Below are 60,948 nucleotides of genomic sequence, written 5' to 3'. Positions count from 1 at the left end.
CTCATGTCTAGTCTATGAGACCAGGCTGGCCAGTTGTCTCTCCCTTCAGACATTTGGTAAGTTACTCAGCCTGAATAAATTTATTTGAGCAAATGCCTCACAGCTTTATCCTTCTGCATTCACTCTTTCTCTTATAATGTATATGGCTATTTTTAGTTTTCAGTCCATGTCTACACACCCCAACAAAACAGCTCATAAATGTATGGTAAGAACAAAGAAGGCAACATACAGAATAAGAAAATTAATTATCGTTTATGACAAAAACATAGCCTTTTTAACTTTACCAGCCTGTGGAGATCATATACACACCCTGTCTTTCAAGTAACTGTGAGATACCCACAAAATGTCTGTACTGGTGATACCACAGCATTTCCCTTCTCATAGAAATCTGAAAATGTTTAAAAAAATAAATATTTTTAAACCAAACATCAGTGACTGACATCCATTGTATTTTGTTGAGAGTAAACAAATGGGGACTTGGAGACATAGACCAAAGTTTTACCTCACTGGTAGAATACACTGACAAACATATCCAAAAATAGTTGAATATTACTATTATACAGGGGTGGGAATTGCCTGGGTCCTCACGATATGATGCTGATACAATATGTCTTGCAATTCTATGCGTATTGCAATTCAATACTGTGATTTTATTGCGATTCCATGGTTCAAACATTGCTCACTATATGGCTGCTGCAGAGAGATGAGAGAGCATGAGAAAACAAGTTTTGATCAGTAATATAAAAGTGCTGAAAACAAATTGTCTCCCTATTTAAAAAGATGGAAAATAAGCTATTAAGGAAAAACACTTGAGTTTTGGTGCAGTTATAGCCAACTAGTGCAAAAATAATATTGCGATATTGTCAAATATCGATATCGATACGATATACCGTGAAATATAATATCCCAATCTGTAACTGTATCGATTTCCCCCCCATCACTACTGTTATACAAAACCGAAGTTATATACAACTGAAGCAAATTAATTTATTCATAATAGACACTCTTCTGTTTGTGGTAATGAGGAAGTGATTCAGTAGCAACTAGCCCCTGACAGCTTAGTGTACAGTGACCTCTGGTGGCCATAGCTGGTGACTGGGGTTTTATCCTATTGACCGACCACGAACTCCAGGTTTGCTATGTGTTACCATTACAAGGTAGTGACTTGCAAAAGAGAATGGCCAGGGTGTGCCAGATCATTGAGTAACATGGGTAAATTGTCTCTTCTGGCATCCGAGTCAGTCTGGGACTCTCCCGAAGATACAATGGTTATGTCCTCAGTGAGTGTAGTGGACATTCAGTACTGGAAGATGAGAGGCAGCCAGACTGACGTGTAGTAGGTAAGAAATGTAATTTACTCATATTTTAGATAAAATATTAATATAAGATATCATTAACCTCAGCACAGGAGTGTGCTAGGACAGGGCACTGGGTCCTCCAGACCCTGCCAACCTGGTACTAAAGCACTGTTTTGTGATTCACTGGAGCAATTAGGCAGATTGAAGTTATATAAAAAAATTTAAAAAACATCTTTATGGGCTGCTGTATTTTTCGTAGATGTTCACATAAAACAATATCTACACGTCACAATTTTCATATTTGCTCAATCAAATATAAACTGTAATTATATTACATCATGAACAAAATAACTTTTTCATCAGCAGTTATAACAGCAATTTCAACACAATTTTGGTTTCACACTTTAAAGACCTAAGTACTCAGAACAAATATGTGCACATCATATGCCAGCTGGACAGTTTCTCCCCACATTCCATGGTTTCACTAGAAAGCAAACTATTTAGAAAGGTCATAGAAGTGCATTTGTGCTAGTGGATATGTTCCATGGACACTGTTGAACTTAAACAAAATGTGGAGAAAATGGAGACTGATGCCTTCCAAACAAATAGCCATCCCCAATAGCAGTGCAGTTGATCATCGTCTTTAATAAAAAACATCTCAGTTTTCCATACATAGGCCTACTCTTGGCGCCATCATTCGACAGACAGACTTTTAAGTGTATCTGTGTGTGAGTGGCTGAGTACTGTATGTGAGCTTGGTTTCATCCCAGCAGAAGGCCTGACAGTGCGTTCAGGTCCCTCATGTAGGGGTTGTCACACAGGATACGGTCAATGCGCTGATTCTGGCCGGGGAAGATATCGTACAGCTTACTTTTGAGCTCTATGGTTTCCGAGGGTGACCGCTGTGGAGGGGGGACGGTGTTGGGGGAGGGGGTGCGACCGCTGGAGAAGGGGTGAGGGTGTAGGGCAAGGGCGATGCCACCCAGGGGGCCCAGAGTGCGGCCATTGGGAGGGTGGCCTCATCAAGGGGGTACCTGAGGGATGGGGGGTAGCTGAGGGGCAGGGAGCAGACTGCATAGCGTGGACATGCTGCGGGGTGGCTTGGGGGTCCGGCCTCAGAAGAGGTGCAACTGGGCTCCGTCTATGAGAGACACATGTTTGGTCAATATTCACACATACATGCCGTGTGTGCATGCATGTACGCACATATTACAGTCAGGACATAGTGTATGAACAATACTATCATCTCCTTTCTTTCACACACACCTGTTGTCCTTCCGTAAGAAAACATCCAGGTGGGGGCCATGTTTCCCCAGGGGGTCATCTGGGATCATAAAGTGGTCCTCCACAAAGGTAAACTGCAAAAGCCTTGAAAAAGGGGACAATCAGTGTTAGGGGAGAAGGCTTCTTAACATAATGTGTCCATGGATGATATATATATAAATGTCTGTGGAGAAATTAGTGCATGTCTGATGATTGGTTAAAAGGCCTTCACCTCTCTTGGATGATCTTCAACCATGCCTGTGATGTATTTACAAAGTCCCGCAGGTTGTCATTGGTGACGATAACCCCTCCTGTCTTCTCTGCCAGATGGAGCAGAAACCTGCAGGGGAGAGAGTGAAAGGACCGAGTCACCTGACAGTGAGTCAGTATGGATGAGGTGGCAGTAGAGAATGTGGGCAAGGCTCCCGAGTGGCAAAGCGGTCTAAGGCATTGCATCTCAGTGCAAGAGGCATCACTACAGTCCCTGGTTCGAATCCAGGCTGTATCACATCCGGCCGTGATAGGGAGTCCCATAGGGCGGCGCACAATTGGTCCAGCATCGTCCGGGTTTGGCCAGGGTAGGTCGTCATTGTAAATAAGAATTTGTTCTGACTTGCCTAGTTAAATAAAGGTTCAATAAAAACATCTAAATAAAAGGTGAGTAAGGACCACCATCATGTTAGCAAAAAAAACATTTACACTTCAATCAGTGTAGATGAAGGAGAGGAGGCAGGTTAAAGAAGGATTTTTAAGCCTCGAGACAATTGACACATGGATTGTGTATGTGAGCACTTCAGAGGGTGAATGTGCAAGACAAAAGATTTAAGTACCTTTGAATAGGGTATGGCGCACCGGTTTGTGTAAAGAACTACAACACTGCTGGGGTTTTCACACTCAACAGTTTCCTGTGTGTATCAAGAATGATCCAACACCCAAAGGACATCCAGCCAACTTAACACAACTGTGGGAAGCATTGGAGTCAATATGGGCCAGCATCCCTGTGGAACGCTTTTGACACCTTGTCGTCCACATGACATGTGACTGGGGACTAAAATAAACTTCATAATAATGTGACAATAATGTGACGCAATGTTCTTTATCGCCAAACATATTGCACAAGTTGACTGCAAGCATTTACTTAAAAACTAGCTACAGATATTAAACTTAACAAAAAATAGTTTTTTTTCTTCTCCAAATACCCCATTATATGGTATACTGCCCGAGCCTAGAAGGTATTCTCAATGTTTTGTACATTGAGGGGGGGGGGACACCGGGTTGAATATACAGAGGGTGGGCAGGCTGTATGACGAGGTGAGATGTGTGACTTAGCAGTACCTGTCATCATGTGAGGAAATCCACTTTCCACAGACCTCTCTGGAAGGAGTGAAGGAGAGCAGACGCAGGTCTTCCAGTTGATTCAGGTAATGTTGTTCTGTTGAGACACGTGGAGGAAATACACACATTTACACCGTGATGACCCGTCATTCAGGGCAGGTGGGGCACAAAAAAAATATATACACTACCGTTCAAAAGTTTGGGGTCACTTAGAAATGCCATGTTTTTTAAAGAAAAACATGTTTTGTCCATTAACCTCTCTAGGGTAGGGGGCAGAATTTGGAATTTGGGATGAAAAGCATGTCCAAATTAAACTGCCTTCTACTCAGGCCCAGAAGATGGATTTTTTGTTTGTTTGTAGTTTTCTATTCAATGCCATTACAGTATCCATTGACTTAGGACTCCATTGACTTAGGCAGTTCCTATGCCTTCCACTAGATGTCAACAGTCTTTAGAAATGGTTTCAGGCTTGTATTCTGAAAAATGAGGGAGTAAGAGCAGTCTGAATGAGTAAGACCCTGCCGTGTCACAGAGCTTTTTCATGCGCACGACCGAAAGAGTGCATTTCTTGTTTACCTTTTATATTGACAACGTTTTTATTTATCCGTTATTTTACCAGGTAAGTTGACTGAGAACACATTCTCATTGCAGCAATGACCTGGGGAATAGTTACAGGGGAGAGGAGGGGGATGAATGAGCCAATTGTAAACTGGGGACTGTTAGGTGACCGTGATGGTTTGATGGCCAGATTGGGAATTTAGCCAGGACACCGGGGTTAACACCCCTACTCTTACGATAAGTGCCATGGGAACTTTAATGACCGCAGAGAGTCAGGACACCCGTTTAACGTCCCATCCGAAAGACGGCACCCTACACAGAGCAGTGTCCCCAATCACTGGCCTGGGGCATTGGGATATTTTTTAGACCAGAGGAAAGAGTGCCTCCTACTGGCCCTCCAACACCACTTCCAGCAGCATCTGGTCTCCCAACCAGGGACTGACCAGGACCAACCCTGCTTAGCTTCAGAAGCAAGCCAACAGTGGTATGCAGGGTGGTATGCTGCTGACGTTAATCTCCGGTTTAAATATGATTGATTATTTAGGCTAAAAACAACCTGAGGATTGAATATAAACATTGTTTGACATGTTTCTATTAACTTTATGGATACAATTTTGATTTTTTTGTCTGCCTGTTGAGCCTGTGGATTACTGAAGAAAAAGCGCAAACAAAACGGAGGTTTTCGGATATAAAGAGACTTTATCGAACAAAAGGAACATTTATTGAATAAATGAATGTCTTCTGAGTGCAAACATATGAAGATCATCAAAGGTAAGTGATTCATTTTCTCTCTATTTCTGACTTGTGCAACTCTTCTACTTGGCTGGTTACAGTTTGTAATGATTTGTCTGCTGGGCTATGTTCTCAAATAATTTTAAGGTATGCTTTTGCCGTAAAGCATTTTTTAAATCTGACACCGTGGTTGGATTCACAAGAAGTTAATCTTTAAACCTATGTAAAATAGTTGTATCTATTCTGAATTTTTATAATGAGTATTTCTGTATTTGAATTTGGCGCTCTGCAATCTCACTGGATGTTGGCCAGGTGGGCTAGCGTCCCACATACCCTAGAGATGTTAAAATAACACAAATTGATCAGAAATACAGTGTAGACATTGTTAATGTTGTAAATGACTACTGTAGCTGGCAACGGCAATTTTTTAATGGAATATCTACAGCGATGGACATTAGACCAGTGGAAATCTGTCCTTTGGTCTGATGAGTTCAAATGTAAGATTTTTGGTTCCAACCGTCGTGTCTTTGTGAGACACAGAATAGGTGAACGGATGATCTCCGCATGTGTGGTTCCCACTGTGAAGCATGGAGTAGGAGGTGTGATGGTGCTTTGCTGGTGACACCGTCTGTGATTTATTTGGAATACAAGGCACACTTAGCCTTGCTGGTTATCACAGTATTCTGCAGAGATACACCATCCCATCTGGTTTGCACTTAGTGGGACTATCATTTATTTTTTTAACAGGACAATGACCCAATACACCTCCAGGCTGTGTAAGGGCTATTTGACCAAGAAGGAGAGTGATGGAGTGCTGCATCAGATGACCTGGCCTCCACACAACCGACCTCAACCCAATTGAGATGGTTTGGGCTGAGTTGGACCACAGAGTGAAGGAAAAGCAGCCAACAAGTGCTCAGCATATGTGGGAATTTCTTCAAGACTGTTGGAAAAACATTCCAGGTGAAGATGGTTGAGAGAATGCCAAGAGTGTGCAAAGCTGTCATCAAGGCTACTTTGAAGAATCTAAAATATATTTTGATTTGTTTAACACTTTTTTGGTTACTACATGATTCATGTGTTATTTCATAGTTTATGTAGAAAATATTAAAAATTTAAACATATCCTTAACAGAGCACACATGGAGCACATTATAACTATTCAAACATGAATCCTCCCAACTATTTTCCAATCGTCTTTCAACTGACCAAAGCCTTGGATGGCTTTCCTACCGGTACATTTCATGTACATTTTTTACCACCCAAAACCAGAAGGATGAGATTTAGCACAGGTTGAGGTGGCCTGTGCTGTGGCGTGTCTGTTCTGACCTGTGGTATAGCGGTCTCTCTTCTGCCTCCACTGAGGCACAAAGACGGTGATCTCCCGGTGGCCCCGACTCCAAAAGGCCTCAACAGCAATGGCTATCCCCCGGCAGGAGAAGAAACGGTGGAGACCGTGCCTAAAGAGGAGCAGGAGGAAGACAGGGAGGAAGGGTTATATAGCAGTGATTAGGTTTAGGACGGCCTTATAACTAATACATCAAGTGATTGTTGTATTTCAGATTGCCAAATTGATGACTGCCTTCAAACGATATTGTCACAAATGCCAAGCGTCGGCTGGAGTGGTGTAAAGCTCGCTGCCATTGTACTCTGGAGCAGTGGAAACGAGTTCTCTGGAGTGATGAATCACGCTTCACCATCTGGCAGTCCAACGGACAAATCTGGGTTTTGTGGATGCCAGGAGAACTCTACCTGCTGGAGGAGGAATAATGGTCCGGGGCTGTTCATGGGTCAGGCTAGGCCCCTTAGTTCCAATGAAGATAAATCTTAACACTACAGCGTACAATGACATTCTAAACGATTCTGTGCTTCCAACTTTGTGGCAACAGTTTGGGGAAGCCAAGACAATTTCCATGTGTACAAAGCAAGGTCTATACAGATATGGTTTGTCGAGATCGGTGTGGAAGAACTTGACTGGCCTGCACAGAGCCCTGACGTCATCCCATCAAACACCTTTGGGATTGGAATTGGAACGCCGACTGCGAGCCAGGCCTATTCACTCCAACATCAGTGCCGACCTCACTAATGCTCTAGTGGCTGAATGGAAGCAAGTCCCTGCAGCAATGTTCTAGCATCTGGTGGAAAGCCTTCCCAGAAGAGTGGAGGCTGTTATAGTAGGAAAGGGGGGATCAACACCGTACTAATGCCCATGATTGTGGAATGAGATTTGAGACAAGCATGTAGTGTATGAGGTAAATCCATTTTAATCACTTTTTGACAGCATCCCTTTTAATTTAAACAAACTTTCAATACACGTTTGCCCATGGAACAATTGGTCAGAAAGTGACATTTTGGACCTGAATGCCAAAACATTCAGGAGATAAAGCTGCTCAAAGTTGACCAATTTGTCATACCCCACTATACCATGAGACATGCATGTCTTCATCACTAGGAAAGATAAACGGTTGAGTGTATCATTTAAAAGCGTACAAACAAGTGTTGTCAAATTACTTGTTTATTTCTTGAGAAGAAAACACATCAATTGTCATTTTTAAACCATTAACATCAATGATCTAAAAATGCGTAAACCCAGATTTTCTTCTTTTTTGCGTACACTACAGTTTAAAGATTTGGGGTCACTTAGAAATGTCCTTGTTTTTGAAATTAAAGCACATGTTATGTCCATTAAAATAACGTCAAATTGATCAGAAATACAGTGTAGACACGGTTAACGTTGTAAATGACTGTTGTAGCTGGAAACGGCTGATTTTTAAAGGAATATCTACATAGGCGTACAGGGGCCCATTATCAGAAACCATCACTCCTGTGTTCCAATGGCACGTTGTGTTGTTTTTTTCCCTCCTTTTATTTTTTTTTTTTAAAGGTGTGGATCAGCTTAATATTGCGGAAAGATTGTTGCTTCCATCAATGTCATTGTTTGTATCATTTCCAATTCCCCATATATATATATTTTTTGTAAATATATATACATACGCATACATATACACATACAGTGGGGAGAACAAGTATTTGATACACTGCCGATTTTGCAGGTTTTCCTACTTACAAAGTATGTAGAGGTCTGTAATTTTTATCATAGGTACACTTCAACTGTGAGACGGAATCTAAAAAAATCCAGAAAATCACATTGTATGATTTTTTAAAGTAAGTAATTTGCATTTTATTGCATGACATAAGTATTTGATCACCTACCAACCAGTAAGAATTCCAGCTCTCACAGACCTGTTAGTGTTTCTTTAAGAAGCCCTCCTGTTCTCCACTCATTACCTGTATTAACTGCACCTGTTTGAACTTGTTACCTGTATAAAAGACACCTGTCCACACACTCAATCAAACAGACTCCAACCTCTCCACAATGGCCAAGACCAGAGAGCTGTGTAAGGACATCAGGGATAAAATTGTAGACCTGCACAAGGCTGGGATGGGCTACAGGACAATAGGCAAGCAGCCTGGTGAGAAGGCAACAACTGTTGGCGCAATTATTAGAAAATGGAAGAAGTTCAAGATGATGGTCAATCACCCTCGGTCTGGGGCTCCATGCAAGATCTCACCTCGTGGGGCATCAATGATCATGAGGAAGGTGAGGGATCAGCCCAGAACTACACGGCAGGACCTGGCCAATGACCTGAAGAGAGCTGGGACCACAGTCTCAAAGAAAACCATTAGTAACACACTACGCCGTCATGGATTAAAATCCTGCAACGCATGCAAGGTCCCCCTGCTCAAGCCAGCGCATGTCCAGGCCCGTCTGAAGTTTGCCAATGACCATCTGGATGATTCAGAGGAGGAATGGGAGAAGGTCATGTGATCTGATGAGACCTTTTTGGTCTAAACTCCACTCGCTGTGTTTGGAGGAAGAAGAAGGATGAGTGCAACCCCAAGAACACCATCCCAACCGTGAAGCATGGAGGTGGAAACATCATTCTTTGGGGATACGTTTCTGCAAAGGGGACAGGATGACCCCACCGTATTGAGGGGATGATGGATGGGGCCATGTATCGTGAGATCTTGGCCAACAACCTCCTTCCCTCAGTAAGAGCATTGAAGATGGGTCGTGGCTGGGTCTTCCAGCATGACAACGACCCGAAACACACAGCCAGGGCAACTAAGGAGTGGCTCCATAAGAAGCATCTCAAGATCCTGGGGTGTCCTAGCCAGTCTCCAGACCTGAACCCAATAGAAAATCTTTGGAGGGAGCTGAAAGTCCGTATTGCCCAGCGTCAGCCCCGAAACCTGAAGGATCTGGAGAAGGTCTGCATGGAGGAGTGGGCCAAAATCCCTGCTGCAGTGTGTGCAAACCTGGTCAAGAACTACAGGAAACGTATGAACTCTGTAATTGCAAACAAAGGTTTCTGTACCAAATATTACGTTCTGCTTTTCTGATGTATCAAATACTTATCTCATGCAATAAAATGCAAATTAATTACTTAAAAATCATACAATGTGATTTTCTGGACTTTTGTTTTAGATTCCGTCTCTCACAGTTGAAGTGTACCTATGATTAAAAAATTACAGACCTCTACATGCTTTGTAAGTAGGAAACACTGCCGATTTTGCAGGTTATCAAATACTTGTTCTCCCCACTGTATATACATGCATATACCTATATAGACATAGATCTTTTTTTTTAAAGAATATACCTTTATTATTCCCCACAAACCCTAACACTCTTCCCCCAATTGGAGTAAACTAATAAACAATAAGACTGAGGCTTCTACCTTCAGTATATACATCTTATACACATTTTACAGTCACAATCTATTTTACAATAATTATATTTTGTTTTTAGTCCTTCCTCTATTTCTGATTTTTTTTTTCTATTTGTAACTGTGCTATTTCAGAAAATTTCTGAACCTATACACATTTTACAGACCCCGTATGTTTTACGTTGGTTATCTTGTTATTAGTCCCACCCTTCACCTCCATTCAACCCCTCCCATCTAACTCTCAACACCATCCATTTTGGATTTCTATTTGCCATATATTTTTCAACTGTGCTGTGATGCTTGACAAAAGTACTGAACCTTTCTATTCTCATAGCTTACACAGATTGTAAATTAAAAATATTTTTCTCTAAAAGAATTATTATATTATAGATTGATTGACTATGGCTTTTCAAATCACCCAGTACTGCTGTCTGCAGCGTTAGTTCTAGGCAAATGTTGCAATTCTTCAGCCATTCCTGGACCTGTGACCAAAACGAGCTACATATGGACAATACCAAAATAAATGATCTAATGACTCTGCCTCCTCACAGCAAAATCTGCAGAGCTGGGAAGATTGTATCCCCCCATATATATAACATTCTATTGGTTGCAAGAATTTTGTATAGTAATTTAAATTGAAAAATGTGAAGTTTTGAATCCAGCGTTGTTTTGCGTATCAATTCATAGACCATGTGCCATGGAATGGGTACATGGAAAATCTCTTCCCAATTATTTTGCAATTTATATGGCACAGCTGTCACTTTTTTGGTCCTTAAATGAAATTGGTATATTTTATTTATTTATTACACTTTTCTTTAATCATTTATGTTCTTTAATACAGGGCTGACATACAAGTTCTTACTTTTTCCCCCTTCTACTTGCCTCTCATTTTTGTGGTAATGCAGCAATTAGTTGGTTGTAATTTTGGGTAGAGCAGACATTTCCATATTTCTGTGTTAGCTGCATGTGTGACATAACTCCACCAGTCTTATTTATGATATCATTCACAAAAAAATACATTTTTTAAACATTTCTTCGAAAAATACATTTAAAAAAAAATCAATTAGTATATTTGAGTTTAACCACAATATTTGTTGTATTATTTGTTCTGGCGTTTCAGGTGGATTAAACTGAAATTGCAACCAACTTCCTAGGGCTTGTTTTAAAAAAAACGATATTGTGGAGATTATTTCCTTTTCAAACAACCAAAAGTGAGCAGGTGTAATCTGAATAAAAGGGAAAAGGTCATTCTTGAACATAGGATGAGACATTCCTACCAATTTACTAGAGAACCAGTTTGGATTTAAGTATAACTTTAGTACAACTTAATAATTTCTGCCCTCCAAATTCATATTCGTTATATCCAATATATATCGGCTTGTCATTCCAAATAAAATTGAATATTTTTTGTTCATATAATTTAAAAAGCAGGTCACTAGGTGTAGGCAAAACCATAAGCAAATAGGTCAACTGAAGAGTTAATCAGGGTGATTTTCCCACAAATAGACAGATATTTTCCTTTCCATGGTAGCAAGATCTTATCTATTTTTGCTAACTTTCCATAAATATTTATTGGAGTGAGATCATTTCTTTCTTTTGGGATTTGTATAACGAGTATGTCCACATCTCCGTCAGACTATTTAATTGGTAAACTACACGGTAATGTAAAATTAGCATTTTTTCATGCAGAGAGGAAAAAGTATCTAGATCCTCTGAGTCCATGGAGAGATTCTAATTGTGGTTTTAAAAGAAAACATTAATATTCAGCATACAATAGCACCTTCGTTTTTAAGCCACGGATTTCTAACCCCTTAATATTATTGTTTGATCTAATTTAACAGCTAACATTTCATATGCCGATAGTGGACAACCTTGTTTTACTCTAGATAGTTTAAAACTTTTTGAGATGTAGCCATTATTTATTATTTTACACCTAGGGTTACTAGACATAACTTTAATCCATTTTATAAGAGATTTCCCAAAATTGAAATATTCTAGGCATTTATATATAAACTCCAGTCATACTTTATCAAAAGCCTTTTCAAAATCAGCTATGAAAACCATGCCTGGTGTCTCCAATATTTCATAGTAGTCTATTGTTTCCAGTACTTGTCTTATATTATCTACAATGTATCGTCCATGTAAAAAACCTGTCTGATTAGGATGAATAATATCTGACAATACTTTTAAAATTCAATGCACAAAGCATTTTGCTAGGATTTTTGCATCACAACACTGAAGTGTAAGAGGTCTCAAATTTTTTAAACGAACTGGATCTTTATATATACAACTTGGGTCCTGTTCCAGTAATAATGATATCAGATCTTCTTGTTGCATGTCTGATAATCTACCATTTATATAGGACTGGTTAAAACATGCTAATAATGGTCCTCTGAGTATATCAAAAAAATGTTTTGCATACTTCCACTGGTATGCCATCCAGCCCTGGAGTTTTCCCAGCCTTAAAGGCTTTAATTGCATCAAGAAGTTCCTTCTCTGTAATTTGGCCTTCACATGAGTCTTTCTGTACAGATGTTAATTTTACATTATTATTAGGAAAAAATCCATACAATTAGTTTCAGTTAGTGGAGATGGAAGAGACTGAAACGAAAACATTCTTAAAGTACTTTACTTCCTCTTTCAAAATATAATTCGGTGAATCATGCGTGATTCCATCATTTGTAACAAGTTTCAACACATTGCTTTTGTAGCATTTCTATATTCAAACAGAATTTGGCACGTTATGTTAGCTAATCCAAGTGTATCATTGTAAAAGGCTAATTGATCATTAGAAAACCCTTTTGCAATTATTTTAGCACAGATGAAAACGTTTATGCTGATTAAAGAAGCAATAAAACTGGCCTTCTTCAGACTAGTTGAGTATCTGGAGCATCAGCATTTGTGGGTGCCGATTACAGGCTCAAAATGGCCATAAAAAAAAAAACTTTCTTCTGAAACTCGTCAGTCTATTCTTGTTCTGAGAAATGAAGGCTATTCCATGTGAGAAATTTCCAAGAAATTGAAGATCCCGTACAACGCTGTGTACCACTCCCTTCACAGAACAGTGCAAATTGGCTCTAACCAGAATAGAAAGAGGAGTGTGAGGCCCCGGTGCACAACTGAGCAAGAGGACAAGTACATTAGAGTGTCTAGTTTGAGAAACAGACGACTCACAAGTCCTCAACTGGCAGCCGCCAGTTGAGGACTGTCCAGGTGGCTGGTCTCAGATGACCCCACAGGTGAAGAAACCGGATGTGGAGGTCCTGGGTTGGCGCGGTTTCATGTGGTCTGCGGTTGAGAGGCCGGTTGGACGTACTGCCAAATTCTCTAAAACAACATTGGAGGCAGCTTATGGTAGAGAAGTTAACATTCAATTCTCTGACAACAGCTCTGTTGTTCATTCCTGTAGTCAGCATGCCAATTGCATGCTCCCTCAAAACTTGAGACATCTGTGGCATTGTGTTGTGTGACAAAAGTGCACATTTTAGAGTGGCCATTTATTGTCCCCAGCACAAGGTGCACCTGTGTAATTATCATGCTGTTTAATCGGCTTCTTTATATGCCACACCTGTCAGGTGGATGGATTATCTTGGCAATGGAGAAATTCTCACCAACAGGCATGTAAACAAATTTTTGCACCATATTTCAGAGAAATACGCTTTTTGTGTGCATGGAACCTTTCTGGGATCTTTTATTTCAGCTCATGAAACATGGGAACAACACTTTATATGTTGCATTTATATTTAATGTTCAGTATAATTACTAACACAAACCCACCCACGATCGAATGTCCACTTAAATGGTAATGTCTATTCTATTATGTATATTTCTAGCTACAACCTATCAATATGTTTCCTATGGAGGACTGACAGTATGATATAAAACAGATATTCATATTCAAGTCAACTGAATCATTCCATGACATTTCAGAAAGCCATGACACCCACCATTTCAGTTTGTTCTGAATTTTTTTCTGTAGTTAAATCTGCTGTCTATTTTTTTAACAGGGGAAGAAACCCATCAACAGATTCACAGGGAATACATGACATAGTGGGGTTTGTGAATGGCTGTTGTTTTTCCCCCGGGATTCCTCATGTCTTACTCATTGGTCGGAACAAGTTTGGTCCAAATCGGATGTTGGGTACTATATTTATTGAATATTTTGTGAATCCTATAAATAAAGAAATTGCCAATTTAGGTGCAATCAATTAGCTTAATTTCTCAGAGATCAAATTATATTTTGACAAAATATTTTCAGGAAAGCTAGTTGTATATGTTACTAACTACAGAAACTATTTCAGAATAAGTGGACCTCCAACCATCTTTGTGGTACCATTTGAATGTTGAAAATTGTATTCCCATTTTAGTACATTTATCAACCAAAGCATGACATCCACCCTGTATTCAAGAGCATGCTCTGGCTGAACCGATGGCGGGCATAACACAAAACCTTATATCAGGGATGGGCAACTTTAAAACTAATTTCATGCAATTCTACACATTTGCCAGAGGGTGGAGGCAAATGTTTGCAGTTAACGGATGATCAATGGGCCCCTCCCCGGTGGGTAATTCGACCATGCTTACTACAAGTTTAGATAGCTGGCCGCGGGGCCTACAAAAGGGGGTCGCCAGTTGCCAATTCCTGCCTTAGATTATGTAAAATAGAGTCTAAGCTACAACATATGTGAATATGAAAAAAGCTAGATCATTGACATTAAATGGTAAAAAAAAAAAATCTATTTTTATGCAAAACCTTTTTTTCCAGATTATATTTTAAAAAAATGCCAACCCTGTTTGTCAGCTTTTAAATAAAATCAATCTCAACTGGTTTTCTTTTCCAGTGATGAAGATGTGGCTGTCTCATGGTATGGTGGGGTATGCAAAATGGTCAACTTTGAGCACCCGTATCTCTTGAATGTTTTGGCATTCAGGTCCGAAATGTCACTTTCTGAAAGTTGTACAATTATACATCAAATTCTACCCCAAGTTGTTGATCCTTCACAATACATTAATCTAATTACTAGGGATGCGCAATATAATTAGTGAACATATCGGAATCAGACGATATTAGCTAAAAATGCCAACATCGGTATTGGCCAATGTCTAGTTTAACGCCCGTTGTGCAAAACCGATGTCACAGCTGACATGCATACCTATATAACGAAGGTACATGATGTAATCATGGAGGTGTGTTGGGTCATTGTCCTGTTGAAAAACAAATGATAGTCCCCACTAAGCGCAAACCAGATGGGATGGCGCATCGCTGCAGAATGCTGGTTAAGTGTGCCTTGAATACTAAATAAATCACAGACAGTGTCACCAACAAAGCACACCATCACATCTCCTCTATGCTTTACGGTGGGAACCACACATGCGGAGATCATCTGTTCACCTACTCTGCGTCTCACAAAGACACAGCGGTTGGAACAAAAAATCTCAAATTTGGACTCATCAGACCAAAGGATAGATTTCCACCGGTCTAATGTCCATTCGACCATGAAGGCCTGATTCACTCAGTCTCCTCTGAACAGTTGATGTTGAGATGTGTCTGTTACTTGAACTCTGAAGCATTTATTTGGGCTGCGATTTCTGAGGCTGGTAACTTTAATGAACTTATCCTCTACAGCAGAGGTAACTCTGGGTCTTCCTTTCCTTTGGCAGTTTCATCATAGCACTTGATGGTTTTTGAGAGATGTCGTAAATTCCTGAGAATCTCCTCATGGACACACAGTATAGAGAGAGTACATTTTCATAGAGAACAAAGGAATTCCTTCCACCTCACAGAACTTGAGGTACGAACAAATTTCATGTTCCAGAGAAAGTATAAAAGATCGGTGAAGAATCCAGCTACAAACTGGTCCGTTTGTTACAACTTGGGGAAGATCATGGGAGACGGTGTGGCCACATTACCATGACGCTGTTTATATAATAGCCTCAGATATGAGGTTTACATCTAATTGTGGTATAAGATGAATGAGTGAGTATGATACTGTTTACACAATTTTACAATGTGATTTTGGACTGTTTAATGAAGGAAAACTCAAAAAGGAAATTGTAGTTAACTAAATCAGAGGACCGCCCCTGAGCCCAGTTAGGGTCAGGCGTCCTGGGACAGCCCCTTTCTGCAATTCCGAATAAGACCCAACTTTGAGAAATTATCACCAGACCATGTTTTTCTCCATTAGGAGGGGAGAAAGGTTGTAGACAATTGCTGAATCTTTTAACCATACCACGTGGTTAAACTCTTAGACCATCGATACCGACAGAATAAGAACAAGTCTTTAATATAAATTACTAGTCTGCAGCTAGGAATTTGGTATCATTGAACGCGAAGAACAACAACCGCCAAAACATCCATTCTATAACAAATGAATGAATGTCACTCTGAACTTTCCCTTCTAACCAAGACAGAGAGAGAGAGAGAGAGAGAGAGAGAGAGAGAGAGCGAGCGAGGACGAAACTCTCCAACAGAAACAAACTTTTCACCAGCGATCAAGACGACCCACTGAGCGTAAATATATATATTGATTGCAATTGTTCCCGAATGAGTGAGCGTTCATGTGCAAAGGATTAGCATTTCAATTGTTATAATTATCACTCTGTAGTGACTTCTTAGTTGACCCCCACTTCCCCTTTTGTCTAACAAGCCACCATGCCGGTTTTAATGTGATATTTCAGTTTTGTGCAAAAATCTGCTTTTGCTTTTTGGGGTATTGTGTGTAGATTGATAGGGGGGGAAAACAAGTTAATCAATTTTAGAAAAGACTGTAAAGTAACAAAATATGGAAAAAGTCAAGGGGTTTGAATACTTTCCGAATGCAATGTTTATCTAAAAATAAGATTGACATAGGGTTAGTTTACATTACTTGGAGTCCAAGTAAAAATAGTGAGAGTGCTGAACAATATGGGCAGAGACCGTTTTAAGTAGAAACCATAACAGGCCTTGCAAACAAACTTCCAGAAAGCATGACAAACACATACACACAAAAGCTCAAAACACACAAATCTCAATTTTTGTGAGGCAATACAAAGTCACTGGGAAGTTCCCTCTTAAAGAGAAAGTGAGTTCAAACAGGATGCGCAACTAACCCCAGTACCATTGACGTGGATAGTAAAATCACCTTGAAATATGCAAAAAAAATTTAAAAAACACAAAATAAATTCCCCCTTGTAGTTTTCTAAAATAAAACCCCCATACTTGTTCATACTTCCAGTAATGACTTCAGTAGACAGAATAAAATTGCTTAGGGCAAGAAGGAACAAACAGGAAAACTGACAAAAGTGAAGAAAGAGAGTTTATATTAGGCCATTTCGAAGTAAAAGGACCCATGATCACCAATGTGACGTTCATAGGAGCATATCCAATTGGGTGTCAAATAAAAGCTAAGAGTCTATATTTCTGAGAAATTTCAGCATAGATACATTTTTCAACCATCTTGCATTGTAAAAATGAGGAATAAGCTAAGGCTTTGATTTCTGGTCAAACAGATGGGAAAGGGGTCTACCAGAAAAAGCCTTAAAGTATTAGAAATATATCAAAACACAATAATGTTGATGTAAAGACCCCTGCCAACTAATATCAACACATACTTAGTTTTGGAGAAAAATGTCTGCCTTCTGTACATTTAAGAAACATTGCCTTGCGATTTGAAATTCCATTACCCAAACCCCACATATCTTTAAGATATTTTCTCATTTCTCTCCCTCAAGACGAGACAGGATAATAAAAGTTCACATAAGTAACAAGGTAGGCCTATCAATTAGTTAGTGTTTTTACTGGTATAATTTTGTTTATGCAAGTGATTAGAACTCAGAATTCTGTTACCAAATCGTTAACAGATTTTCAGCAATTGAATTGGCTACAATGGGAAATCAAAGTAGTCACAAACCACAGTTGGTTTCACAACTACAGTACAGTAAAGGAGTATAGTTCATTATAAACTGGGTGGTTTGAGCCCTGAATGCTGATTGGCTGACAGAGGTGGTATATCAAACCGTATACCACAGGTATGACAAATAATGTATTTTTACTGCTCTAATTATATTGGTAATCATTAAGGCACCTCTCTGGGGTTTGTGATATATGGCCAATACACCAAGGCTAAGTGCTGTTTCCAGGCACTCTGCATTGCATCGTGCATAAGAACAGCCCTTAGCCGTGGTATATTGACCATATACCACACCCCCCGGGCCATATTGCTTAATTATGGTGTGGAATTCCCATTGTTAGAGTCTATCCTGCCTATGATATACTAAATATACACATGACCACATTCATAAAAAGTGCCATCGTTTACGTTGTCACCTAGCAACGCACTACTACTTTTACAGATCCACTGTCTCATCTGCCCAGCCATGCAACTTATAAACTTGATCTCCACTGTAAAAAGTATCTAGACATTATCTTCGACATTTGCAACATTGTTGCAATATTGAAATTCGATCTCCACCGTGTCCCATAATAATAAACGTGTCAGGAGTCGAGACAGGCAGCTTTTTTCTCAGCCAGTCGAAATCATGAAACAGCATAATTTTCTATGGATATATACAAAGAAATGTCAATAGAAAACAGGTGAACCTAAACTAAATGCAGCTTTCCAGCTTCAATCTGAAGTGATTGTGTTAGCTATGTAGTTGGCTAGCTAGCAAAGGGGCTAGGACAGCGTTTCCTAAACTCGGTCCTCGGGATCCCAAGGGGTGCATGTTTTGGGTTTTGCCCTAGAATTATACAGCTGATTCAAATAATCAACTAATCGTCAAGCTGTGATAATTTGAATCAGCTGTGTAAAACCAAAACGTGCACCCCTTGGGGTCCCGAGGACTGAGTTTGGGAAACGCTGGGCTAGGAACATACAAAGAAGGAACTGCCAGATGTGTCATAATAGCACGGGAGTAAAGGCGCATTGGTAGCCACGTTTGAAATGAATACATTGAATACATGGAGGAGGGTGGGAGAAAAAAAATGATTGCATTAAAACACGATTTAAATGTTTTTTCAGAAGGGCTGTAGTCACCATTAAACATATCTCATGGTAGTGGTATAGCTTGGTTAGCGTGCACTGCGCCCGGCCCGCCACAAGAGTCGCTGGTGCGTGATGAGACAAGGATATCCCTACTGGCCAAACCCTCCCTAACCTGGACGACGCTAGGCCAATTGTGCATTGCCCCACGTACCTCCCGGTCGCGGCCGGCTGCGACAGAGCCTGGGCGCGAACCCAGAGTCTCTGGTGGCACAGGTATAGCTTTTTAAAAATAGTTTTCACGGGTCCATTATTTTCCCATTTACGTCTTATAGCAACCCTATATTCTTGGCAGCCCTGGAGTGAAGTGGAGGAATGGCAGAGTAGACCATCAATATGACCCTAAATATTTATTTAGATGTGCAACTAAGAGGACCAGTGCTTCTATAGCAAGAAAAAAAAAACATACATCTGTGCCATTTGGGAGTGATGTTGTTAGACTACATTGTTATTTCCACTTCAGAGTGCGCAAGTGATACATTGTATAATTTCACTTTACCTTGAAAACCACAAGTTCTTTCAAGTTTCGCACTGTATGTTCTGAAGGTTTGCATAAAAGTGTATAGATTATTTCATATCACTGGAGTAGCCTATAGGCCTACTATTTCATTTTTTTCACGGCATCTAAACTGATTGGATCCCCCTCACCTACTGAACAAAAGCAATATACAGTGCAATGCCCAACACATGATCTCCAGCCCAGACCACCCACACCACCACTGCTTTGATCTCCCATCAGGTCAGAGAAATCAGACAATTACATTTCCTCCCAGGTGCTATCACTATAGAGTAACACAGTATGTTATAGTGTTTTTTACTATAATACTGTAGCGGTCAAACAGGGAAATGTTTTTCCATGGGGATTTTTAAAATAACGGTTGTCTTACTGGCATGACGTTTTAATAACCTTGTAAATCTCTCCTGGACAGGCAGACTTTTTTTTTTTTTTTGGGGGGGGGTAGCCCATTTTCTCCCCTTATTTTGTGATATCCAATTGTAATACAATCTCATCACTGCAACTCCCCAACGGGCTCGGGAGAGGCGAAGGTCGAGTCATGCATCCTCCGAAACATGAGCCCCCACTTACGCGCTTCTTGACACCCACTTTAACACCCACTTCTGAACACAATTGACAACTGAAGTCAGCCTGCAGAAGTCCAGACCACCACAAGGAGTCACTAGAGCGTGATGAGCCAAGTAAAGCCCCCCCCCCGGCCAAACCCTCCCCTAACCCGGACAACACTGGGCCAATTGAAGTGACGCCTCAAGCACTGCGATGCCGTGCCTTAGACCACTGCACTACTCAGGAGGCCTTGACAAGGTGACTTTTATCAATATATTTGCCTGTACTTACCCCCCAAAATAAAATGCTAATTATTAGCTGAACGTCTACTTTAATTTCTAATTAGCATTTTTAAATCTGAGAATAAATAGAGCCCAATATATTAAAAGTCACCTTGTCTGAGATTCACACAGTTATCAAAACATCACGCCAGGGTACACAAAACACAGCCCTCATTTTAAGTGTTTTTAAAATCCCCTATGGGAAAAATGAATGGTGGAAAAAACAGTTGGAATCATTTCCCTGTTTGGCCGCAAGGTTTTATGGGTTTTATGACATGTCCACTGTGGGGTTCTATTATGAACAACTCCCCATATGGGCAGGTATGGGGTGGGGTCAGATGGGAGGGTATCTGCTGGGTTTTCTATGTTTTGTTGAGGCCTATGTGATGTGTGAGAAGTGCTAAGATTTCCTCTTGTAGAACAAACGTGAATCTGAATCGGAATTGTTTTGTCTTTTCCATCATATGACCTTCATGATTCAAATGCATTGATATAGTTTCATTCAATCAATGAATCAGTTTAATGCTGGTGTAATTTTCTCTGAGTGATAGCTCATAAAATGTTGAGAACTTGTACGATAAGATTGATTGGCTTCTTTCTCTCTGTGATACGTTTCACACCTTCCCAATCCAGCCCTAAATACACATTTGAGTTCTCTGTATGTTCCTAGGCAAGGGGTAGGGGGGGCCTCCATAGCAGCTTTTTTTTGCCATAGGAACCTGCAACCAATGCTTGGGTAGTTTTGCTTTACATGGCAGTCAATACGAATAGAATTAACGACTAGAGAACGCCTAAAATTGCATTTGACAACCAGGGTTACGATTAGAGGTCGACCGATTAATCGGAATGGCCGATTTAATTAGGGCCGATTTCAAGTTTTCATAACAATCGGTAATCGTTATTTTTGGGTGCCGATTTTTTTAGATATTTTTTTATACCTTTATTTAACTAGGCAAGTCAGTTAAGAACACATTCTCATTTTCAATGACGGCCTAGGAACGGTGGGTTAACTGCCTTATTCAGGGGCAGAACGACAGATTTTCACCGTGTCAGCTCGGGGGATCCAATCTTGCCAACTTACAGTTAACTAGTCGAACGCTATAACCACCTGCCTCTCATTGCACTCCACGAGGAGCCTGCTTGTTACGCGAATGCAGTAGAAGTCAAGGTAAGTTGCTAACTTGCATTAAACTTATCTTATAAAAAATAATCAATCAATCATAATCACTAGTTATAACTACACATGGTTGATGATATTACTAGTTTATCTAGCGTGTCCTGCGTTGCATATAATCGATGCAACGCCGGGGGAAGATTTAACAAAAGCGCATTTGCAAAAAAAGCACAATCGTTGGACGACTGTACTTAACCATAAACACCTTTCTTAAAATCAATACACAGAAGTATATCTTTTTAAACCTGCATATTTAGCTAAAATAAATCCAGGTTAGCAGGCAATATTAACCAGGTGAAATTGTGTCACTTCTCTTGCGTTCATTGCACGCAGAGTCAGGGTATATGCAACAGTTTGGACAGCCTGGCTCATTGCGAACTAATTTGCCAGAATTTTACGTAATTTTTTACATTTATTTTATTTCACCTTTATTTAACCAGGTAGGCTAGTTGAGAACAAGTTCTCATTTGCAACTGCGACCTGGCCAAGATAAAGCATAGCAGTGTGAACAGACAACACAGAGTTACACATGGAGTAAACAATTAACAAGTCAATAACACAGTAGAAAAAAAGAGTCTATATACATTGTGTGCAAAAGGCATGAGGAGGTAGGCGAATAATTCCAATTTTGCACATTAACACTGGAGTGATAAATGATCAGATGGTCATGTACAGGTAGAGATATTGGTGTGTAAAAGAGCAGAAAAGTAAATAAATAAAAACAGTATGGGGATGAGGTAGGTAAAATTGGGTGGGCTATTTACCGATAGACTATGTACAGCTGCAGCGATCGGTTAGCTGCTCAGATAGCAGATGTTTGAAATTGGTGAGGGAGATAAAAGTCTCCAACTTCAGCGATTTTTGCAATTCGTTCCAGTCACAGGCAGGTTGAAGGTTGTGCAATGTAACAAGAATATTTAGACTTAGGGATGCTACCCGTTAGATAAAATACCGAACGGTTCCGTATTTCACTGAAATAATAAACGTTTTGTTTTCGAAATGATCGTTTCCGGATTCGACCATATTAATGACCAAAGGCTCGTATTTCTGTGTGTTATTATGTTATAATTAAGTCTATGATTTGATAGAGCAGTCTGACTGAGCGATGGTAGGCAGCAGCAGGCTCGTAAGCATTCATTCAAAAAGCACTTTGTGCATTTTGCCAGAGGCTCTTCGCAAGCACAGCGCTGTTTATGACTTCAAGCCTATTAGCCTAATGGCTGGTGTAACCGATGTGAAATGGCTAGCTAGTTAGCGGGGTACGCGCTAATAGTGTTTCAAACATCACTCGCTCTGAGACTTGGAGTAGTTTTTCCCCTTGCTCTGCAAAGGCCGTGGCTTTTGTGGAGTGATGGGTAACGCTGCTTCGAGTGTGGCTGTTGTCGATGTGTTCCTGGTTCGAGCCCAGGTAGGGGCGAGGAGAGGGACGGAAGCTATACTGTTACACTGGCAATACTAAAGTGCCTATAAGAACATCCAATAGTCAAAGGTATATGAAATACAAATGGTATAGAGAGAAATAGTCCTTTAAATACTATATTAACCACAACCTTAAAACCTCTTACCTGGGAATATTGAAATCTCATGTTAAAAGGAACCATCAACTTTTATATGTTCTCATGTTCTGAGCAAGGAACTCAAACGTTAGCTTTTTTACATGGCACATATTTCACTTTTACTTCTCTAAAACTTTGTTTTTGCATTATTTAAACCAAATTGAACATGTTTCATTATTTATTTGAGGCTAAATGGATTTTTATTGATGTATTATATTAAGTTAAAATAAGTGTTAATTCAGTATTGTTGTAATTGTCACTATTACAAATACATGACTGAATTTTTTTTTTTTAATTAAATCGCCCGATTGATCGGTAACGGCCTTTTTTGGTCCTCCAATAATCGGTATTGAAAAATCATAATCGGTCAACCTCTAGTTAGGATATGGCCACGTCACAGCCATGATAACAATGTCATAGCACATGGCCTCATGTATTATTAAGTACAGTACAGCACAGTAAAATAATATCAGCGTATTGTTCAGTACAGTACTGTAGAGATCAGTCAGTAAAGAAAAGTAGAGTATAGTTCAGTACACAGTAAAGCACACTAGAGTTGCGTACACTAATTACTGTATTGTACTGTAATCTACATTATTGTATATACTCCACTGTACTGTTCTGTACGGTACTCTACTGAGCTGTACTTTGATGTCCAAAGTTGTGAAACATAGATGTCTTGATTTGTTCAGATTTGGTCTGGACCAACCAAATTTGGTCTTATTTAGGGGCAGAGCTCATTAAATAAATGTGTTTTTGTAAAATGTTCAGTGTAAATTGTTCAAAGTAGTCATTGTGCAGAGAGTTGTATGGTTGGTTAAACTTTGAAACCAATGGTTTTTGCATATATTTTAAGTGAAACATTTCAGTCTCAGCGCAATTCCGTTACTGTGGAATTGCCCATTACTATTACTTATTTCATAGTCAGAGAAAGATTTTCCCATCTGGAAAGCCACTTAGACGCCCCCCCACTGCAGCCATGTGCTAGGCCTATCTACTCATATATATACACACACATACATTTACAGTGGGTTACTGGAAGAGCTCTCAGCTATGAGCATTTATAATGTTACCCATGAGAAAGTCCTGACTGAGGGTTACACTCTTGCTTTCACTCACACACCAGAGCTCACATAGGCCTACACACAGGTGGTCCAGACAAAGTCTTATCTGATGATGACAAAATGTGTGTGGGTACAGTAAGAGGGGGGATTACTCACGCCATGGCCACGTTGCTGCCGTCGATGATGATGTGGCGGAGGTCAGGGTGTCCAGGCTCGTTCTGTAGGGTCAGGGTGTAGGGGGTTCTTAGGGACTCATGGAAGCGGGTCGTGGCAGTCAGGGGTGGTGGAGGGGGCTCTGTGCGGGGTGGAGGGACCCTGGCTGACAGGGTCTGGTAGGAGCAGCCTGGCCTTGTACCGGCTGGCTGGGTCGGACACTGTGGTGTGCTCCGCAGTACTGTCACACTCTCCACATGTACCGGCCCCATGGTCTGAGCCCCTCCCCGGGAAAAGTAGTCCATCCTGGACCCCGATGGAGGATCCAGCTGCTCTGCCGTCCTGGCCTTAACGCCAGTTATAGTGTCGGAACTGTCCTCGTCATCATCAATGGTGATGATATTGTAAGCAGCCCCCTGACCAGTGCTGCTCCTCTTTAGTGTCACTGTCTGCAGCATGCTGCTACACTGTCCCCTCTGTCCCACAGCATTGCTGCTGAGTGGCTTAATGTTCTCCTTGGACTTCACATCCAGGGCTCTGTTTGGTATTCTATCTGGCCCTCTGTCCTTATCCCTGGAGAAAGTAGTGGAGGAGGAAGATGAAGACTCTGGGTTGTGGGTTGAGGACGCCCCACCTCGCTGCCCCTCTGTTCTCTGGCTCTCCTCCACAATGCGCTCCAGCAGCAGGAAGGTGTCCTCTGTCTGGCCCGTCTCCCTCACCACCCTCTCCACCACCTCCTGCTGGTAGCCCATGGTCCTGAAGAAGTTCACCAGGCACCGCAGGTTGGTCTCAGGGGCCACAGCTTCCCGGTCATCCGCACTATCAGTGGAGTCCAGCACCATAAGCCCCATGTTGGCCTTGGAGGGAGTCTTAGCTCGGCTGTCACTGGTTACAGTGTGGCGCTCTTTCTCAATCGACTCACCCCTCCTCTCTAGGGAGAACTGCCTCTTGGTGTCCCTCAGCTCGCTCTCTGACGACCGCCGCTTGTGGGAGGGTCGGATGCCATTCAGCAACCCCGCTTCGGCCCCGGCTGGAGCCCCAGCCGCCTTCTCCTCAAAGCTGGTGTCCACGATGCGGTTGGAGAGGTCAGTGACAGGGGTGCTGCTTTGGGAGCGATCCTGGTCCACGTCTATAACCCCAGCAGGCTGAGTGGGGCTCTGGGCAAGAACTAGCAGCTCCTCCTTAAGGGCACTGGGTAGCAAGAGCAGCTCCATGGCGTACTTATCGTCTCGCTCCTCCACAAACGTCTTGAAGGTGCGTTTGACGGTCTGCTCCCTGTCTCCGGGCAGGCTCCGCTTCTCTTGGAAGAGAGCAACAAACTGCTGCACACGGCTCTGTGCCATGACGACAGACTCAACGCAGCCCAGCAGGCGCAATCGCCCTGGCTCCAGCACCACAACCTCAGCGCTGGTGTCCCGCAGCAGCCTATCCAGGAACAAACCCCGGACACCGGCAAAGATGCAGTGGATGTCCACAGGGTAGCGCTCCACCTGCTGCAGCTCTGGGTCACAGAGACCTTTCAGGTACTCCTGCAACAACACAGAGTCAACACCAGTTAGAGAAGTAGACATGCCAACAACATAAAATTATTTGTCCAACATCAACTTACACAGGTGTAGGCAACACACCTAGTTCATAAAGTACCATGGATGGGGATCTAGACTACATCAGTGTCAGTGTCTCCTGACCCCTCCTGTCTCAGCCTCCAGTATTTATGCTGCAGTAGTTTGTGTCGGGGGGCTAGGGTGAGTTTGTTATATCTGGAGTACTTCTCCTGTCCTATCCGGTGTCCTGTGTGAATTTAAGTATGCTCTCTCTTATTCTCTCTTTCTCTCTCTCGGAGGACCTGAGCCCTAGGACCATGCCTCAGGACTACCTGACATGATGACTCCTTGCTGTCCCCAGTCCACCTGGCTGTGCTGCTGCTCCAGTTTCAACTGTTCTGCCTGTGATTATTATTATTTGACCATGCTGGTCATTTATGAACATTTGAACATCTTGGCCATGTTCTGTTATAATCTCCACCCGGCACAGCCAGAAGAGGATTGGCCACCCCACATAGCCTGGTTCCTCTCTAGGTTTCTTCCTAGGTTTTGGCCTGTCTAGGAAGTTTTTCCTAGCCACCGTGCTTCTACACCTGCATTGCTTGCTGTTTGGGGTTTTAGGCTGGGTTTCTGTACAGCACTTTGAAATATCAGCTGATGTACGAAGGGCTATATAAATACATTTGATTTGATTAAATTTCACATGAGAAGGTCCATGTTCAAAGCTTTTTGAAACGGATAATAGGATGCTCAGGGATACCCCCTCTCCGCCTGCCCAAGAGAACGTCACTCATCATCTTCAATGACAACTCGGTCGTCATCACATTGACTGTAAATTGGTAAGATTGAAAAGTGGAAGATGGGAAGTTGTAAGAAATCAACTGAAACCCAACGAGGAAATCTCAACATCAACAGTTTCCTGAAATATTTGATGAATCAGCCTCAAGTTTGAGATGCCCTGGCTGTCACAATACATACGTGTGTCTCCTCTCCATAGAGTGCACATGGTTTCCTGATGACTATGTACACCAGGGAGAAAAATGACGTGGCAAGGCATAAATATGTTGGGGCTTCCGTTTTCTGTGTTCTCAATCGGGTTGAAGGGGATTCCAAGTTTACTGGCACCAATAGTAATATAATATTACCCAATCCGGTGACCTGTACATTGAACTTCATCTGCCCATTGCAAAATGTTGGCAAAGGGAAACTCAAGATACTGAAGTGTAAAATATGTTATGACTGCTGTTTTTAGAGTTGTAGAATAAACAGGAAATCAGTACTGAACTTGAACACAAAAGTGTCATTGACAACCATCATGCAGTCGGGATCTTATGTAATGATGTTGTAAACCTGGCACCCAGATGGACTAGTTTTATAATATGTACTAATATAATCTGTACAGTTAGCTAGAATGAAGATTACACAAAGCCTTATATTATGAAACTCAAACAACTTTTTATATCAGCATTTTTACATTGGTCATATCATACCTATTCCAATCAGGTACCTCTAATTTTATTACCACCACATAACATTTAAGGATGGACCTTTGCTCTACCAACGAAATGTCTTTGCTATTGAACTGCATAACTGACAAAAAATAAATAAACACTTGAAGATCGGGCCTTTCATTAATCACAGTCAATGTTTACCTTTGCCTTCGACACGTCGTCTCTCTTTCCCTTGAGTTTAAGCCATATCTGCCTTGATGCTGTACTACAGTGGGCTCCAGTATGGTCCAAAAGGCCGATAATTGTGAAAGCTACCTGGAAAACCTGTTCTACTTTGCGTTTAGCGCAATTCAGTTCTTCTTGCTTGTTTTCAAGGACCGCAAATTCGTCCACTGTCAGGACCTCTTGCTGTTGTTTGCTCGCTACTGGTGATAGCCTGTTTTCGGGCGGTTCCGAACAGGTTACCTCGGTGACTCGCTTCATATCAAGGAGGGGCCGCGTTGTTGACATTCTGTTCATGAATATCTGTCCCTATTGACAACGGAGAGTTTTAATATTTTAACCATTCGGTGTCATGTCGATCTTTACCCTCATTCCTGGTTTCATGTGATCTATATTCCTCTTCCCTGCGGTGATATATTACCTAGAGTAATCCTATTTTAAAACAACTTTTTACACGACAATCCCAACGCATCCGGAAAGTCCCAGTGATGATGTCATCAAAAGAAGACAATGTGTACTACGAACGTACGGAAATGAAGATGGCGGAGGCGGATGTTTTGTTTGAAACTGATGGCGGGTCGAGTGGAGTAGACTGTTAAGAGTGAAAAGGAATGGACTGCAGTGGCGAACAAAAGGGGAAATAAGAGAAGTGGTTTTTGAATATGTAAAGCCAAGCCTTGCTCTGACTCTTTCTTTTAGTTGGAGCGAGGGTGGCGTTATCTGGATAAGGTTGCGTCAGTGAGGATAACAAGAAGTGGACTTATTTCGTTTTTTTGTATCCGAGGAGCAGAAGGTGCTAGCCCTTGATCATGACTCAGTTCCATTACACATAACATTAATTGGAATTAAGGCATATTCTGTACTGGGGAGTTTTGCTAAGAGCCCCGGACGCTCAGTCTGAACAAACGTGCATCGCTTACGGTACGGTTTAGGAAGCATGAGGAGCTGCTTTTCTGTTATATCAGCGAGAAATAATAATAAATAATCATTCCAAAATGTTGAATTGAAACACACCTTTTTATAGTAATGTTCCAACACGCCATATCTCCAGGTTACAGCACTTTTTGCAGAAGACCGGCTGAAGACAAATCACATTTCATTGGTTGGTACAATAATTTTGCAGATGTTATTATGGGCGGAGCCGAAATGCTTACGGTCCTAACTCCAACAGAGCAACAAGACAATACATGCAAATCCCCAAAATAAAAATGAATGAATTAAGAAATATTAGAATGAACAATGTCAGAATATGAAATATAAATATACACTACATGACCAAAGGTATGTGGACATCTGCTTGTCGAACATCTCATTCCAAAATCATGGGCATAAATATGGAGTAGGTCCCCCACTTTGCTGCTATAACAGCCTCCACTCTTCTGGGAAGACTTTCCACTAGATGTTGGAATATTGTTGCAGGGCTTTGCTTCCATTCAGCCACAAGTGCATTAATCAATCAGAATTTGGGTTTAATACTTTTTATGGAAAATTTGATCTTACTGATATATGGAGAGAGAGGTTTCCGGCTGACAGATCATTCACTTGGAGTAACAAAACAGGTTCCAGACAATCCAGAATAGAATTTTGGCTTATATCCAAATGTATTAATAGTGAGTGTGTTACTACAAATATTTGTACTACTCCCCTCACAGACCATAGGGCCATTTACATTGATATCAAAATATTTGGCCATGATACTAACCTTGGTAGCTAAATAGCTCATTATTAAATAATGATATAGTTAAGTTTGAGGTTAAAGATCTGCTTTCACACTTTTGGGAAAGGGCTTGTGAAGAAAAATCTTATTGCAAGAACTGGGAGCTCTTTAAATTTGAGGTGTCCAAATACTTTAGAAAATATGGTAGTAATCTTGCTAAGACCAGAAGAGCTGAGGAGGAAAAGGTGATCATTAAGATAACTTCCTTTTCTCAGAGGTCCCCAGCCGGCCTCTCGGGTGTAGAGAAGATGGCACTAATTGAGTTACAAAATAAACAGCATAATACAGTGCCTTGCGAAAGTATTCGGCCCCCTTGAACTTTGCGACCTTTTGCCACATTTCAGGCTTCAAACATAAAGATATAAAACTGTATTTTTTGTGAAGAATCAACAACAAGTGGGACACAATCATGAAGTGGAACGACATTTATTGGATATTTCAAACTTTTTTAACAAATCAAAAACTGAAAAATTGGGCATGCAAAATTATTCAGCCCCCTTAAGTTAATACTTTGTAGCGCCGCCTTTTGCTGCGATTACAGCTCTAAGTCGCTTGGGGTATGTCTCTATCAGTTTTGCACATCGAGAGACTGAAATTTTTTCCCATTCCTCCTTGCAAAACAGCTCGAGCTCAGTGAGGTTGGATGGAGAGCATTTGTGAACAGCAGTTTTCAGTTCTTTCCACAGATTCTCGATTGGATTCAGGTCTGGACTTTGACTTGGCCATTCTAACACCTGGATTTATTTTTGAACCATTCCATTGTAGATTTTGCTTTATGTTTTGGATCATTGTCTTGTTGGAAGACAAATCTCCGTCCCAGTCTCAGGTCTTTTGCAGACTCCATCAGGTTCTCTTCGAGAATGGTCCTGTATTTGACTCCATCCATCTTCCCATCAATTTTAACCATCTTCCCTGTCCCTGCTGAAGAAAAGCAGGCCCAAACCATGATGCTGCCACCACCATGTTTGACAGTGGGGATGGTGTGTTCAGGGTGATGAGCTGTGTTGCTTTTACGCCAAACATAACGTTTTGCATTGTTGCCAAAAAGTTCAATTTTGGTTTCATCTGACCAGAGCACCTTCTTCCACATGTTTGGTGTGTCTCCCAGGTGGCTTGTGGCAAACTTTAAACAACACTTTTTATGGATATCTTTAAGAAATGGCTTTCTTCTTGCCACTCTTCCATAAAGGCCAGATTTGTGCTATAAACGACTGATTGGACAGAGTCCTATGGACAGAGTCTCCCACCTCAGCTGTAGATCTCTGCAGTTCATCCAGAGTGATCATGGGCCTCTTGGCTGCATCTCTGATCAGTCTTCTCCTTGTATGAGCTGAAAGTTTAGAGGGACGGCCAGGTCTTGGTAGATTTGCAGTGGTCTGATACTCCTTCCATTTCAATATTATCGCTTGCACAGTGCTCCTTGGGATGTTTAAAGCTTGGGAAATCTTTTTGTATCCAAATCCGGCTTTAAACTTCTTCACAACAGTATCTCGGACCTGCCTGGTGTGTTCCTTGTTCTTCATGATGCTCTCTGCGCTTTTAACGGACCTCTGAGACTATCACAGTGCAGGTGCATTTATACGGAGACTTGATTACACACAGGTGGATTGTATTTATCATCATTAGTCATTTAGGTCAACATTGGATCATTCAGAGATCCTCACTGAACTTCTGGAGAGAGTTTGCTGCACTGAAAGTAAAGGGGCTGAATAATTTTGCACGCCCAATTTTTCAGTTTTTGTTTGTTAAAAAAGTTTGAAATATCCAATAAATGTCGTTCCACTTCATGATTGTGTCCCACTTGTTGTTGATTCTTCACAAAAAAATACAGTTTTATATCTTTATGTTTGAAGCCTGAAATGCAGCAAAAGGTCACAAAGTTCAAGGGGGCCGAATACTTTCGCAAGGCACTGTATATATAGATTAAAAGCAGAAGAAGCCTTTATTAGACAGAAAAAAATGATTGAGGAGGGAGAACAGATTTCATCCTATTTCTTTAGACTTGATAAATTTCACTCTAAAAATAACACTATCCATAAGTTAAACATTGATGGTGTTATTACAGATGACCAAAAATGAATCGCTAAATACTGTAGCAATTTTTTCAGGAAATTGTATAGCTCTACTGAGGAGGAGTAGCGAGAAGGATCGGAGGACCAATGCGTAGCGTGGTAAGTGTCCATAATGTTAAATCAAACACAACAGAACACCGGAACAAAACAATAAACGTGAATAAACAAAACAGTCCCGTGTGGTAACAAACACTGATACGGAAGACAATCACCCACAACTCAAAAGTGAAACCAGGCTACCTAAGTATGATTCTCAATCAGGGACAACGATTGACAGCTGCCTCTGATTGAGAACCATACTAGGCCGAACACAGAAATCCCAAATGATAGAAAAACGAACATAGACAACACACCCAACTCAGGCCCTGACCATACTAAAACAAAGACATAACAAAGGAACTAAGGTCAGACAGAACGTGCCATCTACTTACTGTCAGGAATCCACAGATATGTTTTTTGACTCACTGAATAATGTTCACTCTATCAGTGATATAGAATTTAAACAGTGTGATGAACCCATCAAAATTTAAGAGATTATAGAGTCTATCAAACATCTAAAGAACAATAAATCGCCAGGTGTTGATGGAATTACAATAGAATTTTACAAATTATTTTTTGAACAAGTAGCTCCCTTCCTATTTGAAGTCTTTTTAGAGAGTAATAAAACACTGTTCTCCCTCCTACAATGAGTCAGGTGTAATTAACACTGATACCTAAGCCTAAAAAAAGTGCTGCTCATCGATAACTGGCGTCCAATTTGTCTTCTTAATAATGTCTATAAGATATTAGCCTTACTACTTGCAAAAATAATTAAAGAAGTCCTGGATGCAATCATTGACAGTCTGGCTTTATGAGGAACAGACATATTTCTAACAATGTCAGACTAGTATTAGACATACTTGACTACTCAGACCTAATAACCGAGGATAGCTTCATATTATTTTTTAGATTTTTATAAAGCATTTGACACAGTAGAGCATCAGTTCCTCTTCCACTCCCTTGAGAGACTTGGCTTTGGGGATTTTTTTCTGTAAGGCTATTAAGACTCTATACAAATGGTAACAGCTCTATCAAATTGAAATATGGCACCTCACCTAGATTTGTGCTAAAGAGAGGAATAAGGCAAGGTTGTCCTATCTCTCCGTACCTGTTTTTATTAATCACCCAACTCCTTACAAATTCTTTAAATAATAGTCCTGTACAAGGTATTTCCATAGCTGGTAAAGAAAGTATTAAGGCAGCTGGCTGACGATACTAGACTTTTTCTGAAAGATGCTAACCAAATTCCCATATCGATCAATGTGATAAAATCCTTTTCCCAAGAGTCTGGTCTATATCTTAACATTAATAAATGTGAACTCATGGCTGTTAAACATTGTGTGACACCTTCATATTATGTTATTCCAGTAAAAGAAGAACTTACATATTTAGGCATAACCGTTACAAAGGATCAGAAGTCTAGACACTTACTACATTTTAACCCTCTTATTAAAAAACCCCAGAAGAAGTTAAATCAATGGTTACAGAGGGACTCATCTTTAAAAGGAAGAGTCCTAATAACCAAGGCTGAAGGTTTCTCTAGACTAACATATGGAGCTCTATCTTTATATCTTGACAGTAAAATAAGCAAGGAGATAGACCAGATGCTTTTCAATTTTCTGTGGAGAAACCGTACCCATTATACTGTATTAGAAAAACTGTTGTAATGAAAACTTATGAGAATGGTGGGCTGAATTTTCTGGACTTTACTACCTTAAGTAATACTTTTAAGATCAATTGGATAAATCAATTTCTAAGAAGACCCACTTCTATGTGGAATTGTATTCCTCATCATGACTTCTCTACTTTGGTGGCCTTAACTTCATGTTGGTTTGCAATAATAATATTGGAAAAGTTCCAGTGAAACTTTCTGCTTTTCATCAGCAGGTTTTCTTGTCATGGTCCTTAATTTATAAGCATAATTTTTATCCACAAAGATATTATATATGGAATTATTGGGATATATTGTGTAAAAATACTTTTTTGTTTTTAGAATATTGGGTCTGAAATAATATCATATTGGTGAGCCAACTGGTGAATGCAGAGGGTCTTTTACTCAGTTATAACAAATTCTTATCACTTTACAAGGTCCCTGTAACACCTAAAGATTTTGCAATTGTTTTAGATGCCATTCCCTCAGGTGTTGCTTTATTATTCAGGAATGTGTCAAGACCTGACCCTCAGAGCCTACCTTCTATTGACCCTGTTGACTCATCAGTAGGAAAGATTTGTTTCTCTTTTGGTCCATTCAACAACAGAGCGATACGAACCTTGTTTCAGCAGGAAGTTGTATCTATACCTTATGCCATGCCTTATTGGAATTAATGTATTGATAATATCTGTTGGAAAAAAGTTTGGATGTTGCCACACACATTCCTACTTGTTAACAAAATGAAGGAAGTTTCCTTTAAAATTATTCATAAATATTATCCTGCCAACCACTATATGAATAAGTTTAAGGAAAACATCAACTCAAATGGCTCCTTTTGTAATGACCACCCTGAAACAGTGTTGCACCTTTTTTGGAATTGTATTAATGTAAGAAAAATGTGGCAAGACATCAGTAGATTTATAATGAACACATTTATGAAGATCTTATACTATTGTGGAGAGATGTACTGCTTGGATTCTTTACCTATAATAGAAATAAGCTGAAACATTTTTATGTAATTAATTTCATTATTCTTTTGGCCAAATTTCGTGTTCACAAATGTAAATTTACAAACAAAAAACACATTTTCTTACCTTACAAAAATAATTGAACTATATTGAACTATATTTTAAGACAATTAAATACTCTACTAACAAAAAAGCTGTTAGAATTATAAGTGTATGTATGTCCCTTAAGGCCCTTGTCCATTGTATATTATTCATATATACTTGTGTTCCCACATGTACTCCCTGTATTGATTTGTTGTTAATAAAAAAAGAGAGAAAAAAGGAAAGGGCCTTCCCCTAACTGTTACCACAAAGTTGGAAGCACAGAATCATCTAGAATGTAATTGTTTGTTGTCGAGTTAAGATTTCCCTTCACTAGAACTATGGAGCCTGAACTATGAAAAACAGCCCCAGACCATTATTCCTCATCCACCAAACTTTACAGTGTGCACTATGCATTGGGGCATTTGACAAATATACTTGTTGGAAAGGTGGCATCCTATGACGGTGCCACGTTGAAAGTTACTGAGCTTTTCAGTACGGCCATTCTACTGCTAATGTTTATCTATGGAGATCACATGGCTGTGTGCTCAATTTTATACATCTGTCAGCATCGGGTGCGGCTGAAATAGCAGAATCCACTAATTTGAACGGGTATTCACATACTTTGGTATATATAGTGTATACAGTGCATTCGGAAAGTATTCAGACCCCTTGACTTTTTCCACATTTTGTTACGTCACAGCCTTATTTATAATGGATGACATCATTTTTTCCCTCATCAATCTACACACAATACCCCATAATGACAAAGCAAAAACAGGTTTTTAGAAATGTTGGTAAATGTATAAAAAGAAAACTGAAATATCACATTTACATAAGTATTTAGACCATTTAATCAGTACTTTGTTGAAGCACCTTTGGCAGCGATTACAGTCTTGAGTCTTGGGTATGACACTACAAGCTTGGTACACCTGTATTTAGGGAGTTTCTCCCATTCTTCTCTGCAGATCCTTTCAAAATCTGTCAGGTAGGATGGGGAGCGTCACTGCACAGCTATTTTCAAGTCTCTCCAGAGAAGAATGGGAGAAACTCCCTAAATACAGGTGTACCAAGCTTGTAGTGTCGGGTTCCAGTCCAGGCTCTGACTTGTCCTGAAGCCACTCCTGCGTTGTCTTGGCTGTGTGCTTAGGGTCATTGTCCTGTTGGAATGTGAACCTTCGCCCCAGTCTGAGGTTCTAAGCACTCTGGAGCAGGTTTTCGTCAAGGATCTCTCTGTACTTTGCGCCGTTCATCTTTCCCTCGATCCTGACTAGTTTCCCAGTTCCTGCCGCTGAAAAACATTCCCACAGCACGATACTGCTACCACCATGCTTCACAGTAGGGATGTTACCAGGTTTCCTCCAGACGTGATGCTTGGCATTCAGGCCAAAGAGTTCAATCTTGGTTTCATCAGACCAAAGAATCTTGTTTCTCATGGTGTGTGATATATTAAAAAACTATTGAATCCATTTTAGAATAAGGCTGTAACTTAACACAATGTGGAAAAAGTCAAGGGGTCTCAATACTTTCCGAATGCACTGTATGAATGGAAAAGGTGTGTACAGTGTAGTTGTCATGGCTTAATTTGAGGGAGAGGTACCGGATCCGGCCAAAAAGGTTCTGGAACAAAAAAAATCCCCAAATTGTGCAAAGCTGTCGTCAAGGCAAAGGGTGGCTACTTTGAAGAATCTCAAAGATAAAATATTTTTTGATTTGTTTAACACTTTTTTCGGTTACTACATGATTCCATGTGTTATTTCATGGTTTCTACAATGTAGAAAATAGAAAATATGAATAAAGGAGGCCGCCAGAAACGTGTCACTGAAAAATACTGTTGGCTGCTACTGTAATAAAGCTGGTTATAACAGTAAACATTGTGTATTTTGCATTTGTGAACTTTTATGTGACATTAAAGTAAAGGGCTTTATGTTTCTAAAACTGTATCGTAAGTGAGAGTTGATTCTTGTTTAGATGGAGTATTTGGCTGTTTTGGCTGCCAGTCTACCTCTGAAAATAACAGATAAGGTCCTTAGACCTTAAGGAGTAATGGTAGACCCCTTCAGAGAATCAAATCAAATCAAAGTTTATTTGTCACGTGCGCCGAATACAACAGGTGTAAACCTTACAGTGAAATGCTTACTTACAGGCTCTAATCAATGGTGCCAAAAAAAGGTATGTGTGTGTGTGTATGTGTGTGTGTGTGTGTGTGTAGGTAAGTAAAGAAATAAAACAAAGACATTTGAAAAAAGAGTAGCAAGGCTTTATACAGACACCTGTTAGTCAGGCTTATTGAGGTAGTATGTACATGTAGGTATCGTTAAAGTGACTGTGCATATATGATGAACAGAGAGTAGCAGAAGTGTAAAAAGAGGGATTGGCGGGTGGTGGGACACAATGCAAATAGTCCGGGTAACCATTGGTTACCTGTTCGGGAGTCTTATGGCTTGGGGGTAAAAACTGTTGAGAAGCCTTTTTTGTCCTAGACTTAGCACTCCGGTACCGCTTGCCTTGCGGTAGTAGAGAGAACAGTCTATGACTGGGGTGGCTGGGGTCTTTGACAATTTTTAGGGCCTTCCTGTCATGCCCTGGCCTTAGTTATATTTGTTTTCTTTATTATTTTGGTTAGGTTAGGGTGTGACATGGGGGATTTGTGTGTTTTGTCTGGTCTAGGGGTTTTGTATGTTTATGGGGTGTTTTCTAGTCTAGTTGTAAGTCTATGGTTGCCTAGATTGGTTTTCAATTAGAGGCAGGTGTTTATCGTTGTCTCTGATTGGGAACCATATTTAGGCAGCCATGTTCTTTGTGTATTTTGTGGGTGATTGTTTCCTGTGTCAGTGTTTGTGCCACACGGGACTGTTTCGTTGCCAGTTCACTTTCTTGGTTTGTATTTGTGTTCATGTTGAGTTTTCATATTAAATACCATGGACACTTACCATGCCGCATATTGGTCCGATCCTTGTTTCACCTCTTCAGAGGAGGAAATCAGCCGTAACACTTCCTCTGTAGACTTGAGACATCTGTGTTCTTGTGTTGTGTGACGAAACTGCACATTTTAGAGTGGCCTTTTATTGTCTACAGCACAAGGTGCACCTGTGTCATGGTCATGCTGTTTAATCAGCTTCTTCATATGCCACACCTGTCAGGTTGATGGATTATCTTGGCAAAGGAGAAATCCTCACTAACAGGGATATAAACTAATTTGTGCACAAAATTTAAGAGAATTTTTTTTTTTTGTGCCTGGAATTAAAAGAAGAAAAGATTTTATTCCAGCTCATGAAACATGGGACCAGCACTTTTGGGTTTATATTTCTGATCAGTGTAGATTATTCCAAGCATATTTGTGAAGCACCGGAAACCATATTATGGCAGCTGATTCATCGACTCATAGCTGATCTAAAATTATACAGTTGCATCACCTACTAGTGATGAAGCTACATAACATAAACTTGATAGATGCATTTTGCCTAGCTACATAACTGTGCTGAAAGGTAATGTGACTATTGTTGTTGGTACAGTGTAATCAGAACCACATATCTAAATACATGTCTCTGAGTGTAATGCATTTGCCTAATAAGTTTCGGTAAAGCTGAGCATAATTTTTCAATACTACTTTCACTCCTCTAACTAGAGTGTATCTGCTGACGTGCAAGGAACTAACATTTGTGTCAGTTTAATCTCAAGAGACCAATATATTTACATTTCAGTCAATAAGCAGATGCTCTTATCCAGAGTGACTTACAGTTAGTGCATTCATCTTAAGATAGCTAGGTGGGACAACCACATTTCACAGTCATAGTAAGTACATTTTTCGTCAAAGTAGTTATCACTTATCAGCAAAGTCAGTGCTAGTAGGAAAAAATAAGTGCAATTGTTTACTATGCAAGGTATTTTCATTAGGTCAGGTTTGCATACACATTTTTTTGCATGCAATCCAAATTCTCCTTGCACATTCAAGCTATACAGACTGGGACACTTAGCCTTTGACGAAGTGATGTGACTTGTTTTATTATTTGTTTCTGTATGTGAAAGAGATGTGTTATTTTCATGCTTGTGCTTTTCATGGAGTGAAGCATGAAGTGAAAGACAAAGGGAGTTGTGTGGGCACTAGATGATCAGAGGGAATGGAGAGAGAGGTGGGAACAAAAGGCAAGGCTGTTGTCAGGCGCCGAGGCCTTGAGATGGAGGGAAACACAAAGCACAGTGGCAGCAGCAGAAATACAACGCATCACCCACACTGATGGCAATAGCAAAGTATTCTCTCTGTCCATCAGGAACATTGATTGGGCATTCAATAGATACTCATAAAGATACACATAGTGAGATAGACAGAAGCACTGTCACAAGCACACATCCGTGCTCTCACGCTCACATTCTCAGACATAAGACAGCCCCATGCAGTCAGTTCACAGATGATAGAATAATTGCTACATGCCTGTTACTAGAAGGTTAATGTGATCACCATAGCATTATGAAGCTAGCAATTGTGCTGGTGATAAAAGTAATTTAGAATATTATTCATATATGTACCAGTGAAATTGTATTGTATTGTGGAGGGTGTGGTGTGAAGGCAACAGATGACTGACAACTTTTATTTATCCTCTGTCCACTAGATGGTGCTCTCATCTTCTAGACACCAAACAACCTCTAAACCAGACTCTCTCCCCTCCCCATGGCAGAGAGTAATATTGACAAAAAAAATGTCTCAGATCAATATTTTTCATTATATGAAGTTCAGACGCACAGAGCAGGGGAATATAGTCTTTATTAAAGTTCATTGAGGAGAAGTGTTAAACAAGGGAGGAGAACGTGCCGTGAACCATCAGCGTCCAGATGACAGTAATATCAGCAGAGGTATCCTGCCTGCGCCTTTGTCTCTAGCAACCTCATAGTGCACCAAGCCTACAGTCACAAACTGACACCCACTGTTGTTGGACTACAACCACAACACAGCCACACCTTGATCAGCTCATTTTCTCCTCATGTTGTGATTACTACTGCCTGCCAATCAACTAGTCTCCCCATCTCATCCACTCAACTCTCTCTCTCTCTCTTTCTCTCACACACACATACACACACCACAGTCCATTGGGAATAGTTAATCAATATGTCAATCAGTGATTACTCTATATTCTCCTCATTTGACAATGAAGAGGAAATGCTACCCCTTTTAATTTATATGACACGGTTGAACCATAGTGATGCACATGAAATCACACATTCTAAATGTCTGGAGAAATATGGCTGTACATATCACTCAATATTTCCACTCTAAGCTGATGTTGTCTGAGTTGTAGGGACACGTGTGTGATGTGATAGGAAGGAGCACAACAGAATTGAGGGCCAATTTCTCCAACAATATAAACATTCAATATAATCAAACTCTTGTTTTGGATCACTGAAGACTCCTTGGGTTAAGTGGTCTTAATAAATGGAGCTGTCAGTGAGCCTGCTCTGCCCTGCTCTGTAGTCCGGAAGTGTAATGCTGTGTCTACGGCCAGCCATTGGGCCTGTTTCAATGGCCAGTGGACAGCTGTGAGGTGGAGAGCAGCCCTGACCTGTGACACATGCTCCACTTTAGTTCCATTTGGCTGTTCACTGTTCAGCCACAGCTGGGATGACTGGACACCAGGAGCCATTGTAGCATGATGATGTAGAGAACTGGGAGACATCAGAGCATGCACGTACTGTACACACATATTCCTCACACTCACACTTGTATACACAAATACTAATTTAAGCCATTGGCTTGACTCTACTAAATTGAAAGGGTGTAAAGAAAACCAAGCTTGATAGTAGTTAAGTGAAAAGATGTTTGTGAGAATCTCCACACCACTCAGTAATTTGCATATATTAACTTCGAGTCCTCACCACTCTACCATGTAAGCTGATGTGTGGTGAGTGTTCTGGCACAACCCAAGTAGTTGCCAATCACTGGTGGTGGATGAGTTGAGTTTCTATTTAAGCGCATTGACCATTTGTTTTATACAACCAGGCCCTCTAAAAGTTTGATATAAATCCAATCAATTATGAATTATTATTATGAGTCTCTCTGAGCATCCACCACTACAGCAGTCAGGAACAATTCTGACAAGTTTGTGTACTGTGGAACATGATGCTGGACTGGTTGGTTTCCTTAAGAGGAGGGAGGATATGCAGAATGTATCTGTCACATGACATCTAATACCATAATTGAGTGCTAAAAAAAGAATGACACATCACATAACGGATGGGTGACATATCATATCCTGGCTGAGTGCAGGAGCAGAGAGGAGACAGATGAGAGAAGTGAGATGTGGGAGGAGTCCTTGGCTTGAGATGTGGGAGGAGTCGTGAGGTGCAGATGGGAGGCCTTGCTTACTTCTCTGTTAACACGTGTGAGTGTCACATACACACATGTTTACATATGTAACTGGACAGCTTGGGTAAGAGACAGCCCCACCCCCTCCCTATAGCAGGTCATTTGGTGCTGGAAATAAATATAAAACCAGATAAAAGGCAGATCATGAATAATAAAACGGTCATAAATTCCATAATCTGGCCTGATGATTTATGAATTTACAGTGTGTGATGGCCCGACCACGCTGTAAATATTCATGTGACAAGCGCTGAGCTCTCTTTAATTGTGATTAATGGTGAAGCGTCTGAGCAGACCCCATAACTGCCAGGCTTTATTACAGGCAGCTGGCTGAATGCAAATGTTATTTTGTGTAAGATCAGGGAGAGGAGACAAATTGGGCTTTTCCGGTGGCCACAGCACATCAGACAACGATCAGTCTCTCAGGATTCAGCACTTAGATTATTACAGTGGGTTATTGAAGGATCTATCAAAGTTTCAAGCACACTGGCAGATACTACATGCAGTGACGTAGGCAGAAATTGCTATGTGGCTGGACATGAGTAAAAGTGACTGGGCCAAAAAAATTCAGCAAAACTACTCAGAATTCCGTGGTGTTGTCGTGGTGCATACTCATTTTTTTCCCAAAATGGCCTGCCTGGCGAATGAAAGGCGCCCTGTGTGAAAAACTCTGAGAAACAGATGTAGGCTACTCTGAATGACCTAAATTCATGGCAATGCGAAATACATCCACCATTATATCCAGAATGAAATAATAGGCCTAGCCTTTATGCCTTATATGTTGGGCTAAGGGACCAGATAAGCGCAGAGTTAAGAAAGGGAACATATTTCTGTGGTGGCACATTACATGAGAACGGGATACTCGATGAGTTCCTACACTTCACGGCAATTTAAGGCTTGGATGCTAGTCACTGCTGACTAATCTGTGTATTGTGCGTTTTACTAGAGGAGATTTATGGGTTACAAAGAAAATCCATACACCATGCTTTCCACCCTAATATTACTATCATTGAATAACTTTTCTAGGCTATAGTCTTTGCCACATGAATTCTGTAGGCCTAGGCTATTTGGTCTATCGGGGAAATGGTGATCGCTACCTGATCGAGTCAGGGCCCTGGTCTAAAGCTATTTTTCGAGAAGCAAAATAAAGAGGATAGGCTAACTGTAGAACTCACGAGACATGGGAATAAATGTGCAATTATTGTTGTGAATGCAAACATTAAGAGTCAGAGAATAGAGCGGAGTGCAAGAGCTGTCCGCTGCTGAGATCTTTGATCTGACATTGGCTGGCTCCAGCCAAGCCGCAATACCTGCCTGTGGTGCTGAATAATGTAGGCCTATGCTATGGTTTCACACTCTTCAAACCCATATTGCCAAATATGTCACACAACAACACCGCTGACAATAAACAAACATGAAATACACAACATGTACAGTATATCACCTAAATATCGACTACTCCCGCTCAAAGGAGCGATCTACAGTACAAACACAAAATATGCATTCAGGACCATGGTCAGCGCATCGGCTGGACACATCCCTGAAAGTGTTTTCATTAAGCCCAGAATTGCACACTTTTTACTATATCAAAAGAGCCACACACAATACAATACAAACACTTTAGGCCTATATCTTGAACTGTACGGCAGGTTATGAATAGCTCACTTTGAATAAGCAAACTCTACTGTATAGGCATTCAGGCATGAAAACAGGAAATCATTATACATAATACCACAGTGGGTATGAATACAATATTTCACTTGAATCAGCAAACATAAACCTGGCCTATCGAGGCAGGCATGAAAACATGAAATCATCATACATAGCCTAATATCAGGGTGGGTATGAATACTTCTAAAAAAGTGGGATACATTTGTGAAAAATATTCATCAATCTGCGGGGGACATTTAATCCCTGAGCACTTCCACAGCTATCAACAATGGAAGGGGGGCTTCAGCAAGATGTTGCTTCTCAAAGTGGATGCTGTCCCTACCATTAACGTGGCTTCGAAAGCATCTCAAATAGCCACCAGCACCTGCAGAGACCGTGAGCATTATCACTGGCATGGAAGTGAACTGGTAAGTGAAAGAGCTAGCTATGCCAACGTTGGCTAGCTAAAGGGCTACCTCAGTTAGCTTGCGTCTTTCATTTAAATAACACTGATAGAACTAATCAAATGTAAACATATCCTGCAGTTGTTGGTCGCTAACTGATGATGCTGTCGTAGATAGTACAAGCCAATGGGAAATATTCGTTTTCAAGGTGTTTGTGGGGGCTGCATATTGCGCGGTAATTCGGTCATTCTATAGCTCTTTTTTCTATACATACCACATAGGACTGCAGAGTGCGGGCTAAACTCAAATGCTGATTACAGATCAGGGGGCATTTGGAGAAGCCCCTGAGGTATGCTTTCTTTGGAGGCGTAGATTGTGGATTTTGGACCATGTGAAAGTTTATTTTTGATCTTAGGATCAATGTGGTTACAGTCAGTAGCTTTGTGTTGGTATATTACAACCTATGTGTTGTGATAATTGCGGTGTTTGCTCTATAACCTGTTAGTAATATGCCTTGCCACGGTGATACAGTGAGGGAAAAAGTATTTGATTCCCTGCTGATTTTGTATGTTTGCCCACTGACAAAAAAATGATCCATCTATAATTTTTAATGGTGGTTTTATTTGAACAGTGAGAGACAGAAAACGCATGTCAAAAATGTTATATGTGGTTACAGTCAGTAGCTTTGTGTTGGTATATTACAACCTATGTGTTGTGATAATTGCGGTGTTTGCTCTATAACCTGTTAGTAATATGCCTTGCCACGGTGATACAGTGAGGGAAAAAGTATTTGATTCCCTGCTGATTTTGTATGTTTGCCCACTGACAAAAAAATGATCCATCTATAATTTTTAATGGTGGTTTTATTTGAACAGTGAGAGACAGAAAACGCATGTCAAAAATGTTATAAATTGATTTGCATTTTAATGTGGGAAATAAGTATTTGACCCCTCTGCAAAACATAACCTAGTACTTGGTGGCAAAACCCTTGTTGGCAATCACAGAGGTCAGACGTTTCTTGTAGTTGGCCACCAGGTCTGCACACATCTCAGGAGGGATTTTGTCATACTCCTCTTTGCAGATCTTCTCCACGTCATTTAGGATTCGAGGCTGATGTTTGGCAACTCTGACCTTCAGCTCCCTCCACAGATTTTCTATGGGATTAAGGTCTGGAGACTGTCTAGGCCACTCCAGGACCTTAATGTGCTTCTTCTTGAGCCACTCTGGCTGAGGGAAGGAGGTTCTCACCCAAGATTTGACGGTACATGGCCCCGCCCATCGTCCCTTTGATGCGGTGAAGTTGTCGTGTCCCCTTAGCAGAAAAACATCCCCAAAGCATAATGTTTCCACCTACATGTTTGAAGGTGGGGATGGTGTTCTTGGGGTAATAGGCAGCATTCCTCCTCCTCCAAACACGGCGAGTTGAGTTGATGCCAAAGAGCTCCATTTTGGTCTCATCTGACCACAACACTTTCACCCAGTTGTCCTCTGAATCATTCAGATGTTCATTGGCAAACTTCAGACGGGCATGTATATGTTCTTTCTTGAGCAGGGGGACCTTGCGGGCGCTGCAGGATTTCAGTCCTTCATGGCATAGTGTGTTACCAATTGTTTTCTTGGTGACTATGGTCCCAGCTGCCTTGAGATCATTGACAAGATCCTCCCGTGTAGTTCTGGGCTGATTCCTCCCTGTTCTCATGATCATTGCAACTCCACGAGGTGAGATCTTGCATGGAGCCCCAGGCCGAGGGAGATTGACAGTTATTTTGTGTTTCATCCATTTGCGAATATTCGCACCAACTGTTGTCACCTTCTCACCAAGCTGCTTGGCGATGGTCTTGTAGTCCATTCCAGCCTTGTGTAGGTCTACAATCTTGTCCCTGACATCCTTGGAGAGCTCTTTGGTCTTGGCCATGGTGGAGAGTTTGGAATCTGATTGATTGCTTCTGTGGACAGGTGTCTTTTATACAGGTAACAAACTGAGATTAGGAGCACTCCCTTTAAGAGTGTGCTCCTAATCTCAGCTCGTTACCTGTATAAAAGACACCTGGGAGCCAGAAATCTTTCTGATTGAGAGGGGGTCAAATACTTATTTCCCCCATTAAAATGCAAATCAATTTATAACATTTTTCACATGCATTTTTCTGGATTTTTTTGTTGTTATTCTGTCTCTCACTGTTCAAATAAACCTACCATTAAAATTATAGACGGATCATTTCTTTGTCAGTGGGCAAACGTACAAAATCAGCAGGGGATCAAATACTTTTTTCCCTCACTGTATATAGGCCTAAGGCCGAGACAATAAGAAGACAGTGGCAGAATAAATTCAAAAACACCTTTGTTTTATCACAAAACCGGAGAGCATCATCTGTCTGGTGAAGTCCACAAAACATATTGCATGTAACAGACAGTCACATGACCTACAGCCTGGTCAAGCAAGTTCATGTTTCCGACATTTTCAGACTACTTAACAACCACTGATTTAGAACCTCGATGGGTTAGGAAAGCAGGAGCGTTCCCTGTCACGGACGTCGTTGTGGAAATGACCGGACCAATGTGCAGCGTGGTGAGTGTACATTTTCCTTTATTTATGTAAATGTCGCAAACGAAACAAAGGATACGTCCGTGAAGCTTACCAGGGCTATAGTGCCACTAACAAAGATAACTACCCACAAAATACAAAGGAAAAAAGGCTGCCTAAGTATGATTCCCAATCAGAGACAACGATAGACAGCAGTCCCTGATTGAGAACCATACACGGCCAAAACATAGAAACAGAAAACAGAAATAAAGAAACTAGAATGCCCACCCTAGTCACACCCTGGTCTACCCAAAATAGACAATAAAAGCCTCTATTGCCAGGGCGTGACAGTCCCCACTATTTCAGCACCATTTCAACTTTAACATTTTAACATAATCAAATCACCTTTGCTTAGTCTAATACAGTGACAACTAAAATATACCAAAACCCAATTTATTCCAATCATTATAAGCTAAATAGGATGTGGCTGTCCACGGTACTGATTTCAATGTGTGTGTGCGTGCTTGCAAATCAATTTAAAAAACATGTTGACTCACCCTACATGTAGAGAAACGCCAATGCCATCCTCTTCTCATTCATTTTGCCAAAATGGTCTATGACTCTTTCATACAGTACATGCTTTGATGTTTTGTTATCCTAGGCTACCTGGCTAAAATGCTTGCTCGCTAGTCTAACTTACTTTCATGGGCAACAATGAGCCAGCTAGTTACATTGACATTTTAGTCATTTAGCATTGCATTCATCTCCAGATAGCTAGGAGGGACAACCACATCATTCATCTCCAGATAACTAGATGGAACAACCACATAATTCATTTCCAGATAGCTAGGTGGAACAACCACATCACAAGCATAGAAAGTACATTTTTCCTCAATAACGTAGCTATCAGTAGAATCAGAGCGTGAAGGGGATGGGAGTCTAGGTGAGGAGGAGGATTATTTAATATACTGTTTGAAGATGTAGGGTTTCAGATATTTTAGGAAGATGGGCAGGGACTCTTAGCTTCAGGGGGAAGCTGACTCCACCATTGGGGTGCCAGGACAGAGAGGTACTTGAACTTGGATGAGCGGGAGCTGCCCTCCCGTAGGGAGGGGACGGGAGGTAGGGAGTGGACGGGAGCCCAGCCAACAGCGAGTTGCAGTAGTCCAGACGGGAGTGGACAAGTGCCTGGATTAGGACCTGCGCCGCTTCCTGTGTGAGGTAGGGTGGTACTCTACAGATGTTGTAGAGTATGAACCTGCAGGAGCAGGGCACTGCTTTGATATTTACAAAGAACGACAGGATGTTGTCCAGGGTCATGCCAAGGTTCTTTGAACTCTGAGAGGGCAACATTGTGAAGTTGCCAAAAGTGATGGAGAGGTCTTTGAGCGGGCAGGCCTTCCCCGGGAGGAAGAGCAGTTCTGTCTTGTCGAGGTTGAGCTTGAGATGGTGGGTCGACATCCAAGTTGACATATTTGCCAGGCATGCAGAGATGTGTGTGGCCATCTGTGTGTAAGAAGGGGGAAGGAGAAAAGTAGTTGAGTGTCATCCACATAGCAATGATAGGAGAGACCATGTGAGGATATGATGGAGCCGAGTTATTTGGTGTATAGAGATAAGAGGAGAGAATCTAGAACAGAGCACTGGGGGACATCAGTAATGAGAGTATGTGGTGCAGACACAGATCCTCTCCACGTCACCTGGTAGGAGAGGCCTGCCAGGTAGGTTGCAATCCAAGAGTGTCCAGAGCCTGAGACGCCCAGCCCTGAGTGGGTGGAGAGGAGGATCTGATGGTTCATGGTGTCAAAGGCAGCGCAAAGATCTAGGAGGATGAGAACAGAGGAGAGAGAGTCAGCTTTGGCAGTGTGGAGTCTCTGTGACACAGAGAAGAGCAGTCTTGGTTGAGAGACCCGTCTTGAAGCCTGACTGGTTAGGGTCAAGAAGATTGTTCTTAGAGAGATAATGAGAAAGTTGATCAGAGAGAGCACGCTCAAGTGGTTTGGAAATAAAACCAATGATCTGGGATGAGTTGATGAGGGAAGTGAGGAATGGGAGAAGGTCTCCAGAGATGGTAAAAACAAGAGAGGAAGGCATAGGATCGAGCGAGCAAGCAGGTTGTCTGTCAGACCTCACCAGTCGCAGGATGCCATCTGGAGAGAGAGCGGAGAAAGAGGTCAAGGTAGAAAGGGCTTTTAGCAGCTGATACAGTAGAAGAGAAGGTAGAGAGGAGGGAGTGAAAGGATGATAGGTCCTCCAGAAGTTTAGTTTTTCTAAATTTTTGCTCAGTTAACGTTAGCCTACTTCATCCAGGTACATATTGAACTTCCATCCTCTCAGGCCAGGGGCACAATGTATGAATTTATGGTTGGATCAGAATCACCGTTATAATCATTGGCCAGTACGGATAGTTAAGTAAAATCACACGTCCAAATCTCTATACATCCATGGCTAATTTAGGAGAAGGACAATTTTAGCTAGCTAGCTAGTCACCAGATGACAACAACACAATGAGATGCAACAATTCCATTTTTTTTCTGTCAATGACTTGGCTTTTGATGTGATATAATTGGTGTGAAGTCAAATCCAAACTGGCTTCCCGTGACACTTTTTTTGGGTGCGCCAGAACCATTCATAGTTGAGCTCACTCAGTTTTGCTCAACGCTGATTGGCTATTATTTTATAAAAGATGATATATCAAGGGCGGTTAAATGCTCACTGTCTTCCCTTGCATTAAATGCTACCTGTGTCAACAATATCATACTATTTTTGACCGGACAGCATCAGATAGATGGGCTACACATACAGAGACAGAGGGGTCCTGCTTTGCTCGCTTGGATGCTTTCTCCAGTGAGGTACAATTCTTGTGAATTGAAGGAAAATTATGAAACACAGAGAGAAGAAAAAAATACCAAAAATAATAATATTGTACATTTTTGTGGGGAAGCCTGGCTTTCCTTGGCATCCATGAATACATGCTACTGGTCACAGTTGCTTCTTGTTGAAGAGGCTAATGTTAACTTGCTAGCTATGCTCTTCCTCCATTTATGAATTCATTTTTGGCCATTTCTTTCTAGTTGACAAAATAAGAGAGTAAGATTTTTGTTTGTGTCCTGTCATATGTCGATAACATACCAGTCTGTCACTGGTATGGGCTAGTAAATATCCTAAACCTAGCCAGTTAGACAGTGATAGCCGAAACGCTAAAACCGGGGAGAGAGGGAGGAGAAGATTCACTTTCTATTTCATCTGCTGCTGGCTTGCTAATGTTCACTCAAATATGTTTTTCCACATGTAATTGATTAAATTGTATTTGTATTCTGTAAAGATTGTAATGGTATTGTAGAAAAATCCTCACAGACATTTACCATACTAAAAGGTGAAGTGCCACTTAGTGTGCGCCAGCTTACCATGTACAGTGGACTACAGGCATTATTTTCCTCCACCCTGTGAGTCATAGAAAATTACGATTTTGCTTTCTGGGCTTTCTGGCAGTCGTCATGGTTTTTATATGTGGGGAGCATAAATTGTACAATTAAGTTACGACCCATGTATTTTAAGTAATATACAACATAAACTACATACATAAATATCTGATATGGTCCATTATCTGCTACCTGGACTTGAAGTTGATTTAAAACACTACCACAGCTTTGATTGTGATGGCTTACACTGTAGCCTTCACATTGATCCAGTGCAAAAAGAGCGGGGTTTGATAGCCTGGTGCTTGAAGAATGCCTTGCGAAGGTGCTTCCAGTCCTTATATCTGTCTTTAATTAACAAATGAGCCTACCATAGTGGCCTCAGGGAAACATCTACACATTTTACAGAAAACAGCGTCCCTTGTCAAACTGTATTCCAGACGATAAAAATGGTCGATACCTTTTCCATGAGAAACACCGAAATTTTACATTGGTCACTGTAGTGGGGAACACTCACATATTTGGTTGTGTGGGTGGTTCGCAACTGCAGACAAATCTGCAGGTGGACTCGTGAAGAAATGGTACTAGGCGATGGGGAGCTAGCTGGGCTGTGGAAGTCGAAGCAGTAGCCATGCTAACCTCCTTATAGGCTGACATGCTAGCCTCCTCATGGGCTGATGCTGATTCTGACAGATTAGGTTCTGCCGATAGAGGTAATGGGGCAGGTGTTGTGTCTTCATCCTTCATCTGTGTTTTTTTAAAGCACATGAGTGAACTTTCTTTTGCCATAACTTGTGACTAGCTAGCGCTAGTTCTCATTCGCAAAGAATTGCAGAGGGTCAAAACAATTTGCCCACAGTTAGCTAGCTAGTAGGTACGTGTGTTGGGGAGGTGGAGGGGGGTAGTGGTTCTATATGATTGTGATATAACCAATTAGATACCTCCTACAGCATTTTTTAACATTTCGGATTAGTCAGGAGGCAGTACAAACAACAAATCAAATTCATTTATTTAATTAAAATATATATTTTAAGCCATCTTGATTGGGTGGGCCGGTGTTCAATTTGGCAGGGCCTCTGCCCGGCCTGGACCTTCCGTGGCTTTGCCTCGGACCACATGAGAACATTTACAAGGTTAAGCATGCACGTATGCACACACACACTTGAACACACTTGAACACACTTGAACACACTTGAACACACACACACACACACACACACACACACACACACACACACACACACACACACACACACACACACACACACAGTTTGAATGTTTATGTGGTGAGCGTGCGTCAGAGCCCAGGTGTGTGTCACTGGGTTTGTAGGGGTGATATGTCAGATCATGCCATTAAAGGGTCAGTGAGTCACAAATTCCCGGAACATTGGGGACATTGTGGTTGTATTATGATATGTAAGATATAAACTCAGCAAAAAAAGAAACTTCCCTTTTTCAGGACCCTGTCTTTCACAGATAATTCGTAAAAATCTAAATAAATTCACAGATCTTCATTGTAAAGGGTTTAAACAATGTTTCCCATGCTTGTTCAATGAACCATAAACAATGAATGACCATGCACCTGTGGAATGGTTGTTAAGACACTAACAGCTTACAGACAGTAGACAATTAAGGTCACAGTTATGAAAAGTTAGGACACTAAAGAGGCCTTTCTACTGACTCTGAAATACACCAAAAGAAAGAACGTGTGAACGTGCCTTAGGCATGCTGCAAGGAGTCTTGAGGACTGCAGATGTTGCCAGGTCAATAAATTGCAATGACCGTACTTACGCCTAAGACAGCGCTACAGGGAGACAGGACGGACAGCTGATCGTCCTCGCAGTGGCAGACCACATGTAACAACACCTGCACAGGATCGATACATCCGAACCTCACACCTGCGGGACAGGTACAGGATGGCAACCCCAACTGCCCGAGTTACACCAGGAATGCACAAACCCTCCATCAGTGCTGAGACTGTCCACAATAGGCTGAGAGAGGCTGGACTGAGGACTTGTAGGCCTGTTGTAAGGCAGGTCCTCACTAGACATCACCGGCAACAACGTCACCTATGGGCACAAACCCACCGTTGCTGGACCAGACAGGACTGGCAAAAAGTGCTCTTCACTGACAAGTCGCGGTTTTGTCTCACCAGGGGTGACGGTCGGATTCGCATTTATCGTCGAAAGAATGAGTGTTACACCGAGGTCTGTACTCTGGAGCTGGATCGATTTGGAGGTGGAGGGTCCGGGGGCGCTGTGGTCTGGGGCGCTGTGTCACAGCATCATCAGACTGAGCTTGTTGTCATTGCAGGCATCTTCCCCACGTCGTCCCCACAGTGAACGTACGTACATATACCAACCAGAAGCCATGGATTAGAGGCAACATCCACACTGAGTTAAAGGCTAGAGCTGCCGCTTTCAAGGAGCGGGACACTAATCCGGACTCTTATAAAAAAAATCCAGCAAAATCCCGCAAAGCGTCAATATAGGACTAAGATTGAATCCTACTATGCCGGCTCTGATGCTCATCGGATGTGGCGTGGCATGCAAACTATCACTGGCCGCCCCTCTGCTCTAGTGAACCCGGGGTTAGGACGCACATAGCACCGCAGTAGCTGATGTCCCTCCTGGCCACAATTAGGACAGAGCCCCAGGTGTCTCCAGCAATGCAGTGCCCCCATCACCATGGGTTCACTCCCTTAGGAGTGAGGCCAGTGGCGAGGTGGACACCGACGCTCCTGAAGAAGGTTATTCAGATGGATGGCCATCAAGATGAGAGCGTCCAAGGATAGGTTGTCATCTCGACATGCCAACTCCGTCTGGACCTCCTTGCACAGTCCACTGCGGAATAGAACGTAGGAGGGAGAAGAGGACCGATTGGGGTCCCAATCACTCACTCAGGGATCCCACCCTGCATCTGATGAACTCTGGAAGTCCCCGGCGTCTACGTCTCTGAGAGGATCCGAGCTTATCCGAGTCCCTCAAAGAGCCTCCGGAGACTGCCAATTCACCTCTTCCCGAGCTGATGCAGTCCTCTGTTGCCCTGTACCCTTTTTCTGTGTCTAGAGTCAAAACCATTTCTGACTGCCCCTTGTCTTCTGTTTCTAGGCCCATCCCATCGATGGCCAGCCAGCGTTCATGGTGAGACGCCTCCTGAGGGTTCGACCACGGGGCAGAGGTCTCCAGTACCAGGTTGACTAGGAGGGTTATGGCCCAGAGGAGAGGTGCTGGGTTCCCGCTAAAGACATCCTGGATCCGGCCATCATCGCCGACTTTTACCGCCGGCACCCCGGTCAACCAGGTATCCGCCCAGGTGGAACGGCAGGTGGTGTCCCTAGAGTGAGTGTCACGCCCTTATCTGTTTCACCTGTTCTTGTTCTTGTACTTGTCTCCACCCCCTCCAGGTGTCCCCCAGCTTTCCCACTTTTCCCTGGGTATTTTCCTGTGTTTTTTGTCTGTCTGGGCCAGTTTGTCTTGTTTGTTCAAGCCAACCAGTGTTTTGTGTCTCAGCTCCTGCTTTTTCCAGTTTCTCTTTTCACCCTCCTTGTTTTGACCCTTGCCTGTCCTGACTCCGAGCCCACCTGCCTGACGACTCTGCTTGCCCCTGACCCTGAGCCTGCCTGCCGACCTGTACCTTTTCCCCCCTCTGGATTACCAACCTCTGCCTTACCCTGGCCCTGAGGCTGCCTGCCACACGGTACTGTTACCGCACCAATGGTTTACTGACCCCTGCCTGCCTTGACCTGTCACTTGCCTGCCCCTGTTGTTACAATAAACATTGTTACTTCACACAGTCTGCACTTGCGTCTTACCTTGATTCCTGATAGATCCAATCAATAGCTAGCTAGCTAACAAAATTACTAACGTTAGCTTTAGTTGCTTAGCTAGACAGCTAGCTAGCTAACATTAGCTAGCTAGGTTGATGCAATCATGCAGACAGCAGCTAAAGCTAATAATTTAAACTCACTGAATAAATGTGTTTGCAGTAGTATCTAACAATTCACAACAATACACACGGATGTAAAATAATGGAATTGAGAATATATAAATATTAGATCGAGCAATGTCAGAGTGGCATTGACTAAAATACGGTAGAATAAAATATAGTATATACAGTACATATGAGATGAGTAAAGCAGCATGTAAACATTTTTAAAGTGACTAGTGTTCCATTATTACAGTGGCCAGTGATTCCAAGTCTATGTATATAGGGCAGCAGCCTTTAAGGTGCAGGGTTGCATAACCGGGTGGAAGCCAGCTAGTGATGACTATTTAACAGTCTGATGGCCTCGAAATGGAAGCAGTTTTTCAGTCTCTCGGTCCCAGCTTTGATGCACCTGTACTGACCTTGCCTTCTCGATGATAGCGGGGTGAACAAGCCGTGGCTCGGGTGGTTGATGTTCTTGATTATCATTCCTGTGACATTGAGTGCTGTAGGTGTCCTGGAGGGCAGGTATTTTGACCCCGGTGATGCGGTGGGCAAACAGCCCCACCCTCTGGAGAGCCTTGCGGTTGCAGGCAGTGCAGTTGCCGTACCAGGCGGTGATACAGGCCGGCAGGATGCTCTCAATTGTGCATCTGTAAAAGTTTGTGAGAGTTTTCGGGGCCAAGACAAATTGTAGGCGCTGTTGCGCTTTCTTCACCATACTGTCTGTGCGGGTAGACCATTTCAGATCATCAGTGATGTGTACATCGAGGAACTTAAAACTTTCCACCTTCTCCATTGCGGTTATGTTGAGTGAGAGGTTATTTTCCTTGCACCATTTTCCCAGGACCCTCACCTACTCACTGTAGGCTGTCTCATCGGCCTATTGAATGAGTGACATTCAATAAAATCGACTTTAGGAAATGGGGGATATTATTTTTTATTAAAATGTTGAAAGTAGTTGTTTTAATGATTGAATATATGGATTTTACAGGCATTCAGTTCCTATAGTGAGCGTCAGGGAACCAACCAACCAACCACCAATGGTGGGCCAGATGGAGACCAGGACAACAACACAAGGTTAGGGGTTTTATGACTTACACATAAAAAAATGTGGTGGCTCTTTTGATATCAGATTCAGAATGAATATTAATGAGATTTATGGTAGTTTGAAAAAGTTTGATCCACCTTAGGCCAGGAGTGTTTCCAATTCACATGACCCGACAAGAAAAACCTAGCCCGATAGCCATAGCACAGACGAAAAGGGAAGCTACAACAATGACCTGACCAAGTCATGACAGTAGGGAAAACTCCAGGCCCCAGAAAAGCCACATACACATTTTGCCACACCACATTTGAACCTGTGGTACCCCCTTTGGGTGCTTCATTTCAGTAGTGGACAATCCAGCCTACCTACAGAGGAAGAAAAGTGAACATCGGAGATGACGAGGTGCCTAATGAAGAGCTCCGTGGCCTGTCTGTCAGATGTGTCTACCTCCCTTCCTGGCTGTACCATCAACACTCTCTACGCTCAAGATACTAACTTTCTGAACTGCCTGACATCTAAAGTTGTGGAAGACCATCGCCCAAGAACAGCCAGATCTTCCTACATTTGTTTTGTTCAATTGTTTTCTGTTAGTTTTGTTTTCAAAGAGACATTGAGATTAAACATGTAACGAAAAGCACTATATAAAATACATCTATTATTATTACTATTTAACATACCAACAAGACTACTTCCTCAGTGACCGTGATGATCTGGAGTGCATCTCACCATTGAGAGAGAAATGCGACAGTCCTTACAGAAGGACAAGAGATAGAAAACACAAAAGCTCTCTTATTCTCCCTCATCATCACGACTTTACCCACTGAATTCATGATATATAAAAAAGAAAATTCCTTCCTGGCACTACACAGCTGATTCAAATAATCAAGGCTTAATGATGAGTTGGTTATTTGAATCAGCTGTGTAGTGCTTGGCCAAAAAAATCTCAACGCTGACACAGGGGGGCCCAGGACTGAGTTTAGGAAACCCTGCCACATGGGCCTGATCCTGTCCAGGCCTCCTGCAGCCTCGGCAGACTGGTGGTGAGTCGGTTTCCTCTCCACAGGACAGCATGGACAGACATGCCTCTCCACCTCCACCACAGATTTAGGCATGGTTCTGCGCTTTCCCAGTAATTGGTGCAAGTGTCGGGACAGGCACAGAGAGCACAGGAGGGGGGACACTAGAGAGGGAGATGAGGGGGTAAGGAGGGGCTACTGGTGTGTGCCTGTGTGCATCTTTCACCAATTGCAGTGGTTATGTAGAGAAAGCAAGGAAAGCAGGAGTAAGTGTAGTAACCCACATATGTCAGTGACAACAGAGGGGGAGGCAGTGGATTGAATGGTGTATCTGTCAATAAAGCTTAAAATGTTCATTCTTCTGTGTGTAATCTGTACACATTACTGACTTCCATGTAACTATACACACAAAGATGAATGAACATATTATTGCAACTATTCATTGGCCAATGTTGTGGACAAATCACATGATTGAATAGTTTACCTTTAGGCTCCAAAACAGCTTGGTAAATGAGGCTTGTTGTGTGTGTACAGTATGTGTTTGTCCGTCTCTGTCTAAGCTCTGCTATGAAACATCACTGATATGAAAACAAAAGTCCAATAAAACAACCAAAGTGGAGGAAAACCTCTAATGGTACAAATGCTATGGACCAGGACCACTGGACCTGTTGGCTGCTCACCTTACCTCCCCAAACAAAGCTGCTCCTCTCCCTCAACCTCTAACTCTCTGCCTGCACCCTCTCTCTCTCTCTCTCTCTCTCTCTCTCTCTCTCCCTCTCTCTCTCTCTCTCTCTCTCTCTCTCTCTCTCTCCCCTCTCTCTCTCTCTCTCTCTCTCTCTCTCTCTCTCTCTCTCTCTCTCTCTCTCTCTCTCTCTCTCTCTCTCCCCATCCCTTTCTCCTACACTTCCAGTCCACCACAGCTGGAGAGCACAGCCACTGAAGCCAATTAGCTGAAGCACTACACAGCGCCTTTACTCAAGGGCTGATGGGCTCATTAAGCATTAAGAATTCATGACATTCAACTCCTCAATTTAGCAAGCGTGGAGGCCCACGATTGGCTGAGGGAAAATATATATTTTTTCCAAATCGACTTTTCTTTCGGGGCACAGTGAGAGGGAAATAAACATTATGTGTGCCTGTATATGTAGCTCCTTGCAAAACTTTGTGTTTAGCCTTGTGCTAAAAGAAAGGTGTTTACTTACCTAAAAGGAGATGGCAATAAGGGTATGAGATAATCTACAAAAAGCCTATTGTGTCACCATATTCTCACAGAATGCACAGACTGACACTCTGATTTGTCAAGACACACTCAATTACATTAGCACAGCTTTCACACTAAAGTTACACATGCACACACAATGTGTGTTAACCCCTCATAAAAATGAAAGAGTTGTGTGTGTTTGTGTCTGTGTGTGTCTGCGTGTATGTGTCTATGTGTGTTTGTGTCCATGTGTGTGTCCATGTGTGTGTGTCTATGTGTGTGCCTGGGGGTAGAAGGCGAACCAATAACCTGACAGAGATGGTCTGCCACATTTACATGTGCAGACTCATTTACTTGCATCTGGGGGGGGGGGCAGACACTGTTACCATGGCAACATGCAGATCTCACCCCCCCAGCGGTTGAAATATTGGGACGATCAAAAGGACCCATTAATAACTTTTCGAAGTGGAGTGCCCCCTCCCTTTTAAAGTTAGCCTTTAACAACAATTACACACATAAGAAAGGCATCCTGAAGAGCGAGAGCAGCTGGGGGGAGTAACAGAGAAGTATGTTACGCCAACAAATCCGTGACAGCTGAAGAGAGAAACCTGAGAGCAGGAAGCAGAGAGGGAAGACAACAGATGTAGGATCTTGATTTGAGCCAGTTTGCTACAGCAGGAAAATAATTCTGCATCAACAGGAAATGTGAATTGTTATGTGGATTATAATTAATGGATATTACAAATGTTTGAAGCCTTTTTAAACCTTGAATACACTAAATTTCCAGCTATGCAGGAAAATTCTCATCTACAAAAGAGGAAATGAAGTTCCTACATCTGTACAATGAGTCTAGCTGAGTTCAGCACTGTCTGGGACCGACTGCAGAATTGAGAAACTAACTGCTAAACTAAATAGCACAAAGAAAGAGAGAGAGAGGGAAGTTGCCAGTTCTACTCATTCACTTACCACTAGGGGATGTTGGGAGTAGTGGACAGCATGGACACAGCACAACTTGGTGGGTGTGTGTATCTGCCAAGCAAATACGTCTTAAGGTCCTGAAAATAGGTGGGCCTCAGCAACAGTGTTGTCTTTTGTGTGATGGCTGATATGGTGTGTAGTGTGTAGTATGTGATGCATGTGTGTAGTGTGTGTAGTGTGTGTAGTGTGTGTAGTGTGAACGAAATAGCAGGCAGGGGAAGCAAAATAGTGATTGCTTTGCGATACTTGCAGTTAGCCGTTGATTCCTTCCAAACCACTCATTGTTGAATTTGCGATTTCCGACTTGTTGTGTAATGTTTATGACCAATGGTCAATGAGCACCGATACGTTTTATCTATCATTTTTCTTCATATGACAAGGATTGAAAAGGATTCGCCAGTAGATTGTCAAGGTATTTCATAATTTGTCTAGCTTGCTAGCTATGATTGTAAAATTATGATGTCAGTCCAATCAAAGCTACAGTAGATATAACCTAATTTGACGTTATCTTATCTGTGGTGAACAACCTTCAGCCTTCTTGGACGGGCACTACTAATGTATATTTATGGCAACACCCAAGGGGGCTTGAACTGCCTAGCTCTCCCTGTAGATTTGACGGTGACAAAGTGTCCTCATGAGTGACAGAACACTGAGCCAATCATGGCGCAACTAGAGACGCCTACGCTCTGTATTTTTGCTGGCTGTCCCTCCACCAAAACAAATTACTGAGCTAGGCTTAAACACTTTCACTTTCTTGAGTAAGGCAGCTTCAAAGAGACCATGTTTGTATGTGGCTTTATTATTATTTTTTACATTGCTTGCAAACTAATATGTGACATGAATTAATGCCAAAATAACATGTAAAACAGGTGGGGCTGCCCCACCCACCCTGAATGACGGGTTGCCACTGGATCTCCTACAGAGAGGGACCCGCCACACCTCCCCCAGCCGATGACCAAGGCTCCCCTCAGAGCGTCTCTTTTCATCTCATAATTTCATTTTTCATCCCTAGCTTGCTTTGATCCGCTCCCACTCTACTGTTCTTTTCATATCCTTCTCACCTCATCCTCCTCCTCCTCCTCATCCTCCTCCATTCACTTTCTCTGTCTCTGTTATTACTTTCTGTGTTTGTTTTACAGATTTTCTCCACTCTCTCTTTCTCGCCTCTCTTGTGTTCCGTCTCTCTTTCACCCACACCCATCATTCAAGCCTTTCCCTTTTCTCCCAAATCCAAATTTCAAAGTCAAATAACATCACTGGCAGAGCAAATAGGAGATCTGCAGTGCCAAATCATTTCACACATTGGCATCTACATCAAAACAGAGACAAAGAAAACATACAATACAAATGTGATTGATCTGTCCCTCTTTCCTCCCTCTTTCCTCCCTCTTTCCTCCCTCCATCTCCCTCCCTCTACCTTTCTCCCGGCTATGGTGCCCAGGTGTCGAGGAAGAGAACCTGTAATTGTGCAGTTGAGGGAGATGAGCGAGGAAGGGTTTTCTGTGCAGCTTCTGGTTACATGAACAAGCTGACAGCTGGACACTGTCACCTATGAACTTTGCCCCATCCTTCAGATGTGTATTGCTCACTCTCTCGCAACCCTCACTGGTTTTCCACAGACTTGTGTTCAAGTGTTTTGTTGTGAGAGCATGTCACTCAGTTTCACAATACAAGATTGGTAAGAGAACAAAGGGTCTCACGTCCTTCAAACTAGAGGGCCTTGAGGGGTATGTCCGTAGTCTATTCATTATATGTTTGTGTTTAATGTTTACACAGTGGTGGTTGTGTTTACTCTCTCTAGGGAAAAATGGATTTGGAGTGTGGTAAATTTCAATTTCTCTCTTGAAACTGCGGGATAAAATAAAACCAAATGAGTAGAGTGGACAGTTTTTTTAGCCTAATGACTCTCTCCATTCCTCTCTCCATTCCCCCTTAACTATGGTGGTTCTAATTTACATCTCTTTAGGGTTCCACTTACTTTCCAAATATTACTGTGCTTTCTTAAACATGTGTTCTGCCTTAGGATGGCAAGCAAGGAATTAAAAGGGTGTTCACCCGTCTCTGTGGCACAAATAGCCAATCACCACAGATACATTATGCGAGAGAGATTGAGGATGAGAGAGAGAGAGAGAGGGAGAGAGAGAGAGAGAGAAGCAGACAGGAGCAGTTTTTGTTGAGTGGTGGTTAAGCGGTTTTCTCCGGTGATCAGCCTCGTTATTGACCTGCCTGTGGTCTAGTACAGTCTAGTACAGAGTCTGATGCCTGCTCCTCTCATGGGACTGATGTGCACATCAGACACAGCATCAGCCTCTGAGCTACTGAATGGAAGGAGACAAAGACTCTCTGAACACTATAAATAACAGGCTGGGTAGTATACACACCTGTTGGGGAGACACAATATAAACCAATATAATCAATCACAACAGTGAGACTAAAAACAAAATGTGACAACGCCATTCACAGCACCCTGTTCACCAAGGGATATTCTGTAATATGATAGGCCAAAGTAGTATTTTTTGGTATTTTATTAGGATCCCCATTAGCTGTTGCAAAAGCAGCAGCTACTCTTCCTGGGGTTCACACAAAACATGAAACATGACACAATACAGAACATTAATAGACAACAGCTCAAGGACAGAACTACATCAAAAACAAATAAAAGGCACACGTAGCCTACATATCAATACATACACAAACTATCTAGGTCAAATAGGGGAGTTGTGCCGTGAGGGGTTGCTTTATCTGTTTTTTGAAACCAGGTTTGCTGTTTATTTGAGCAATTTGAGATGGAACGGCATTCCATGCACCGAGGCTCTATATAATATTGTACACTTTCTTGACTTTGTTCTGGATTTGGGGACTGTGAAAAGACCCCTGGTGGCATGTGTGGTGGGGTAAGTGTGTGTGTCAGAGCTGTGTGTAAGTTGACTATGCAAAGAATTAGGGATTTTCAACACATTAACACATCACTGGTTTCTTAGTGTTAATGTGACCAAAACCACAGCAATGTGTTTGTGTCAACCGATGTCATCCTAAAATGTAATACATTACTGGATTGACACTGTCTTGGTTCTTGTAAAGTAGGCAAGTCATTAATGCTTAGGGTAGTTGTAGAATGGCACGTACAGTAATTATCCTAATGTTTGATGATCAGATCGTTAATGACCGGTGTGTGGATGAGACCATTAGTCACTCGGAGGATTGGTTTCTATCATGAATAGGTAAAAATGAGTTTTTAATGGCGCTCTGGGCTCCAGGGAGGGAAGACTACAATTGTGGTCAGAGAAATCCCACATGATCTTTCCCATGTCTGATTCTATCCCTCCTTCCTCCGTCTAATCTCTGTCTCCATATTGTCCTCTGTCTCAGTGAACAAAAGGAAAATGGCTTCTATGGCTAGCAGGGCCTTTGAGGGTCAAGCTATTATTGGGTGGGATATTTCCATCCATGGTGTAAATGTCTGATGTCAACCAATTTAGCAGTGGCCAGAGCAGATGGGGGGAGGCAGACAGCAACAGAGATGCCACAAAGAAAGTAAGGAAGAGGGGAGGAGGACGATAAGATAAGGTAAAGTTTTAGACAACTTTGTTGTACATGAATGGAATGCAACTTCAATTGTATTATTGTACAATAGTATAAGTAGAATAGAGGTATTCATTACAGTAATACAATGTGCGTGTGTGAGCCTGCGTGCGTGTGTGTGTGTGTGTAAGTTTGTATGTATGTTTGTGTGTGTGTGAGAACAATTTTCTATGTAGAAACGTGATGTACTGTGATGGCATTAGTAACTCAAATCAAATCAAATGTGTTTATATAGCCCTTCGTACATCAGCTGATATCTCAAAGTGCTGTACAGAAACCCAGCCTAAAACCCCAAACAGCAAGCAATGCAGCTGTAGAAGCACGGTGGCTAGGGAAAACTCCCTAGAAAGGCCAACACCCGAGGAAGAAACCTAGAGAGGAACCAGGCTATGTGGGGTGGCCAGTCCTCTTCTGGCTGTGCCGGGTGGAGATTATAACAGAACATGGCCAAGATCATCAAATGTTCATAAATGCCCAGCATGGTCAAATAATAATAAGGCAGAACAGTTGAAACTGGAGCAGCAGCACGGCCAGGTGGACTGGGGACAGCAAGGAGTCATCATGTCAGGTAGTCCTGAGGCATGGTCCTAGGGCTCAGGTCCTCCGAGAGAGAGAGAGAAAGAAAGAAAGAGAGAAAGAGAGAATTAGAGAGAGCACACTTAAATTCACACAGGACACCGAATAGGACAGGAGAAGTACTCCAGATATAACAAACTGACCCTAGCCCCCCGACACATAAACTACTGCAGCATAAATACTGGAGGCTGAGACAGGAGGGGTCAGGAGACACTGTGGCCCCATCCGAGGACACCCCCGGACAGGGCCAAACAGGAAGGATATAACCCCACCCACTTTGCCAAAGCACAGCCCCCACACCAC

At 41.8% G+C, this 60,948-nt stretch overlaps 1 protein-coding gene across 1 annotated transcript; it reads right to left on the bottom strand.

The window, feature by feature from the left end:
* Positions 1-236: 236 nt before the first annotated feature.
* On the bottom strand, positions 237-27,955 carry LOC112218503 (NEDD4-binding protein 1). The gene is made up of 8 exons (XM_042301492.1): positions 27,420-27,955; positions 24,227-25,752; positions 6,515-6,645; positions 3,897-3,993; positions 2,794-2,901; positions 2,565-2,666; positions 2,254-2,439; positions 237-2,213 (listed from the first exon to the last, which is right to left on the bottom strand). The coding sequence occupies exons 1-8, from the start codon at positions 27,735-27,737 to the stop codon at positions 2,060-2,062; spliced, it is 2,622 nt and encodes an 873-aa protein (XP_042157426.1). The 5' UTR covers positions 27,738-27,955; the 3' UTR covers positions 237-2,059.
* Between the last annotated feature and the right edge of the window lie 32,993 nt (positions 27,956-60,948).

The sequence above is a fragment of the Oncorhynchus tshawytscha genome, linkage group LG19, assembly GCF_018296145.1.
Source record: "Oncorhynchus tshawytscha isolate Ot180627B linkage group LG19, Otsh_v2.0, whole genome shotgun sequence".
NCBI classification, from domain to species: domain Eukaryota; kingdom Metazoa; phylum Chordata; class Actinopteri; order Salmoniformes; family Salmonidae; genus Oncorhynchus; species Oncorhynchus tshawytscha.
The sequence above is the reverse complement of the archived record's forward strand: the minus strand, read 5'-3'. Positions and strand labels throughout refer to the sequence as shown.

Excerpts from the sequence above, each read along its gene's own strand:
- LOC112218503 (XM_042301492.1), bottom strand. The coding sequence starts at position 27,737 with ATGAACAGAATGTCAACAACGCGGCCCCTCCTTGATATGAAGCGAGTC. Across the intron at positions 3,994-6,514 it reads GAGAGACCGCTATACCACAG|AACAACATTACCTGAATCAA; the intron begins GTCAGAACAGAC and ends GTGTCTCAACAG. Across the intron at positions 2,667-2,793 it reads TTGAAGATCATCCAAGAGAG|GCTTTTGCAGTTTACCTTTG; the intron begins GTGAAGGCCTTT and ends CCCTTTTTCAAG.